At 40.8% G+C, this 72089-nt stretch overlaps 1 protein-coding gene across 1 annotated transcript; it reads left to right on the top strand.

Moving 5' to 3' along the window:
• Positions 1–15330: 15330 nt before the first annotated feature.
• cdh2 (cadherin 2, type 1, N-cadherin (neuronal)) lies at positions 15331–71100 on the top strand. The gene is made up of 16 exons (XM_058066613.2): positions 15331–15657; positions 17400–17508; positions 49244–49449; positions 53281–53448; positions 54297–54452; positions 54982–55126; positions 55645–55817; positions 58318–58455; positions 59519–59704; positions 60133–60386; positions 61543–61685; positions 62472–62705; positions 63751–63984; positions 64168–64307; positions 67139–67303; positions 70780–71100. The coding sequence occupies exons 1-16, from the start codon at positions 15589–15591 to the stop codon at positions 70984–70986; spliced, it is 2727 nt and encodes a 908-aa protein (XP_057922596.2). The 5' UTR covers positions 15331–15588; the 3' UTR covers positions 70987–71100.
• Positions 71101–72089: the final 989 nt, after the last annotated feature.

Below are 72089 nucleotides of genomic sequence, written 5' to 3'. Positions count from 1 at the left end.
ACAAAGCAGTTGTGAGCTATATGTTTGTCCATGAATGTGTGTGTGTGTGTGTGTGTGTACTGTATGTGCACCCTCCTGTGTTTGTTCATAAGGGGAAGAGGGGAGGGCAGCAACGTCTGTGAGCTGAATACCAAATCAACCTTGAGGAGCTTGTCTTATAATCAGACATTTATAATGCATGACAGAAGGTGGACACAAGGTGACAGGAGCAAACAACGACACTGTTAAGACTTTTTTGGAAATGGATTTCCCATCCATATTCAATGGATTTGAAACACCTTCTGTTTCCACAACATGAGAATGTGTTTGCTTTCACACTATTTTAGTTTTTCTTTGGCTTTTCAGAATCGCACAAAAGGACTCTCAGTGAAGGCCAAAGAGGAAGTTTTGGATTTATTGTCTGTATGATTGAGAGATACTGAGTAAACTGTGATCAAATTTTTTGGCTATTTGTACTGGGTTGTGGACTCCTATAGAGCAGCTACACAAGATAACCAGCCCAGAAAGCTTTCTAGTTCTTCCAGAATATGCACCTATCTGGCTGTATTTCTTTGGATTTTGTGGTTCCCGCGAATATGGTCTGTTTTAATGTATTCCACCCATGCCCACTCCACTGTGGGACTTCCGGTTTGTGCTGCTCGCTGCGAACCCAACTTTATAGGAGTTAATAATAAACAATGATTTATCTTGTCCGCTTTTAACATACAGCCATTTGTGTTGAATCCGATCCATAAGTAGAGACTGGACAGTCCACAGTTTCTCAAGAAAAGAGGTTACTTCACAAAGTTTCTCAATGGTGAGTAACTTTAGCATTTTAGCATTAGATTTCTACAGCAGTATACAGTAGTCTAATTTGTTTTGCAGGACTACCTGCAAAAACTTGGGTAGAGTCACTAATTGCTGTGGGAAAAGGCAATTGGCAACCCCACTCCCTGTATGCACACTCTATAATGCTAGACAAACAAGCACTTTTGCTCATTGGCTCACACACAAAAAAAAACACACTGATAATTTGTTACGTTCTACTTGCCCTTCTGACTCTTCAACACGACCAAGTAACTTTGGAAAGACGTCAAGCCCCAGCAAGTTTGTCGGATAGTCCAGCTGCATACTGACCCATGTTCACAAAACAGTCCAATGTAAATACTGTTTAAAATGTATTTGTTTTGCTGGTAGGAAATCAGGCACTCCAACCACTTCCACCTGATGGTGGCGTCTTTAGGAATTGTAAACAAATGTGGCTTTCCCTTATGAGCCATTTCTAGAAACGTAAACAGAGAAGCTGAGCTTGGGAGAGGGCAGAGAGCTTGTCTGGCTTACAGCTACGCCCATATAAGAAAGTCTGCTCCTCTCTGACATCACAAAGGGGAAGCTTAACCACGCCTTCTGAAACAGACCGTTTGGAGCCATCCCAAGCTTCTTTCAGGGCTCACTTCCAAATGCGCAAACCTAATCATCTGAAATTTTGACATCGTTTAACAAGTGAATACAACGTTCTAACTACATTTATAGGTAAGAAAAGTGGAAAAAGCATAACAGGTCCCCTTTAAGAGCAGTTGATGAAATTACATTTTGCTCTGTTGGATCTTAAAGAAATTGTAAGTAGAGCTTCAAAATTCAAAATGCGAGCAAAACAAAATAACATTGGAGTAGGCTGTTTATTGTAAACAACCATTCAAGTGAAATAAGGTGTTCATCATGTGACCAAAAGTTTTAGCAAAATCTTGGCAAAAATGTGGATTCTGTGTCATTTTCTGTTAGGTATTCACACTGTCATGATGGCAAAGACCTCCTTTAGGAGCTATGGTCTTCAAATGTTTGATCAGTGAATGAACAGCCTATTTCAGTTTCTCACATCAGTATCTGATGCTGTAAAACTGTAGCACGATTCATAACACATTTTGGAACCCATTTTTAATGTTGTATTCAAATCAATGGACGTTCAGTCCTCATTCACGGTCGCAGTTGTTGTCACATATGGACAAGTGGGCACCTGGCTCGACTTCCCCTCCGGCCTATCCTTCACACCCTATTCCCAGCAGGTTTTCGTCCTAACACTTCCTCCAGAGAGCCCAAGGTGACAACGTGGTTTCCCGGTGAACAGCTGACTGGCTGTTTGTCACAGAGTCTCTTGATGATGCGCCATTTGGCCCGCCGCCCTCAACTCCCCCGCCCCTACCCACACCGCCATCCAACGCCACACCGCGAGACCTTTGGATTGTGTTTTTGTTTTTTTGTGAGCCACTAATCTATGGTTCCACTGTGAGGGGCACAGTAGCAGCAGGTTGACTCACTTCCAGCTCACTGACACAATCATTCACTGCTTGTATTGGGAATTTTATGTGTGTGTGTGTTTGCAGGGTCAGCAGAGAAGGCAGCCAAGTCACCATCGGGCCCGAGTAAATCAATGGAACCCAATTAGAGGCCATGAAAAGGTGTGAGAGAAATCGAGCCTTTCAAAATGAGAGGTTGAAAAAAAGATGATCCTAAAAAGACCTTTTGTGAAATGACACAAGAGGGGGGGGGGAAATCAAGCATCCTTGACAGTCTATTTTTATTTTTATTATTAAATAACTCAGGCGGCTACTAGTCACGTGTTGTTGTCACGTGTGATTAAAGCAAATAGTCCCGTCAACGATTGAGAATGGGAAATTGCAGAATATATTCAGGGAAAGCTGTATGACATATTGACATTACAGTCATGTGGAGGGAGGGTAGAAGGTGCATTCGTGTGTAAGCCTGTGTGTGTGTGTGTGTGTGTGTGCACAAATAAGAGTGAAGGCTGGGAATAACAGCAATATGTCTCATGATCACCTCCGGAGTGAGCCAAATGAGCAACCTGCCACCAACATCTGCTGTTTTGGCTGGAAGTCTTCTTTTAAGTTGTATAAATCACTTGTGTACACTGCCGAATAGTGAAACATCTTCAATATTTAACTTTTTTTTTAATACCAATTTGCTTTTCAGTGCAACACAAAGGCTATGGAATGCAAATATACTAAATCGCTACATCGATTTGGATTTTTTTTCTTCCTTTAAGAATAAAAACTTTCATTTTAAAACTGCATTTTGTGTTCAGTTGTGTTGTCATTGATTAATATTTGCTTTGCTTGATGATATGATATGATATATTAAGTGTGACAAACATGAAAAAATAAATAAATCACCACTGTATGTGACTGTGGTATACTTTTAATTAGGAAACGACTCATGCACTATATTTCGTATTTTTTGTTTGTGCGCTGAAAAAAAATCTAGAGTGACATTTACATATAACAAAGCTCGGTAACTTTTTCCATATAGACAATCTAAGTAAATATTACAAGCGTCAATCTAAGACTAATGTGATTGCTGGTACATGAATACAAATAAAAAACAATTAGCGACCATCACAATTGTGAGTGTGCTGCACGCCTGTGCTGCACATTCTCTTGTTCTTTTGTTATTGTCGACTTATCCTCTCTTTAACAGTACTATATTGACGGGCAGTTATTTTTCGTCGTTTCATAAGTTCCTGGTTCCTGTGGTTAACATCACATTTGTTATCTTTGCCATCATTTACACCCTTCTGTGGTGGTATCACAAAAAAGTCAAGGAAGAAGTACATACACATAAAATACGCATGCAACTTTAGAGATGCATTATTCCAGGGTATGTTATTAAAAATTAATCATTTTAGGAATTCAGTTATAGCTGTCAACTTTTGCATTAAAAAAGGGACATTTTGTGAAAATGGGTGGTCGACCAAAAAAAAGGGCAACATATGGTAGGGTTGAGATGGGTGTTTGACTAGAGGTTCTACTGTTTTAGTATGGATGCTAGTGCTATACTTGCCTGAAATCAAAAAGTACATCTCCAAGTGGCACGATTAATATGTAATTTGTGTTTGAAATTATCTGCAGCAGTCTCATCTTTAAAAAAAAAAATACAATTAAACCTGAATTTGAACGATGAGATAACCTGCTGACTGCTAATGAACTGTGGAGGTAGCAGGATGCTTCACATAATAATCTTCCTGCTCACATTAAAGGATGAAAAAAAAAGATGTGAACACCCGCCGGTTAGTGTGGAATATCAACCATAGCAATTACAATAAATGAGGATCATCTTGAAATGCATGTATCGAATCAGCACTGCTGTCTGCTGTAATGTAACATCTTGTTCATGGAGCTATTTTTCTAAAAAAAAGAATACATGCATATAATAATAACAATACCAACATACCCTGTTATTTCATGATCCATTCCTTATGGTTATCACAATTTAATTCTTGTAATGAACACACTGTACATGTATTCAAGTTGAAAGACCACAGTAATTATTCACACATTAATAACCATCTCCTGTGCCACTTGCATAAAACTGGCCTGATGATTTTAAATTATCCCGTTGATAGCCATGTCAAAACAATATATTATTAAATTAAGCCCCAGTTTGTGATTAAATGTAATAATAAACTACCTGGCTGACTTTTGGCAGGCTCTTTTCAACATAAAAGCCGTGCTGTGAAAGTGAGTTAGAGATCAGGAGGACAGGAGTGGAACATCAGCAACAAAAGTTCCCTCCAAATCCATCAAGGACCCTGCGCCTCCACAGCCGGTGACTCCTGCACTCCTTAAATGAGAAAGGCCACATGCAGTGGACCAGAGACTTTGGACTTTTAGCAGCTCAATAGTGGAAACAGGCAAAATTCACCACATTTTTTAGATATAAATACCAAGGATATACAGATGCATGGTCAGACACTGTATTCCTTCTGTAGCTGTATGTTTTGGAAAATATGCAGGTGGTTCAAATGCTTCTACTTGCAATATGATGTTGTCGTTTTAAACTTGCAGCTGCTTTCCAAGGTTGCATTGTGGGTAATATGGGTATCATGCTTTTCCTTTTTGCCATCACTGTGACTCCAATGGTCAAAGATTATCTATATGACAGGAACTCTCGGTTGTTTTAAAGGATTTTTTAACGTATATCACGATCCTACTGAAAAACTACTCGTCAAAGATTAACATGGCAGACAAAAACTTCCAGCCTCCTTAAAGGACAATTATACCTTTCATATGAGATGGTCGTCCCTCGCCACTTTGCGGTTTAAACATTGCTCCCTCACTCTATTGCGATTTTTCAAAAATGTACTAAAATCTGTTCACTGTTTTGTGGTTGACTATAACTTATTATTAGTCAAGGGATGTTCCGATCAGGGTTTTATGCTGCAGATACCGATTCTGATCATCCATGTGTGAATTGCCGATGCCAATACCGATCACATAAATGTACTGTTAAATGCGCGATGTGAAATCAATGCACCTGGGTAAAGTTTTAAATCATCAAAATACGGCAAGATGATGTATTACATGTTATCTTTGATGTATTTGTTCTTCAATGATCACAGCATGTATATGAAACAATATGCATATGTTAGTTTTTTTTAGAGGGTTTGATAGTCCAAATTGGTGTGTCCCAATGATGTGCATTGTCAGCTAGCTAGCTAGATCATATTAACTAATTTTCTGGCGTTAAAATACACATAAAAGGGAGGGAAATATGTTTTCATGTTTCACATAAGGATTATGAATGGAAATATTTTTTTTATTTTATAATTATGAAAATTAAAAATATTATAAAAATTAAAATAAATAAAAAGTGCACTTCCCCTATAAGGATCTACAACAAAAACGGTAGTCAAATGTCTTCTACTGCATATGACAGGTCTGCTAGTAGAAGTTCCTCTTTATGACACTAAAATGTGCAAAAAAACTTTCCAAGTATATATTCCTCCCATTTTTCTATTAAAACATGCTGGATAATATTCAGTGAGCTTGGCCTGCTGTGACCTCACCAGCCATAATTAAAACCCAAGAGTAGCTGTGAATATTAACGGTACAGATTGAAGAGTCCCACTAAATGTTTAAACATATGCAGGAATCGGTTGCTGAATGCAAGCAGGACTCTATTTGGCTGCACTGTTCAATAGAACATGAGATTGAACGAGCTGTTTTTTGGCAGGGGAGTAGAATAATCACAGTATTACTTTGGTCCAGAGAGGTTCCTTATTGAATGCATAACAATGAGGCTTGATTGGAATTGATAATGGCTCTGAAGAACAGGCCTCCAACAAATTTGTTTCAAAGCAACCTTTGACCTGTACCGGATTGCCAATGACAAGGTAATTAGAGTTGAGAGGGGTCAAAATATGTGTGCTTGTACAAAGAGAATATATTATCCCACCGTGCTGCCATGCTTTCACACAAAATCAGCAGAAAAGAAAAGCGGATGTGCGCATACTTTGTTTCAGAAGTTCATCTATATTTGGTTTATGCATTGCAGCATGTGCACGCTTGAAAAAAGTGTGACCTGTGGGATATTCCTGTATCAACACAAAGTCAGCATGAAGTATTTGGTAGTGCTGCTGACCTCGTCCATTTTTCTCCTTCAGTGTCATCAAGGCCACTGTACTGCAATGATACACAATGTAACCATTTGTGCCCAGTACAAGGTGGGGGCCTCAAGGGCTTAACCACGCGCTCTCAGACACCAGCACTGTCGAGAGTCAAGCGCAGTGTCAGCATCGTCGCCGACATGAATCATACAACTAGCAGTAGAAACAACCTAATCTTCAGCAGCCTGAGAATATATAACCTATAAACTGCAACCTTGGCGGCTCCTTTGACTGCATATTTTACACAGGCATCGCATCCCCAGATTGTTTTTATGACACATAGAACATGACCGCGTTTTGACTCAACTGCACAGAGACCAAATCGGCTTGTCGGGTGCCTGCGAGACAAGCCCTGATGAAAGATAGCCTCCTCTGTATTAATCAAAGAGATGAAGCGGTTTGATCCCACTCTCAATTAGATTAGATTACATAAATTGAACAAAATGTGATATCAATTTTCAACAGGTCATTTGGTTTGATCTCTTGCTCTGTTCTCCAATGTTGAATGGGAATGCCTTTGATGAAAACATGGTCTTGTCACGTTTGCTAATTACGAACAGTCTTATTTTCATATGAAACTTTGGCATTTGGCATAAAAGCAAAACAAATGGCAATTACCAAATCCCAGAGTTGTAGGAAGGGATGACATTAGACCAATCAGCTCAGAGGAGTACATTAATTTTCCAGTTAATGTCAGTGGCTCAGAAGTGCAAAACACTGACAAAAAGTAAAACAAATTGAAATTAGGCCACCCAGAAGTAGAGTTGGGAATAAAGCATCAATTGGAATAAGCACTATGATTCCGAATCATTCATTTTTTACTATTTCAATCATACGTTTGGTGATTGACCAGCCCACTGACTGGAAAAATGGCTGCATAACACCAACAAAGAAGAAGCAGCAGGAAGCATCTGACTTCATCCATTTCAGCCATGGACATTGTCTGACGGCATCAAAATTTTGGCTGTGCAACATTTGCAACGCTATTGTATCATGCAAAGGAGAGTGCACCACTAAAATGATTAAACACCTCCTGTTTTTGACGTGCAAAGCCAGACTTCGTCAAACAAACACTGTAGTTGGGATAGCAGTGACAAAAGAGAAGTAGTAAGACTCAAATGTGATTATTTAATTCGAGGTATTTTAAAGAATATTTTAGTTTTTTTCTCTCACATTTATTTTTTAATCTCACTGAAACAATACCATAACATTGATGTTTTTTATATCCATGTTAGCTTGTGATGACTAGTGTGGTGACTGTATAGTTGGAGTGGTTTCATTCTTTCTTTCTTTTGTACTGGACTATGTACGATACAATGACTAGTAATGAACTGGTTGCTCTTGGCACGGAGTTGGGTGCCTCAAGCTGGGTGAGGGTGGTTGGATGTGGGGTTTTCATTCTTGTAGACAAGGAATAATATATGTTTTGTTGGGATGAGGTTGGAATCTGGGTGGTTAGGGGGGTGGGACTAGATAAGTCTTGACTTCTTCCCATTCCCTTTCGAACATGTGTACGTTTATATATACAGTGAAGAAAATAAGTATTTGAACACCCTGCTATTTTGCTATTTCTCCCACTTAGAAATCATGGAGGGGTCTGAAATTTTCATCGTAGGTGCATGTCCACTGTGAGAGAGATAAACTAAAAAGAAAAATCCAGAAATCACAATGCATGATTTTTTAACAATTTATTTGTGTGATACAGCTGCAAATAAGTATTTGAACACCTGAGAAAATGAATGTTAATATTTGGTACAGTAGCCTTTGTTTGCTATTACAGAGGTCAAACGTTTCCTGTAGTTTTTCACCAGGTTTGCACACACTGCAGGAGGGATCTTGGCCCACTCCTCCACACAGATCTTCTCTAGATCAGTCAGGTTTCTGGGCTGTCGCTGAGAAACACGGAGTTTGAGCTCCCTCCAAAGATTTTCGATTGGGTTCAGGTCTGGAGACTGGCTGGGCCATGCTAGAACCTTGATATGCTTCTTACGGAGCCACTCCTTGGTTTTCCTGGCTGTGTGCTTCGGGTCGTTGTCGTGTTGGAAGACCCAGCCACGACCCATCTTCAATGCTCTGACAGAGGGAAGGAGGTTGTTCCCCAAAATCTCACAATACACGGCCCCAGTCATCCTCTCTTTAATGCAGTGCACTCGTCCTGTCCCATGTGCAGAAAAACACCCCCAAAGCATGATGCTACCACCCCCATGCTTCACAGTAGGGATGGTGTTCTTCGGATTGTACTCTTCATTCTTCTTCCTCCAAACACGCTTATTGGAATTATGACCAAAAAGTTCTATTTTGGTCTCATCTGACCATAAAACTTTCTCCCATGACTCCTCTGTATCATCCAAATGGTCATATGCAAACTTAAGACGGGCCTTGACATGTGCTGGTTTAAGCAGGGGAACCTTTCGTGCCATGCATGATTTCACATCATGACGTCTTAGTGTATTACCTACAGTAACCTTGGAAACGGTGGTCCCAGCTCTTTTCAGGTCATTGACCAAGTCCTGTCGTGTAGTTCTGGGCTGATTCCTCACCTTTCTTAGAATCATTGAGACCCCACGAGGTGATATCTTGCATGGGGCTCCACTCCGATTGAGATTGACCGTCATGTTTAGCTTCTTCCATTTTCTAATGATAGCTCCAACAGTGGACCTTTTTTCACCAAGCTGCTTGGTAATTGCTCCGTAGCCCTTTCCAGCCTTGTGGAGGTGTACAATTTTGTCTCTGGTGTCTTTGGACAGCTCTTTGGTCTTCGCCATGTTACAAGTTAAAGTCTTACTGATTGTATGGGGTGGACAGGTGTCTTTATGCAGCTAACGACCTCAAACAGGTGCATCTGATTCAGGATGATACATGGAGTGCAGGTGGACTTCTAATGGGCAGACTAACAGGTCTTTCAGGGTCAGAATTCTAGATGATACACAGGTGTTCAAATACTTATTTGCAGCTGTATCACACAAATAAATTGTTAAAAAATCATGCATTGTGATTTCTGGATTTTTCTTTTTAGTTTATCTCTCTCACAGTGGACATGCACCTACGATGAAAATTTCAGACCCCTCCATGATTTCTAAGTGGGAGAAATAGCAAAATAGCAGGGTGTTCAAATACTTATTTTCTTCACTGTACATAGGTATTTTTATTTTTATTGATTTATGTTTGGTTTGTTGTGCTTTGGATGATGTTCAAAATAAAGAAAGTTCAAATTAAAAAAAAAAAAAAATCAGGTAAGTAAAATCGATCTTATGGCAACATTGAAGCAGCAAACAAATTATCCTTATACTACGAGTATGCTAGTAACATAAGGCTTTGTACTTTTTCATAGACAAATTACCTGCAGGTAACATGCAGGTTAGTAGGAGCTCAATGCTCCACACAATGCTCCTCATCAGCATTCGTCAGGAAGGGCATCTGGCATATAAAGTGCTCAAGCCAAAATCAGTATGTGGATCAAAAAATCCGCTGTGGCGACTCCGAAATCAGGAAAAAGAAAGAAAAACGCAGGTTAGTAGGAAAGCAATATGGTTAACTTAAACTTTGTCTGCACTGCATCATAAGGAACTCTCCAATTCTTAAGTAACTGGATTTGTTTTTTCATGAGGTTTTCTAAAAATCAAAACTCCTATGTAAAGAGACTGGATAAAGTCAGTATTTAAGAGCATTAAATACTGGTTAAAATAACACAGTGAGAAGTTCATATAATCAAAAAGAGTAATGGATATATTCAAACGTTTGGTTAGCGTCCTGAAAGCGAGCAAGTTTTTATGACCTTACCTCTGAAAAGAGTCAGAATCGAGAATTGTTCGGAAACCAGAATCAAAACAAAGAATCTGAATCGGAACCAGAATCACTCAAATTCAAACGATGGCCAACCATACCCAGAAGGGGATTCTACCACAAGAATCAGACAGGAAGCGGTAACATTTGAACTTGTGGGGGATCTTGGAATTATGTTTTCACGGTTTTGCGGCACACACTGGAGCTGTTTGACGCAATTTTATAGTGCCTGGTCATTGGAGTGGTGAAATGGTACTCACCAGAAGGAAGCGACAGATGTACTACAGGAGTCCATCAAATATTTTAATGAGGGTATAATAGGGGTACAATCCCCTTCTGGGTTGTTTAATTGGAATTAGTTTTGCTTTTTGTTCAAGTGTTTTGCACTTCTCGGCCACCAGCATTAACCGGAATAGGAATGTACCAACTCCCCGGAGCTGATTGGTCCAAACGTGATTACTTGCAGTAACTCTGGGATTTCATACATTCCCCTTCTGGGTGGTGCAATAGTAATTTGTTTTGCTTTTTGTTCATGTGGTTTGCACATCTCGGCCAGCGTATAATTCTGATTTAATGCCTTTATCCAATTTTCGGACTTTCTCTATCAGGGGTCATCAACATTTTTTAAACCGAAAGAGACTTCTTGGGTACTGATTAATGCTAGGTGCAGCCACTTTCAATTGTTTTTTTTCTGGGCTTTAACTACAAAAATCAATTAGAAATGGAGAGCTTTGAAATACACAAGTGCGTTTTTATACTTCAATAAGCCATTATCATGTAATTTGTTTTCTGTTGTCAACAACATAGTTTCATTTGTGTCTCAATTTCTTTCAAACAATGTTGCAATTATTGGAAAACATGAAGGGTCAGGCATGATAATAAATGACAGAAATATGAGGAACATGCATCACTTGTTACCAGCAGTGAACGCTCCTCTTCCTGGACATGCTGGCTGAAAGTGGGCTGCAATAGCACTGGCTGTTTGTTTAGGATTACAATTCCCACTCAGGGGGAGAACGGTTTGATTTGTAAGGAGGAGGAGGATCAGCATTGCACCCATTTCCTTCCCTGCAAACACCTCAAAACACCAATATCATGGAAAACAATACATTACCCTGGAGGGAGAGGTGAACCAAAAGTCAGCCCTTGTTTTTTCTTCGAAGGTACGTAGATAAAAAAAAGAAAATTGAAATATCTCTTTGTCATAAACACTATACAGTATATTCCATCCCTTGATAGTTAATTAGGTGTCAGAGGCCCAACTGAGGTAATTTAACCTTCATCAGCCATACCACATGAGCCGATAATGTAAGGGGAATTATTCATTGCATATTTTAGCAGAGCATGAAACAAATGCTTAAGTGGGCATGAATGAATAGAATGCAAAACTCAAAATTCCACAGTGGCTCGGGCCGTTTGTGAAACAGAGAGCTGATTAGGGCAGACACCAGGGACGACTGCACGTGCAGAAGTGAGAGTTTTTAATAAAGACATTGCATAGATTAGCACAGTGACAATTAACAATCCTAAAAGGGGACCTATTATGCTCATTTTTTTGGCCCTTTGTATTGACTCCTATAGAGCAGCTACACACGATAACCAACTCAAAAAGGTTTGTAGATCTTCCAGAATCTGCACCTTTTTATTTGGATTCCGTGCTCCCCGCAATAACTGGATTAATTAATTAGCTTCCACAAACAAATAAATAGGGGATGATTTACACAAAGTTTACGCAAAAAACAGACTGGACAACAGTGGAAAAAAGCCCTAGTTTTGGTATATGTTGTGTTAAATATTATTATTATGTTCAGTGTAAAAACTTTTTCAATAGCATTTTCAGTCTCATAGCATTTCACAGAACAATTCTCACAGCATAATTAAGAGTTGCACAACACTCACAGACAACACATGAAAAAGTACTGAAAGGAGAACATCGTAAACAGACACATTTTTTTGCTATAAATGAATTACGTTTTGTGCCAACTATGAATATGAATTGTGCGTAGCTATGAATAGGACCAACTAGGCCCATAAAACAAACATTCTGAGCCAATAACTCTAACACTTCCATTAGTGCTAGTGAAGACATTGCTGGGCAGAAGCGGGTAAATGCCTCACGTCGCTAACAACACACCAAGTTGCACAATGGACAAATATTTAAGTCCACTTGATCAAGGGCAAACCAGCTATGTTTAGGCAATATGAGGACAGCATGCAAGTTTTTATGACCTTACCCCTGAAAAGAGTCAGAATCGAGAATTGTTCAGAACCAGAATCAAAACAAAGAATCTGAATCGGAACCAGAATCACTCAAATTCAAACGATGGCCAACCATACCCAGAAGGGGATTCTACCACAAGAATCAGACAGGAAGCGGTAACATTTGGAGTTGTGGCAGGTTAATGAGGGATCTTGGAATTATGTTTTGCCCGTTGAAAAAACTGGAGCAATTTTATAGTGCCTAGTCGTTGGAGTGGTACTCCAATGGTACTCACCAGAAGGAAGCAACAGATGTACTACAGGAGTCCATCAAATATTTTAATGAGGGTATAATGGGGTACAATCCCCTTCTGGGTTGTTTAGTTGGAATTAGTTTTACTTTTTGTTCAAGTGTTTTACACTTCTCGGCCACCAACATGAACCGGAATAGGAATGTACCAACTCCCCGGAACTGATTGGTCCAAACGTGAAAAGGAGAGCTTTGAAATAGACAAGTGTGTTTTTATACTTTAATAAGCCATTATCATATCATTTGTTTCATTTGTGTGTCAATTTCTTTCAAACAATGTTGTAATTCTTGGAAACGGTCAGGCATGATAATAAATGACAGAAATGTCAGGAACATGCATCACTTGTTACCAGCAGTGAACGTTCCTCTTTCTGGACATGCTGGCTGAAAGTGGGCTGCAATAGCACTGGCTGTTTGTTTAGGATTACAATTCACCCTTAGGGGGGAGGACGGTTTGATTTGTAAGGAGGAGGAGGATCAACATTGCACCCATTTCCTTCCCTGCAAACACCTCAAAACACCAATATCATGGAAAACAATACATTACCCTGGAGGGAGAGGTGAACCAAAAGTCAGCCCTTGTTTTTTCTTCGAAGGTAGATAAAAAAAAGAAAATTGAAATATCTTTGTCATAAACACTATACAGATACATACAAATTCCAAATTGACAACATTTTACTGAGAGACTTGAGACTTGGTAGGATTGGTGGGAGATTACTGCAAGCCACTTCACTGACAATTTTTATAAATAATATTTAGATGGGGCTGCACGGTGGATGAGTGGTTAACACTCAGGGCTCACAGTTAGGAGACCCGAGTTCAATTCCACCCTCGGCTATCTCTGTGTGGAGTTTGCATGTTCTCCCCGTGCATGCGTGGGTTTTCACCAGGTACTCCGGTTTCCTCCCACATTCCAAAAACATGCTAGGTTAATTGGCGACTCCAAATTGTCCATAGGTATGAATGTGAGTGTGAATGGTTGTTTGTCTATATGTGCCCTGTGATTGGCTGTCTCGACTGAAGACTGCTGGGATAAGCTCCAGCACCCTGCGACCCTTGTGAGGATAAGCGGTAGGAAATGAATGAATAAATATTCGGATGACAAGAGCTTTTGCATCAGTGAGTACTTTTATCCAAGTCTCGATAAGCGCAGCAATACATACCATTCAATAATGTATAGGTCGGGTATATGCGACCTGACCATTCATAATGCAGCAGCATCTCATACATATGATACATACGAGTGAGGCCTTGAAGAAATAGGAATTGTGCTGTTCACACTGACATGAAAAAATCATAATCACATGTCACGCACCCTGTGATGGTGTAGTAAGTGTACTCCGCCTTCCTTTCCTTGACTTTGTGTTCTGGTGGTGAGTTATACAGAAGGGCGTCTTGATGATCTTTGATGTTGTTTATTACATCTGCATTAAACACAATATTTGCTGTGTGCTCCTCTATGAATTCTCTTTCTCCTCGTCCACAGCAGCAACACGTGTGGACGAGAGCGTGCATGCACTGTGACGCAATAACGTCACACGTTCCACACACTGACGCAACACCCGCACCATACAAAATCTGTACATATTAATGTATTTACACATAAGAATATAACAATAATGAGTTCAGTGACTTGGTGAAATTAACAATAATTGTTTTAAACTTTAAATTCACAGACCTCAGGTCATTACATGTTTGTTTCTTTTTGCCGAGGCATACAACCGCAACCCACTGAAAGCAGATGTGCAACCCACTTTTGGGTCCCGACCCACCAGTTGAGAATCACCGCTTTCAGCGTTATTATGATGCATCTTTGAGGAAACTTGGAGCATGATTTTAGTATGTCATTGCTGGGTCAAGTGTCCTGGTTTTCTGTAAACAAAATATGGTCACCCTACTTTGGAAGGGTTCAAAAGAGTTCTTAAAAACTGAAATAAAATAAAACACAGCTTTATAATTTTAAAATGATCACTGATTAATGATTAGCATTTGACTATAATTTCTCTGTATAATGCAGTAGTGTTGAAAGGCCCACTGATTCAAAGGTACTACTGATGATGTGTCTCAAAATGTACATCCTTGAGATAAAGTCTCAAGCCTCATGTAACTGCCATCCATTGGCACAAAGGACATTTTCCATGATTTTCCTGTGTATTTCCAAACTGTAAACTACCAGTTTGAAGACAAAACACCTTTTTTCCCATAAATCCGAATGTGATACCAATTTTTAAAATATGAAAAGTAGGTTTTATTTGTTGCATTTTAATAAACAGATCCAATATTATTAAATATTTACTCTTGTGAATGTGTAATACGTTTTTAGAACGTTGAGATTATGCTAAGAATGAGGTTGATTGGACAATACCGGTATCGTTTTGCTCTTTGATTACGACTTCTCGCATAAAAGGCCAATACTTTGCTCATTAACCTTTTTTTTGAAAGTGGCACTGGAGCTGATGAAGTGTTGGAAAAAGACGATCTTTGACTTGATCTTAACTCTTGTAGCAGTGAGTGTGACCAGCAGGGAGAGACAGAGAGAGAAAAGAGGAAGCCAGGAAATAAAAAGGCTTTCTAGTGGAGTAGCTGGAGCTCTTCTTCATTGTTGTGTTGGAGTGGATGGGAGGCAGCAGCGGCAGCAGCGGCAGCAGCTTCAGTACCAGCCAGTGCTCTGCTTCACTCTCCAGCGGATACACTCAACCAGGAGGCTGCTACATGCTGCAGCCCGACACGCTGTACAACCGTGCATCTTAAAAAGACCAAAGGAGAGGAATCGGGGTTTTTTTTTTGTTTGGTTTTGCGAGCTAAAGTGGGATTGTGGTTTTGTATCTCCCCTGGTTTGGAAGAGGATTTACCGCAAATGTACCCACCACGACGACGGGAGGGCAGCGGGCTGCTCCTGGTTCTGACGATCTTGGTCGGACTGCAGGTAATTTCCGAACACCGACCGGGACACGGGTTTGTGTGGAGGTTGTTTAAACGTATTAGCGTCTTCTTCGCAACTCACTCTTTTTTTTAAACCAGAACAATGCCCTTTAATAAGACTCCAACGACCACTCATAACGTCTGCACTACGTTTTGTATTTGTTTAAACTACCACATTTCGACGCTCGTCAGTTCGTAGCTATATATTACAAATTCAACCGGTATTAACCGACTTTGACCTTATTTAAAAGGTACATACATGCCTCATGATGAGTTGATAGCATCATCGTTAAAGACATTATCCTCATCAGTGCTGTTTAAATACCGAGAAATACATAACAATTTAAGTGTCTAGTCTAACACGCAACAGGGTAGAGCGTTTAAGAGACAGATTCAGGCCACAAATAGACAGCAATATTCAACAGGAATATGAGTTTTTAAAGCTGGAAATCATGGATTCTCAAACTGTGGTGAAAGTGCCACTGGTGGTACGCCGGATCCATAAAGTGGTACATTCATATTGCATTAGTAAGGGTTAGGTTTTTTTCAAACATGCTGAAGAAAATTACAATAAGGAACATTTAAATACTTCAAAATGAGGTAGGAAGAAGGAGAGGTTGTTGCTCAGACGCACAAATCGTGCATATTTATGCTGTTTAGTTGAAATTGTATACATGAAGCAAAGAAATTATTAACTGACTGAAAATAGATTTGCATTTTCTGCAATATTATATGTTAGCTAATCTCGTAATGTAGTAATAATATGGGGTGGGGGGGTTATAATTGAGAACATAGTCGGAATGTTACATGATACAGCTATGATACTACTAGGAAAGCACCTCGATATTACAAATCCGAATTACGAATCATAATGTTTTGAGAAGAACCTTGTAATGACAGGACTGGAGTAATGTCATATATTAATGACCAAATGGTGACAGTTTAATGCTGCACTTTATTCGTTCCTGTAAATGTACTACTATTCCAGCTCCACTTCTCCCCCTCTCTCTTTTTGTGTGAGTATTTTCTATTTTAATTCCTCTCATTAAAACACCACACACCCACAATGCTCTTTTTTTAGTCAGAGCAACCTCTCGGCTTACATTCAAATCTTTAGAGATGATGAATGTTGTATTGAGAGTGTACACTAGTACACTAGTAGTAGTGCTGCTTCATTCTGTCTGGGAACACGCCCTAATATTGAAAAAAAAACCGTGCCCGCTGATTCCCTGAAGTCTTCTTTATCATCTTGATGACTCATTTCAAGTGTGGAGGAATTCAAATTCCATTAAAATCCACAGTTGGTCATCGTTAAATGTGTAGTTTCTCTTCCAAATGCGCGTCTAGGGTGTTGGTATCGCCACAATAGCAGATTGTTGGCATTGCCGTTTCATTGCCTTGTTCCTGTTCTTGAAAAGTACACAGTTTGTCCAGAGTGTGTTGATCAGAAAAGCCGCCCATGCAGACTTTGGCAGTAGCACCACCCTGTGCCTAGGCCCCTCCACTGGGACAAATGGAGCTTGTTCTTGCCCAGCCATGCTTTTTGGCTAATGCTTAACCCTTTTGGCCTCATTATCCTAATTGCAGTCCCCGCTATAAAAACAACAGATGCTTTTGTACAACTGAGAGAGGGGTTAGGGAGGGGGGGGGGGTGTTCAGAACGTGACCGATAGGTTTGGTGGGGTGCTTTTTGAAGTTGATTTATGACTCTTTGTTGGACCCCCACTTTGTCTCTGTCCACCGCAGATTGCAGCAGAATGCAGGGCCACCCCACCATGCAGGCCAGGCTTCTCTGAAGATGTGTACAAGGTCGTACTGCCCGATATCACAGAGAAAGGACAGCCCCTTTTCACTGGTAAGTAAATTTTGGTCTATTACCGTCTGCTTTTGATTGACGATGTGTGTCAGTATGCTAGTCTGTGTGTGATACATGGTTACCCAAGGTGTGGTACGCGTGCCCCCAGGGGTACACCCATTTTAATAGAGGATACGTGACTAAAAATGAAGAACAATTAGTGCCTGACACTGTGCCTGAAGGCATCAGGGCCTAAGGAGAATGGAGCAGAACGGAGACAGAGCATGAAGTTGTTTATTGCTCTATGTGCATCAAATGAACAAATAAGTAAGTTTGATGATTAGTTTGTCCAATAAGAGTGTTTCATCTTGAAGATTTAATTCATATGGGTGTTTATGTTTAGGAGTAGGGTGGTTCAAGGCCTCTGGTGAAATATCTGAAGGGGTGTGCAAGTGCAAAAAGTGTAGGAACGACTGTGGTAGGCCAACATTGTTTAAACAATTACCACCTGAGCAACTATGGATGTTGTTTGCCTCATAAACTCAAGCTAACATGTGGTTCACATTTATACAGCGCTCGCCCATTTTGCTTACATGTTCCCTTTTTTGTGAGCCGTGACTTGTGCAGGCTATGCAGCTTGTTACTCAATAGTGAAGGCATACATTGTGGCTGAAGAGTCGCTTCAATTTGCATATTTCACAGCGGGGGATGGTGGGCACATCATTAAAATCCATTACACACATTTCAGGTCCTATGCAACAAGAAGTAATTAATGATGTTTATTATGACTAATGAGTATCGCTCGGAAAAGTAGTGAAAAGTAGTAAAATTACAGAGATAGAAATATCTAAAATATTATGTGGAATGGTGACCAGTCCAGGGTGTAACCTACCTCTTGAGCAAAGTCGGCTGGGATAGGCTCCAGCAAACCCCAGCGACCGTAATGAGGATAAGCGGCATAGAAAATGGATGGATGTTACAAGACAACTGATATCATTTATCAGAAAACATTGTAATATTATAATTAACAGAATAAAGCCACAATGTTACAGAATAAAAAAAACAAAGTTGGAACAGGCCTGTTCCCAGAAGTCCTAATGCTATCAGAAAAAAAGAATATGAGAAAAAAAAGTGCTAACGTTTCTGTGGTGAAAAAAGATCTACTGTTGCAAGGATGAAGTCTGAATTTTCAGAGTAAAATTAATAAAGCTATGGTGTTACGAGACAGAAATTTGAATTTTACAAGGGTTTAGTCTTTTGTAAAGCCAATGAATTGTTGGCAGAAAACTCAGAAGAATGTGAGTAAACCTGTAATGTTAGAAAGAATAAAACCACAGTTTCATGAGGATATTTTTTTTCAACAAAAAAGTAGAAAATAAAGATTTCTGAGAGTAAAACCGTTATCGTTAAGTCATGTAAGGTTGTAAGAATAAAAACCTTTATAGCAAGCTTAAACATATATACTGGTTGATTACAATCTTGTGAAGTCATAGGTATGACATTAACTTTCTCATACTATGACTTTTAATTCTCGCTTTAGTGGCCTGACATAACACTAATAACATTATGGACTTAAATGTTATAAGTATTTAAATGTTTAGTGTGACACAAGCACTAGTATATTTGGCTTTGTTGATTCCAGCCTGACGTTCTGTAGAAGCTAGTGTGCAGTGCAAAATGCCTATAAAGGGGTTTGCTACTATCAAAAGAGGAATGCTGCTACCGTGAAGCTGTCTACAGTCAGTAATAAAAGAGGAATATAACACCAGTGTGCCATTAGGGAGGTTACACCCTCGAGGTCATTTGGGCCAAAAAAGATTCTCACTTGTGTTGGATTTCACAGTATGCGCCTAAAAGTTACACGCCACTGTTGGTGTGATTCAGAGAGGAGGAGGAGGGAGGTAGCAATGACAAGGGGAGGAAAGTGCTGGGATGGGTGGGTGCAGCTTTCACTGAGCTTTACCTTGTGCACAAGTTTCTGTTTGATCCTGCTGGTGATGGATTTCCTACTGCCGGCTCGCGGATGAGCCGTGACCAGGAGTAATCAAGTTCCCTTTATTTTAGAGACACCCCGCCCCTCTTTACTCTGCTGTCCCCTTCCCCCCAGAGGGTTGTTACTGGAGATTTCCTTGACAGAGAGAGAAGGGGCACTCCTGTGTCATTGTAATGCAGCAGCGTGGGATGATGTTAATGAAACTCCATTCTCAAAAGGAAAGCTCCTGTGGTCTGTTTTGAAAGACAAAAATCCCCCACAGTGTGAAAAGTTTGCCTGAGTTTTTAATTTTTTTTCTTGCCTGGCTGTTTTAGACCACAAGGCTAATGCTTTGTATCCTTGCAGTTCATTAGCATTGTCAATTGTGACCAGATTGGGCTAAATAATCAATGGAGAGCTTGTTGTTGTTTGCAGGCATTTATATTAGCTAAGACTTAGAAAAGGGGTCAAATTAAAAAAAGTTTTTGCACGTGTTGAATTGTATCATTGATGTAATTTGTAAGCATGTCCAATACACACCAACAATTACCATGACTTGTTGTCTCATACATAACCATACACAACATTTTTTCAGGGATACTTCCCTTATTTGAAATAAGGATCGTCTCCACAGTCTGTGTAACACAATCAGCATGCAGTGTTAAGTTTCAGAATTATGACTTGTTCTCATATTCCACTGCCTTTGCCTAAGCTATACAAACGACAAAACAGGCTGTTAAGCTGTTGTCTGGTCTAATTGCAGTCTCTCTTTTGTCGTCGATTAAGGGAATACGCAGCCTAAGGTGTGTTAAAAAAAGGTGGAAACAGTGCTATTTCACATGTAAACAGCGTGCATTGTATGCACTAAATTGAGGACTTCCTGTGGATAAGTTGTTGGCGACGGTGGCCAGGCCAGCCTCTGCAGCAGAGTTGATTGTAAGATTTAATCACATTCCTTGGGGTGTCCTCTAGACTTTAACCATCAGCCGTCCAAGCGAGGCTTCATTGATTTTCTAAAAAAAAAAAAATGCTTTTTGGGGGGAAAGTTATTTGGCAGAGTGTTGCAAAGAAAAGTCAGGAAGGACAATTATTATTGTTATTATTTTAGAACGGCTCTTCAGTCATCCGGTAAAAGGAGGTTATACTCATTGTGAGGTGAAGCAAAGCCATGACATGCTTTAGTAGTTTGCACTGTGTCTGGATGACCTTTCTTTGAAAGAATAGAATGTTTGCTCTGGCCTGATAAGTGAATGGAGGCTGGGACCAAAACATAGTTATTTATTAATAGCTCTGTATGTGTGTGTGTGTTCTCTCTTATCTTGTAGCTGCCTGATTAAGCGGTGTGTTGAACAAAATCACATTTAATTTCAGTTAGACAGCAGGTGGTTTGCCCCTCAGTGGAACTGTAGACGGGCTTTGTGCTGTTTTTTATCCAGGTGGGGCCTTCCAAGTTGGAAAGTGTGTCAGTGGGAGCATTATTCAGCAGAGGTTTCCTACCCTAAAAAGTGGGTTAATGAAACGGCCTAGAGCCTAATTGCTCTTAAAACTGCAGTTGGATCATCTCTCTCTATACTGTATATATAAAGTCATCCCTTGCCACTTATCAGTTTGAATTTTGCGTCTTCACTCCATCACAAATGCATATTTCAGCTAATGTCATGTTTGCCTAAAGTAAGCATTTCCAGCATAGCGTTTGGTGAGACACACAATAACCAGACTGAAAGCTGAAACCAAATAGGTAAAATAATACTGAATAAAAATGTAACTCTGAACCTGACGCCACTTCCTGTCCGCCACTCACTCTGCTCCCTGCACATTTATAACACACACAAGCAGGAGTTTAATGTCTTAAATTGATTATTTACTCGTATTATGTGTACTATATTGGGTGATACGAGTGTAAATATGACTCTAGGGGTGTTAATATGTATCTAGAGGGTTCTAAGAAATCATATTTAGAAGGTCGTTAACTAGGAAAATATTCCATTTATAATCAAGCAGTCCTACTTCATGGAAATTCACTTATCACGGTTTGGTCTGAAACCAAGTAACTGTGATAAATGAGAGATTAAGGTACAGGCATATCACAATGAAAATGAGTATTTCTGAAAGCTGATATGTTTCCGTAGTTCAATTCTGTAGATCACTTCAAAAAGTGATCAATCTGGAAAAATTGGTCTGTTAACAGAACTCCTGAAATTTGAAACATTTTAATTCTTTGCAATGTGCCTGCATGTTCTGTGGGCTTTTGTTTTCCTCATCCAGCCTCACTTCAAGCGGGGTTTACACTTGACCAGCTTAATAAAACAATTGAAACGATTAGTGTCAACGTCAGGAATGGCAACCTTTAGTTACACGTGCTACAAGCATACAGAGCTCAAGAATGTTCTCTTAATCTATCATTAAGTATAATCGCTCGTCTTTGCATTGCCTACACCAGGACAGCTATTTAAATAAATGAAAACACCACTGCTTCAATACCCTATGTACCAAATCGTCGATTTTGCACCGTTGTTTTAGTTCCGAGTCCTGTTAATTGTGATGGCCCTGGGTACAGCTGTGGCCACTTACGTGTGTTTAAGGGGGGCCCCTGTGTTTGTTGAGATGTGACCCTGCTCGACCCACTCCTGTAAACCAGCCCAAGTACTCAGCAACATACACAAGCCCCCTTTTCCTGCACATTGACAGGAGCTACCATTAGTAGAAGGATTGGTGGTAAGGTGTAGAATTAGAGATTGACCAATACAGAGTCAAGGCATTTGATTAATTTGCCGTAAAAGTAAAAATATCGGAATTCGATATGTTTGCATCACTGGGGCAAAGAACGACACTATGCCACCCTTGTTTCACAAAGATAAGTACCTTCGAGTCTTGCGACAGTAAAAATGCAAGCTGCAGTGTTCGGTGCCCTGCTCTAATTCACCTGTGTAGGTTTGTCTAATGTTGTGTTGGATTAGTTAGCTTTTGGTTTCTTTTCGGCCATCTAATTTAAAAAAGGCAATATCGTCAAAATGCTGAATATCAGCACCAGTAATAATACAAAGTTTCATTTTAAAAATGTTGTGTTCAGTTGTGTTATCACTGACTAATGACATTTTTTGGATGATCTGAAACATTTAAGCATTACAAACATGCAAAAAATGCTTTTTCACAAATGTTAAATTCATAAACAGAACATAAATTGAAATCTGTGTGGCCAGTATTGTGTTCGAGGTCTGTAGGGTGTGCGTGTCTAATCTGTGTTGAGACTACATAATGCTAATACTATATGTGATCCACAGGCACAGAGCAGGTATAATGCAGAAGAGGAAACATGAAGTGCAATAAGAACCACTGTTAGGCTTCTTCTCTTTTGTAAATAGTGTTTGCCCCCGCTGCGTTTGGCATATTCATTGTAGGATATAAAGAGGTACCAACCCCATCACTCCATCGCCTGCATAATCTTAATTCTTTTTTCCCTGGAAGTAAATCAATGAATCCAGTGTCTTTGTTTGCAATGATCAATATGTTGTAATGAAGGCCGTGCTCCAAATCCCAGGTTGGATTGAGTTTTATTCTTTTTATTGTTTTCACCCTGCATACATTTATTTTCATCTTGTGCTTTTTTCCCTCCTCCTTCCTGGGAGCACCATGGCCTACATAACCAACACACATTGTGACAGTAGATTGAATCCTGGCAGAATATATTTGTGGGAAAGAACCTTTTGATGCAGTTTGCTTACAGCATAATAAGGAAGTAGAGGTAGAGGTGTTAGGTGTCCAGTAGTGCCAGGCCACTATACATGCTATTTTTTTTCCAAGCCTACACTTTTTCTTTATTTTACAACATCACAGCTCCACTGCAGTCCGAGGCCAAAACAATTTAAAAGTGAAATAAAAATAATGGTTGCATTTTAAGCCAGTGTAGCCATCTGTGGCTAATTGGTGGGTGCGTTTCGGAGCCTGCTGGGTGGCATTGAGGGATAAAGCGTAATTTATTTATGTCTGACCTTTTTAGGCTCTAAGTTCTTAGCCAACTAAAGGCAGCCTGAAAATAATCCCTCGGTATGTGCAAGCACACCATGACTTAGGAGCTTAACAGAGTAAAATGTAGATGGCTGGCATTGCTTCTCTTCATATCTCTGTTATCAGCTACAGGCCCTGCCATCCGTTATTGGCACCTAACACTGGCTGACATTGTGATTTAGTTTAAGTCATGTGGGGGGTTGACCTGCGCATATAGTTAGCGTGTGAGAGACAATGACATGCGTGTTAGTAAAGTCTATTTGACTCAAATCGGCTGGAAGATCATGGCTGCAAGATCATGGCTGGAAATCTGATTGGTTCAACTTGCATTGCCATGTGTTGCCACGTTTATTAAATTTATCTGGTGCACACCAAGGGTTTGGATGATCATAGTTGACTAAACAAACTGGACACACCAGCATTTATTTTAGCTGAATCAAACATGACGCATATAATAACCCCAAATTTTAAATTCAGTTGGAGTAAGGCTTTCATCGAATGGCTCCTTCACGCAGTCTTGTGAAGGTTTTATAGCCTATTTGCTCTGTTTTGCCAAACAGGGCTGATGCTGTGAAAAAAAGTGTTTATCGTCATAGCTACACAGTCCTACCATGCGTGAGTTGGCTACATGAAAGGAGGTGGTACCATGTGTGGAACACCCAAAAAGAGCATAAAATAGCCACACTAGCCAATGAGGTCATGTATAAATAACTATTGACCTGACACACCTCCATAAAACAAGGCCAGTGTTTTTTTTATCTTTTAAAGAAAAGAAAACGCCAGCTTGCAACTAGAAGAGAATGCATCAGTGTTAAGATAATTGTTTACCCTCCCTGTGACTGATTTGTAGCTTTCTCAACCATTTTTCTTCAGCAGGAGGGCCTCTTTCTTAGGCTGCTAAAGCAAACAACTCCATATCTCTTTCAAGGATGCCGTCGACAATCCAACCTTGGTTCCTGCGAGCCAAGCCTATCTGCTTATTCTGCAATATAGCCTTTCGATTTAGACTACACTTTATCTCTGCGTTGTGCTTTTTTCTCATTACCTTAAACGAAATCAGGGCGGCAAGCGGCCTTGTCCTTACATTTTCCATCAGCAGCATGTGAAGGAGCCACTCCCCACAGCCATTATGTTCTCTGTCTCATTAAATCTTTGGTGCAGTAGGCTATATATTCAGGCTCAGTTGTGTTACATTCACTGGCTGCAGATCACACACTCCAAGTAATCCAGTGAAAACTAGAATGATCCCAGTGCTGTTTAGCCCTTCCTACCCACTTCAAGCTTCATGCTGTTTTGACGAAACGACAAATTGGCTCGCCATTACGTCTCCGTTGACAATAAGAGCGAAATTTGAAGCCGGGGCACATTGATCGACCCAGATACTATAACCCATGTTCACAAAGAGGCGGCTAACTCCTGCAGGCCATGCCAACTATTGTGTTTCGACAGAGGCTTCAATTTCAACGCACCAGCGCTTCGTTAGACACTAGCCCTTCTGATGACTCACTAGGTTGTATCTCATGACATTGGGCATGCATCATCCTTTCATCCGCTATTCTCTTCACTTCTTTCCCCTCCCTTCCTCCAACCACACAGAAACAGAGGAGCTCCCAACAATGACGGATGTGACATAAATGAGTAATGTAGGGACAGAAGTGAAGCATTCACTCTATTTTTTTATGTTGTCAGCTTGTATCTCCAAAGCCTCATTCGTTTGGCCATGAGCTATATGTGAAATTTGCAAAGTGTAGCTTATTGTTTTGTACGATAGAAGCTTGTAAAGATTACGTTTCTTTATTGTTTTCTAGTTCCATTCCATTTCCAGACTATGATGTAAGTCAGCTTTTGGTGTAAGTCGAATCACGCACCTAAATCATACCTAAATTAGCTCCTTAGTCACTCATACCACACACAGAACAGATGGACATAAAATACAGTCGTATATCAACACTAAATACAATAATTAAATGAAACAATAATAATAGAAATCTTTCCATGTCAATATTAAGACCAATACACTAGTTATTAATGCTGCTTTTAGAGGACCAGAGACATGGCAGTTATGTTTGTGATTTCGGATCGTCTTTGAATGTGACAGGTGTTCTTTCTTTTGTGTGCGACTGCGGGGAGGAGGACGACAGGGGAGCTTGCAGACAGTAATCTGATTTATTTAGGCAGTAAAGAGACTTTTGATCAACCACCTCCTCATCATCCTTAAAATATGATCTTTTTCCTTAATTACAGTATGTTCGCAGCCATCCACTGTTGATAGCACTGTGACTGCACGCGTATCGCACCTAGTGTATCTTTCCGCGTTGCACGGCTTTGTAGCTACAGTAGTTGCCAGTGTTGTGAGTCTCTACCAAAGTGTATTGATTAATGAATGAGAGTGAGTACATAACCACGAAAAAAAAACAAGGACCCGTACAGCTTTGTGTTTAAAGTCCCCCATTATGCGAAACTGATTTTGATGATGTTGCAACAACAATATATGTCCTATGAGCAATGGTCTTGTTGTGTAGCTGTCCAACTCTTTACTGTTGTTGTATGTAATATATGCCACCTATTACATTAGACAAGTAATAGAGTTACAGTGTATATATAAAAACACTGGATAAAGTGCACACTAGCGTCTTTTGGACAGGCATAAACAAACAAAGCTCAATAGCATTAAAGCTAGAGATGCACAAAACGGTGTGTTCTCAGTGGGGATTATTAAAAACACATTTAAACCTTCTAAATTCTGGAAACAAGGCTAGATTTCTGACGACGCACTTCCATTACACATATGTTGGACCTCTGGGGCTTAAAAAGTGTTGGACAATAGTATAAAAAGGGGACCTTTAAACTGACGTGGAAATGAAATGAAATGAAAATGTTGTCTATTTCCCAGCCCCCAAAACTGCAGTCTCACTCTCATTTAATAAGAATATGCACTATATTAAATGTCTGAAGTGATCTACTGTGACTAGATCTTGCTGACACCAGCGCCCGCCTGCCATCGCAGTATACAGATATTATGATTGACCAGCAACACTTTCCAGTCTCAATCTTGAGTGCACACCGAGGCAGTAAGCAACATATTGCTCGGTGGCTCACATCGTCTTGAGTTTATACTGTCTCTTGCCACCATCGATATTTATTGAGTCATTAAAGAGTGCGTGGCATGTCACCACTTTATTTCCTTTCGCACTGCCTGCTCAGCAGGACTGAACCTGGAGGGGGTATATTCTTCCTGAAGGGAATAATGTAACCATTGGTATTGACAGTTGTAAAAAAATAACCTTGTGGGTTTGGAAAAATATGCACAAAATGACAATGACAGGATGATTTTGTTTGTATAAGGTTAATAGTTGGTTATTAAAGACTGCAATACTTACACTACTTGGCTTCAACCAGCAGGGGTGCTGTTGATTTGGTCTCAACTACTTTTCAGCTCAAACTGTTATATACAGCAGTTCATTAAGTCACTGAAATTGAAGTAGAAGTTTAGAACATTCACAACAAACAGTAAAAATTATCAGAAAATCTCAGGAGAGAATGATTACTACACAACTTGCGCAGGCCTGTTTTACATTACCTTGAAAATCTAACCCGATTGCACAACAATAAGAAATACCAGCATGCCACCGTCATGCGTGTCACTCTACCAACGAGCCATACATTCAATCCCACGCCCAACATCAGCCCTTCACTTTTAACACTAAGTGCTCGAAGCATTGTGACCTTTGTAGATGATAAGCTTCCTTTGGGCGACTTGAAGAGTTTGGAATAATGACCTGGGCCACTAATTTATGGCATTGCTAAACATATGAGGGCTGCGAGCCAAGGTTATTGACCTTTCATGCCTGTCAGTTGTGATAGAGGGAGCTAGAGACAGACGATGAACGAATTGGGCTTATTACATAGCCATATTCACGCTTTTTTTGAGTATTTATAGCTTTAACTTATTGTGAAATAAAAATAACAATCCAGCACACATTTGGTTTGGAATATTTCAGTTGTGTCACATAGTATGTCATAAATGCTGCCCAATCTAGTCCTTACTTTATGCACACACAATGTTCTTTACTGTCTTCGGTCCCCTAACACCAGTGTGAACGCAAACTTTTTTTTTGTTTTTCGTCCAGACCATCGAGACTTAGATTTAAATCATGCATGCTTTGTCACAGTCAGACATCCAGTCATCCATCCATCCATCCATGGAATCGCCAATTAACCTAACTTGTTTTTGGAATGTGGGAGGAAACCGGAGAACCCGGAAAAAACCTACGCATGCACGGGGAGTACATGCAAACTCCACACAGAGATCCCAGTTAGACATGCAAACTACAAATTTCAAACATCCATTTTGAGACCATAAGTTATCATTTTTACTCTCTCAAAATGTTTTTTTTCCTGAATAAAGTTGGAAAATAGCGACGCATGAGACCTCGATACAAGGTATGACCTGCCTAAGCAAGGTTAATACTTGGCACGAAAAGCATATCGTTTTACAGCAGTGCATTTTGAGCCATGGTCCTTGTTGTGCTGTTCTCCAAGTCTCATACTTCAATGTTAGAATTTCCATACTGACTTTGTGGTTTAATTTATTTTTCTCCCATTGCCATTGTTAGTGGTTCGTACATTTGTAACTATAATGACAAAGCAGCAAATCTGATCAGACAGATAAGCATTAAATAAAAACAAAACATGAAAAGAATGTCATGTAGACGGTGGAGAAACAAAGCCCTAGATAGAGCAGATTGAGCACATATTATTGCAGCCTTGTCCTCTCTTTGAGCTCCCCCGCCTGTAAAAACCAGGCAGGGGGTTAGGAAGGCATGCATTTTTATTGGCTCAACATGCCATGATGTTTTTTTTGCTTTTTTCCACTTTTGCCCCACCACTTGCGTTTATAATCATAACCAGTCCCCTATGGGGGTTGACTGACCAGGCTTATTGACTGTCGAGAAGCATATCTTTACTTGATGCATTGTTTGTGTATCGCACCACATGCCCAGTGGGGAAAAAAGCGAAATAAGTCGCTCTTTTAGTGTATTTTACCATTAAATGGATGTCCCAGTGAGGTTAAACTTGAAAAGCCATGTTTTTGTTGTTGTACATTTGCTTTGTTAATGCAGTGCATTGGATATTGCTATAGCCTCAATTAGGCAGCAAGAGCAAAAGCAACATCATTTATACTGCTTTGGCTGTGCTCATTTAGAGGGACTTTTCAAGTGTTTGTTTATATGCAGCAGAAGGCTAATGCATGAGGAGCTTGTGAGTTTGTGTGTGCAACTGACTTATCGCATGTCTGGTACTCATCAAATTATACAGCACATAAATAAGGAAGAGATGTGTGTGGGGGTAACTAGGCCATGAGGAGTGTGGGGGCTATTTTGGAGTGTGTTTCATTGAAGTGGATACTATGGACAAGTGAGTGCCAGCTGATAGACGGCACATACACTTACATATATATGCTCCCGCCATTGCCTAATATGGTTGTCGACAAAAACGAACTTGTGTGATCACTGTACATTTGGTGGCTGACACAAAATACATTTAAAAGTGTGTATTGGAAAAACAAACACAAAACACTGAGAAAATACATTGGAAGTACAGTAAAGTCTCGTTATATCGATATTGTCGGGAGTCTGAAAAAATATCGATATAACCGGACTGTCGATATATCCGGTCCTGCGCCGAACTGCATTAAAAGTGGGCAATAATGCACTCGACATTGTTCTATAGTATAGAACAATGTCGAGCAGCTTAAATCAATCTTTGCTTAAGGATTTCAATACCAAAAAAGAACACGGCGAACGGCTGCTTCCAGTCAACTTTATTTTTCACCACCAGAGCACAGCACACACACCGATTGCCGCACTTCCTGGTTCACAGGTCATGCTCAACCCGCCCCACATAGCTGGCCGAACACATGCCTGCAACAGAAGAACCAACTGCGTTCGTGGTTTCTCTCGTGTGTATAGATTCTATACACACGACAGAAACCATGAACGCCAGCATGTACATATGAAAAACAGTGATTATTGCAAGCGATAAAAAGATATCTGAATACAACACAATTAAATACATGTATTTGTACGCTTGTGTCTTCGTTGGAATAGGTGTGTATGCTGTGTCAGTTAGTTCTTCTGTTGCAGGCATGTGTTTGGCCAGCTATGTGGGGCGGGTTGAGCATGACCTGTGAACCTGGAAGTGCGGGAATCGGTGTATGTGCTGCGCTCTGGTGGGGGAAGTGTGAAAAATAAAGTTGACTGGAAGCAGCCGTTCGCCGTGTTCTTTTTTGGTATTGAAATCCTTAAGCAAAGATTGATTTAAGCTGCTTTTGTATCGATATAAGCAGACCAAATTGGCTGGCGGGAGATGAAAAGGGCATCGTAGTAACCGGATTATCATAATAACCGGGTATCGTACTAACGGAACTAATTATATCATAAAAGACTAGAAATTTGCCAGGAAATGAAAATAGTATCGTAATAAGCAGTAATTCATTATAACCGACATCGATATAACGAGACTTTACTGTACTTCTGCTCTCTCCCAGTCTCTGTATGTGTCGACCATGGTATTTGAAACTATATTTTAAAGGTTTTTGGTCAAATCTAAGCCACCAAGAATAAAAGAATATAAAATCCATCTGTGTTAAATCTGTATTTCAACACAGAAGACGGTATGCTGTGTTATGGTTTATGACTTAGTGTATATCACACAATACTGTCCAGTCATGTTCTTAATGTAAGGATATATTCTTTACTGTGTAGCATTTGGTCCTATAACAAAATTACTTGTGTGGATGCTACAGGATGCGTTGTCGTTTTGGATTTACTGGAACCAGTTTTTATGAGTTTTGCTGAGCCTTTATTTCTTCCAATTATTATTTGTTTAGAGAAGGCCTCAGGTCTATAATGTGCTTACAATTACACATAGCGTTTGTTTAAATGAGCTCTTGTTGAATAAATAGCGGAAAACCAACTGTGGCGAACCGATTAGAATGTTACCCTTCTTGTCCCCACACCACGAAATGTGTGGGCCAGTGCAGACGAGGTCAGAAGACAAAAACAAGGCTTTGTTTGACATTTGTTTAGAGTTTAGATTATTAGAATGCAAAATTTAAAATGAATATTTTAAAGCTCAATGCAACAGAAGGAAGAACAGTTCAGTAATAGATGTTTAATACCGCAATTTGGTGTACAGACAAATCTAATTTTGTGTTTGACACTGAACGTGGCTGATACTGTATATACGTACACACTGCATATACTTACACATGTTGCCTCATTCATGTTGAATACTACAAGGAGCACACAGTCAAAATAAAGAGGTGTTATTCCATTTATACAGTTGCTATTTGGTGCACAGTACCGCAGGAGAGACTGTAAACATATGACCATGTACAGAAAGAAATTACATGCTCAGAAAACAACAAAACAACCAAAAGACAGAAAGAGAGAAAATGAGTATGGCAGAGGAGAAGCTGAGACTATAGAGGAATAAATTATTGACAAAGGTGGAGATGTAGCACAGATGTGGAGTATCCGTCTGTACAGCGCTACATAACCAGTGACTGGGCTGTAACATCATCCTGTCTTCAAAGTTTTTTGTTTTTTTTCCTGGGGAACACACAGGTGAACACATTGCAAGTGAGTTGAAGGAGTTTTCTCCAGGAATGTGATGAGAAGAACCAAGTGTGTGTAACTGGTTGATCTAATATTATGAAAGCAGCTGCCCTAAACAACTGGAATACATGCTAAGTCCGTATTGCTCCACACTCGTTGAGATTTTAATGTTAATGTTACAATGGAACTAAAAGGCACTACAAAATACCACAGAACTAAACTGCAAACTTCTAAAATGTATTTTTCAGCTAAACATGTACTCCACATTTCCACATTGGAAATGACTCATGTATGTTTTTGAACCATGATAATGTTGCCTTTAATGGACGTTAAATCATCAAGCAGAACGCTGTCATGCTGTGCACCTTCTAAGCACCACTGTTGAACCCATTAAAGGGGTGTGGTTGCACATGCACGTGGAGCACTACAAGGTCTCGTCCGTGCTGACAGCTGGAAGACTTTTCCACAGCCGATATAGTCTCTCACCTCCTCCTCTGACCATTTATCGGTCTGTCGGCATTGTGCTTGGAAAAATGCAATTGCACCAACATTGATTTGTGTCTGTTTGAAATAAGGCGGCCCAGACGCCGCGCACATGCTTAAGTGAGAGGTCTTTTTCTGCCTTTTTCCCTCTCTAGAAATTTTGTAAACCTCTCTTTCTTGCACTGGCACAGTTTAGAGGTCGATTCCTTACCTCTTTTTTTTTTCAGGGCCACCAAAGGGGTCTGAGGATTGCACACAGGCAGCTGTGTAGGATGAGTGTGAGGGGTTAGACGGGGGTGTTCTCTACCCATCAGAGGAGAAACAAAAATTAAACAGCTGGGCAGACCATTTTGGGGGTAGGCAGGCAAATAGCACAAGAGGAGCTGGGTTGCCACGGCTTCCTGCCCACAGCTTGGAGCGAAGCAAATGTCTGGCTCATGTGTTATGAGTTAGCACAGACATAACTGTTTTTTAACACACGCTGCTCTACAGTGGTCCTCTCAACGTTAATGGGAGGAAGGGCAAATTATGTGCAGAGGAGAAGCTTCCCCTTGTGGGATTAATGAGAGGCTCTGTCTATGTTCACAGGAAATATGAAAGACCCTTTGTTAGTAAAGGGCTTGGTGCTGACAAAAAATAACCACCCGCGTCATATCAAGACCACCTCTCCTCTGTCCTCAAATTCATTGCCTCCCTTCCTGCTCATCTGTCACTCTGTTTTTTTCTCACTCTCCGATAAGCCTATGTGTTTTCTGTCAAAGTCGCTCATTTACGATTCCACACTGCGCCTGCTGTATGGGGCCCAAAGAGACACTTGGCTGCATTGTTAGTATTCACTGTCTCTTTACACTTCCTGCCACAGGGTGGGCAAAAGGGAGTGGAACAAGCAGCTCTGTACAGTTGGTGGTTCATGCTTTTCAACTGTGAAGCCTCTATTTACATTCAAAAGAGACACCAACCTATACAATATATTACAGTTTGGTGAGTATGTGCTGGTAGTATTGGTTTATTTTTAGCTCCGTTAGTCTGTGTGTGTGTGTGTGTGTGTGTGTGTGTGTGTGTGAACGCACACTTCTTCAGGCTATTCTAAATAAAGAATGAACTGTCGGTGAGGGGAAATGACTGCTTGGCACTGCACTGGTGGTGTGTCTTTCATCAGGTCACACATTGGTCTCTTCACACCTGTGACTCAGGACAGGATGTTGGCAGGTGTTAATTGCATTTACAAAACAAGGCATGATCCTCTAAAAATGTACACTATAATATTGTTTAGTGTCAAATTGTGGGACAGCCATCATTTCAAAATGCAACTGGGTTGCTTTGTGAATCAGTTAAATGAAAAAATTTGTTTGTCCAGCCATATTTTTTTTGTTGTACTTTCCTTAAAATCAATGTTAAAATCCCGTCTTGTCTTATCTCGTTCTCGTGGACCCATGTGACACCATGATATGAATAAATATTAACAAACAACATAAATTAATGGAGAAGTGGAGGATAATATCAGTATGCATTGTAGTGAAGCACAACATCCACACGAGACTGTCCTGATCTGACGCAACTTGCTCCTCCAAATACGTAAGAAGTTGTGGAAATTATCATTGAACTTTAAGGAACTGACGAGCATGTCTGTAAAATCTCAGCGCTACTTGTTGAAAAACATGGCTGCCATCAAGCAAAACATCAGGACTTAGCAACCAATTCTCCATAAGTCATTGACCATTTATCTGATGATTATACAACTTTGAGGATGTCTGTATTACACGTATTAAAGCAGTCAAGAGTTCGGACATATTTCCTAATGCTATTGAATGAGATCGTGTGCTTGTCTTCCAGAGCCTTTCAAGCACAATCCATAGAGGGCACCACAAATAACCCCCCACCCCCCAAAAAATCACATGATGCAGTCTTGCAAAGCCAAAACATTTTATTGCAGTTCATTTTTCAGCTACGTTGCTCGGAGCTACAACGGTATGTTTGTGTTATAGATGTTTGAGCCGTTAGTCATAGTTGGTGTTTGCCTTGCCTCAGGAGTTCCACACTCATAGCAGAGAATCTATTGGCTCCATATTGACTTCTACCTACTGTCTCCAATGGATTTGACATGGATAACATGGTTGGGTTTGTAGCCCGAAGGGGGAGGGAGGGGGAGGGTAGGGAATTTAATAATAGCAGGAGACCCCCAAGTAAAAGGAAGAGTGAAATAAAGAAGACTCGAATGAAGAGGGCTCAACTTGGCAAAAGCCAAATGGGTTGTCAGGGGCGACGGCATCGCCCTCGCCTCTAGAAGGCTTGGAAGTAGGGGTGCTCCAATCAGGGTTTTATTCCAATACTGATCACCCATGAGTGAGATCGGCCGATACCAATAGCTATACCAATCACATAGATTAACTGTATGTTCATTTTTCAGTTTATTAATCATCAGTGTTATTGGCCAGGGGCGCCGTTAGACAAGGTATTATTGCCTTTATTTTTGTGTGAAAATATTTGTACTATTTGATACTAACCTGTATGTAATTTGATGCATATTTTGGAGTAATGGGACTAAACTTTTCAATCAATATTTTTTAGCTCAAGATAACAAGATTAACTGCATAAGATAATACATTTAAGTATCTTTATTAAATATAAATATTTCCTGCTTGACTTAAAAGAGAATAAATTCAGTCTCCAACTTTCATCACTATGAGAGCTGTTAACTATTGATGTTTTATTTATGATGGGCAACATTTAAATTGTACACTACTTTACTGACTGAGCAGATCTACACTCTGTGGCCATTGTCTTTTCGCTGTTTTGTTCTTATTTGGCATTATATATAAAGGCATCCAATCGGACTTCAACAGTGCAATAAAAAATTAATGAAGAGTTGAATGAATTATTGTTTGAGCCATTTTGAGTGAGGATACGCGGTAGAAAATGAATGAATGAATAAACAAGCAACACAGAAATAGTGATTTGAGGACAAGACATTATTAGTATAATGAGTGAAGTTGTTCAAGTCGTAAAGTGAGCTTGATATTAACCACATTGGTTGTTTGTTTTAAAACCAAAAATGTCACATTTGGAGCTAACAGCTAGGTTGCTGCCACTAATGCAAAGTACAGCAACACCCATCGAGTCAAAGGGTGTAAACAAAGTTACCACATGGTAAAGGAATGATCAAACACGCTGGCATTGATTGGTGTAGCCTGTGTCAAGCTCAATATGAGATGCGTCATTTTGTTGGTAACCTGTAGGATTTGCCACTGTTCAATTATATATTTTTTGTAATTGGCTTTGAAAGGCGCTCATCAGTATACACTGTTTACATGTTTTTATTTACAGAAATTGGATAATATTGATCGGTGGCTGATCGATCGGAGCATCCCTACTAAGAAGTGAGATAATGTTGGATTAAGACCGTATGAGTCAAAGCTTATACGGCTGAGACAATACATATATACATTAAGGGGCTGTTTAAATAATTTATAATTGCATTTCCTGGGGGCCTGCTCGACTGTAATGAGTTTCATAGTTTCATTCTATGCTTTAATTGTAACACCGAAGACGACATTAATTTGTTTAATGCACCAGGCTGCACTGGCATGGTTGCATAGAGCTTAACAGCCATCCTCTGGAAAGTATAAGGCTTATTAGGCCTGATGGCCCCCATGAATGTGACCATGATAGACATCATTCTGGGTTTGGATTCATTCATACCAAATTGAGGCTCATTTCCAGGCCCTGTATGTTGTAATGGGCCATTAAGGGGCCATGTTTGTAAATGGAGGGGCCAGATGTCCGTAATATGGCTGAGGGTCCAGCATGGACATTGACGCTGCAGTTTTAAAGGTAGGAGGAGCAAGGACCGGACAGTACCCCTCATTAAAGTGACCTGTGCTCCGCTACAGTAGACCCATAAAACAGCGCTTAAATGTTCTTAGCAAAAGAGCACTGCAATTTGCCCACAGTTCCATGGCTGTAAAAAAAGGAATTGAATTCCGTAAGAATGATCTGCTGTCATAGCTCATGGCACCAGCTGTCTGACCATGTTTAAATGAAGCCCCTGGGTGTCACTCCCACCCAGTTTGCTGGTGTGTTCCACATGCTGCAATGATCCTAAAAGCTTGGCTCCCACAGGTCTACTTGAGCAGAGATGCCTAGCCTACACTAAGGTGGACATATGTTCGGACAACATGGAACATCTCAGTGTATAATGCTGTTGTCATTGATTTATGATGCTACATGGGATTTCTCATGTTACCTCTGTACCACCTCATTTGTCATCCTCATTCAAAATTACTTGATGAACTTACGTGAATGTGAGCCTTATAAAGTGATCATTTACTACTGCATGGTAGCAGCCATCCCTCCCTGGACACCCCATCTTGCCTTTGTTTATGGGCACTGAAACTTATCATGCAGCTGCTATGGAAGCACCTCTTGGGGGTTCAGCAATGTTCACGACCCCTCTAATGTAGATTCCAGAGGGGCAGAAAGACAAATGTTTGTGCTTCGGTCTTCCTGGTATCCTGGGTTGCTGCTGCAGCTGTCATGTTGTCCTTTCTGTGCCCATGCCTTTTAGTCACATCAAAACACAATATCCATCTCACTTGCCGGCTATGAAATATCTGGTGTTTGACAGAAACCTTTGGAAGAAGACTATGAGGCTCTAATCCTAAAAGAAACACATTTACGACACATGCAAAGGTTTCACATAGTGGACAGTGTCCATGGACCAAATACGGAATATTGGAATATAATGTATGAAATAGATTTTTACCAAAACAACAGAGCACACTTGGCAAATAGATTTTTTTTACTTCTGTGATGGAGGACCTTTGTGCTCTTCACATAGAGGGACTTTGACTCATTTAGTGGATTGTTATAAGGTATTATTTATGACCTTGTTTACTTATTTGATGAAGGGCCTTGCATTGACATTCTGTGCAAAATAAGAGTACTGTCCATAAGTTGTCTCTCATATTGTCCTTCATGTGGAACACTTTAGCCTCGTTTGTATGCTGCTCACTCATATTGAGCGCCAATGCAAATCTGATTTACACATGCACCACCCCACCCCCTAACCACCCCCACACAAGCCCTAACCCCTTCTTTGGCCAATCTTCAGAGCTTACATGGCCGGCCATTGTTTCTAATGGATGGTTCTTTTAATGTGATAGCTGAAAGAAACACCCCTCCCCCATTTAGTTTTCATTATGGACCAGGATACTTGTAGAGCTCTCGCTACCCTTACCCCCTTCTTTTTTTGCAACTTCCCTCTCTGTGGTCTGAAAACTGACTGCTTTAGGTTACTTTCAAATAACAGATAGGTCGTAGTTGAGGTGTGGCCACGGCTGTAGTGTGGAAGCAGCAGCAAGGTAGGAAACACTCTCTCTTTTGCTGCGAGGCTAAAAGCAGTCAGCTCATGCCGACTGTGAGACCTCAATCAAAGGGATTTGTGATGGGACTGATCTTTGACCCCTTCAACGCCCACATTATGTAAATATGTGTAGCAAATAGAATGATGATAGCTTTTATTATCACATAAATACACAGAGTTTACTTTTGAGATGATAAAAGTGCAAGAAGGTGTTGTTATCACAGACATCTACAACTTGATGCTCCTTTTGAACATCTCAAACCTCAGGCAATTACACAGCACTGCTGAAAACAAGGAAGACAAACCTGTTGTCATGTAATTGAGCTTCCTCCCATGTGTTGTTATACGGCAGTGGGTTGGTAAGGTAACCAGATCCTCCCATCCCCGCTGTACATCCCTCCCCCATCCGAAGCAATGTTATTGTCCCTGTGCACAAAGGATGAGGGGGATGTGTAACATAAGATGGAGTAGCTCACTGAGGTTCATGGACAACGCCCTTTTCCAGACTGTACCAGCATGTATCAAAGGACAGTTTCAGGAAGAGGTTTTACCTTCAATTCTATTCAAAAAATAAATCCGGGGATAGGGCAGGCATGCCACTACTTGTTGCTTTTTAGTGCTTTGCTTTTTGCTTTTGAGTTAAATCAAAAAGTCCTTCCACTTCCTCAATCAAGTCCTACAGTAGGACTCAATCATTTTCAGAAATAGTTTTACACTTAAAACATTTGCAGGATTGATCTTTTTGTCTACTGTCCAGTATATTTAGTCTACAATATTGTGATATGGATAATGATTTCTTAATCTGAGTAAAGGTCCCCTATTATGCAACATGGACAATGTTCCAACAGTAATATATGTCAGTAGAGCCTGTTTATCAACACTAAATGTGAGAAAATGATATTGTCTCCCTTATCATTGGAGAAGAGGTCAGTTTTGAAGTTGTGCATCAACAAGATGTCATTAAGGAAAAATGTATACATCACTCAAAAAAGGCTTCACTACACATCATAAAATAAAGCCTGGAGCTCAGTTAAAAAGACAGCGCTCGGGTCTAGCAGAACTAAAAGTGAGACTTTGCCTGCATCTGTGTTTGGACGGATGTAATTTGTCACCTTGATCAGAGCCGTCTCAGCGCTGTAGTGGGTGGGGCATAAAGCTGATGCTATTACAATAGCTGATGTGAATTGTGTGTCTACAAGCCCATGTGTTTACATCAAGTGATAGAGGGGATCCTTTGCTTGGCTTTAAAGCTCAGTATAAGTCATGTGTATTTGATTCAAACCATGTGTTGTCGAGGCATGAAAGGGTTTCTACATTTCTAGACACAGCTGGTCGACAGTCTGTGATCTCAAACCCTTTATGCTGTCTTTTGCTGGTCTTGTCTCACTCACCAAAACACGGCCTTCTCGAACTAATTATTTGTCCTCAAATGACGCACTGCTACTTAAAAGCGGTCGCTTAAGAAAACCAAATGACCTGGTGGGGTGGGTTCAGTGCTGACGTTGTATGAATGTTATTTCTTGTCTTCGAGGGACATCTCCTCAGCGCTCCCATATTATGTTTACAGAATTACAGTCGACATTGGCAATGAGGTGGCCATGGACATTTGAGTTACAGTCCATCTCCCTTCAGTGCCGATCATTAGCTCTTCTAACACACGGGGATATTAAAGTTTGTTTTACGGCTCCCATCAACAAGCATGCAGGGTTGTGGATTATTGAATTCATATAATATGAGTTATTAGGCCGTACATCTTTTGGTGTCCACGTTTATCTGGTGTGGTCCTGGAGGAAATAGAGCAGCAAAGGAGATCATATTGGCTAATAAGGAGGTATGTCATGGCCTGACCTCTGGAGATATTACGACAAGTAAAACTTTATTGTGGCTGGAATTATTTTTATCATCACCATCATGGTTGGTCTTTCTGAGCATGCTCACATACTGGGTGGGGGGTCATAAATGACGTACAGCATCCACATGACGTCAAAATCAGTAAATACCACATTGATCTGAATATAATATGACTCGTCTTTTTCAGGACAAATGTATATATATTTGTTATCACATTTTAATAACTGGTGCATAAAACAGCAGTGAAGTGAAGTAGCAGTCTATTCCAGTGGTTCCCAAAGTGGGAAATACGTATACCCCCTGGGGTATAGTACGTCAATTGCCATAGGGAGTATGTAATTAAAAATAAAAAAAAAAATGTACCTAACACTCAAAATTCTGAGTGCACCTGAACGCCTCAGAGTGTGCAGCAAGAAGGAGACAGAGCGGTAAGTTGTTTCTTGCTCTGTGTGCATCATATCAACAAATAAGTCAGAATGATTACTTTGTGTATTAAGAGTGTTTCATCTTCAAGATATCATTTATATTGGCATTCAAATTAATCCCCAAATGGCCCCAACAGTGAAAACTTGTCACTGGGAGTGGAGATTCACCCAAAAATGAAGATTTATTGATGGTTGTATTTTTTTATTTTAGATACTATTAAGAAGGGGGTAGTGGCTCTTTTATAGTTGGGACACCATGGAAAGATTCCAGTGAGATAATGGGCACTTCGATACTCAAAACTAGCAAACTGCTATCAGCTGTCAGCGTTAAAATAGTGTAGTCAGATGCATCATGTAATTCCTGGGACACAAGTTGCCACTGCATTCAGTGAAACTTGTGAATCACAGCAAACACACTCACACATGCACATCCAGCCCAAAGCAGATGAAATTTACAACACCAACCCCATGTTGCCCATACAACATTAAGACAATGTTACAAAATGTTCTACTTATAACATACATCAATGTTAAACAAAACTTTGGACGAATACTGCTTTAGCATGTGTGTTAAACTTTATACATGCAGCTATAAACCACAGCCATCCTGAGCTTAAATTAAGTGCATTCAAATTAAATAAATTCAAAGGGGAGGATGCCAACATCAGAGTGGAATAAAATACGTATATATGTAGGATAATAACTTATTTATCAGTGCTCATGTCTAACTTTATCCTAATGTCACCATGTAAAATACACATTTTTCACCCTGGATTACAGAAAATCAATGAACCAATGAATTATCTTGAACATTTCAAGTTAATTGACATAATAAGGTATATGTTTTTAAGTATGCAGGAGTAGGGGGTACATGGCTTCAGGTCAAATGTCTGAAGGGGTACGTGACTGTAAAAGGTTTGGGAACCACTGGTCTATTCCACCCACCCTCGGCCATCTCTGTGTGGAGTTTGCATGTTCTCCTCGTGCATGCGTGGGTTTTCTCCGGGTACTCCGGTTTCCTCCCACATTCCGAATTGGTGGCTCCAAATAACAATTTGGAGCCACCAATGGTCGCGGGTATGCTGGAGCCTATCCCAGCTGTCTTCGGGCGAGAGGCGGGGTACACATCATATACTATGAACACATAAGTATGAATGTGAGTGTGAATGGTTGTTTGTCTATATGTACCCTCTGATGTGTACCCCGCCTCTCGCCCGAAGACAGCTTACTTATGAACACATAAGTATGAATGTGAGTGTGAATGGTTGTTTGTCTATATGTACCCTCTGATGTGTACCCCGCCTCTCGCCCGAAGACAGCTGGGATAGGCTCCAGCATACCCGCGACCCTCGTGAGGATAAGTGACAGAAAATGAATGAATGGTCTATTCCAATTGGCACTCCAGTCCAGTCCAGTGTAGTCCAGTTCCAGGTTTCCGGTCCAGCTTTTCTCAGTGTCTCCGTCCGAAGCTTCCTGCTGCTCAGGTAATGGGCCTTGTTATGTTTTTCACAAACGCTCTTGTCAATTTTGTGAAGACGAACACTTTTAATAAGCTTTCTCGACCACAAATATACCTGTAAGACAAAGCATCTTTCAGAATTCTTCAGAAATACAGTCCTATATTTGGGTCAATGAAGTATTTTATAACCGACAAGTGCAGAGTAAAGTGCAATTGTGAAGCAAATTGACGTTTCTGCACCATAAACACAAGCCAAATAATACCAACAAGAACCCCCGCTGTCGTCTGTTTGACACAGTGAATCAGAGGCTTGTGGTCAAATGAGGAGAAGACTAGCCGCAAACCTTAGTGTGTTCAGCCGCTTAGAAGAATAGTTTCAATTCCAGTTACAGAAATTACTCTCTTTAAACCTTGAGGCTTAGCAGAGAAGTTTTAAGAGGAAAATCACAGCCCACCTGGAACAATTTAATTCCCCCAACCATTGCCAACAAGGAAAAAGTGTCTTGTTTAATGTGCCTGCCAAATATAAATTCATCCAGCTCAGGTCTGGCTTTGTCTTTGTAATGAGAATGCTAAAAGTCTGTTTTCGCTCCATCAAATTCATTGTAGCATTTCCTGTTTTGTCAGCAACATCTGCAACAAAGAAACAATCTTGCCATCTGCCAACAAACGTCTTAGCCATGGGATTAATTTAGAATAGTCAGCTTGTCTCGAGTTATGTATATTTGAAGAAAGAAAGTACGACAAACAGGGAGGCATACCAAGAATTGGTGGCGGATTAGGCTGAAACACTTTGGTTTGATGTTTAATCACTCCTTGTGCATAAGCTGTGTAAAAGGGAGATAGAACGGATTTTCAGTAAGCTCTAATGGAAGCGGAATGTCCTTCTGGTGAATCTTGTCTCCGCCGAAGTAACACACCGTGAACTCACATTTGTGTGTTTCCCTGAGAGCTTCCATTGAAGCAGAATGATAGGCCTGGGCTGACCTAACACAGAACCCCATTTCTCTACCGTGCGCCTCTCATCTTTGGCGGGTTGATTAGGGTGATGTGCAACAAAGAATCACGGTTTTATTGCATTTTTATGACACTGCGTCGGCCCTGCCTTGAAAGCACTGCATAATCAGATTGTTATCGTGCCGAGAGCAACAACGCATAGTCATTTTAGTGGCATGATATGCTGGACTATAATAATGACGATATGTTACTGACAAGATCACCTTCTGTAGTGTTCTGTAATACTAGTGGTAGTGGAACTACAGTACAAATCCAAGTAAACTTGCCAAAATGATCAAATGTTCTGACATTTTTCATGTCCACGTCTTTGTTGGCTAATTAATACATGTTTACCACCGTAGCAGTGCTGTAGGCCGGGGAGTCAAAAAAAGTACAGTCTGCCTTCTTCACATTGCACGTTTTTTAGGTTACGTTTTTATTCCTAAATTATTTTAGCATTTTAAAGCATAAAAATTGCAAAATAAACTAAAATACTAACATAAGGTACTGTGAATGGTTGTTTATCCTTTTGTGCCCTGTGATTGGCTGCCGACAAGTCCAGTGTGTACTCCGCCTCTCGCCCGAAGACAGCTGGGATAGGCTCCAGCATGCACACGGCGGCCCAGAAAATGGATGGATGGATGTACAAGCTGCATTCAAAGAAACTGTAAATGATATGTAGTATTCAACACTGGTCACAAGGTGTCAGTAATCTTACTGTATTGTTTGGTGGACACAACCGTCAGACTTAATTGCCAGAACAACAACATATGTATCTTTAAACAAATGTTGGGGTTGTTTTGTACTGAGTATTATTCTACACTACCAGTTGTCAGTAGTGTGACTGTAACGTTCGGGGAAACACACAAGCACCAGACTTGATTTTATTGCAGGTTTGAATGATCTCCCAACAATAAAAAAAAAAAAAAACTACTGTTGTGGGGGGTTGCATGAGCTCAAAATGTTTATAAAGCCACTGAAGTCTATTAACAAAATTTTATTAAAAAAATAAAACTAAAATAAACAACACACACAATATACTTTCCATGGTGGATCTTCTTTCTCTTTGGGCTTTTCCCTCCAGGGGTCGCCACAGCAAATCAATCTCCTCCAGCCCACCCTGTCTTCTGCATCTGTTTCTCTCACACCGACTACTCTCATGTCCTCCTTCATCCATAAACCTCCTCTTTGGTCTTCCTCTACGCCTCATATCTGGCAGCTCTAAACGCAGCATCCTTCTACCAATATATTAATGATCTCTAATCTGGACATGTCCCAACCATCTCAGTCTGGCCTCTGACTTTATCTCCAAGGCCTCCAACATGTAATGTCCCTCTGATGTACTCGTTCCTGATCCTATCTATCCTGGTCACTCCCAATGAGAACCTCAGCAGATGATATTAATATTTATTAATGTCTGTTTTTTAATAAATTATGCTATTATGTCCTCCACATCATTTTGCACACAAGCCACACAACAAATGTCCTCAATAATTGACTTGATTACTCTAGTTTCTGACCACATCACTGTTGGCTAAGATATGCATGTTTATTGCTGTGGTCTGAAAGAAAAGGACACAACTGTTGGAGCGAAAACCCCGTCTTTCTGCAAGATTCAACTAAAAATTTACACCAAAACAAACTGCCGAGTGACCTCCAAACTGCCACAGTCCTTTTCTTGGGCCACCTGATGTTCATGTCGTCACCATACACGTTTGTGTGACCCTGACCATCACGGCTTGTACTTTGCGGTGGCGGAATCTGTCATCAATCCTCAAAAAAACCTGAAAGTCTGGAATCATTTTCACAGATGTTTTTTTTTTCCAAGCACAGACAGATTTGTACATGGTCATGCTTGTGGTTTGGTGTTATGTTATAACGTCAGACAAACTGAGGACAGATGTGTGTGTTTGGAGTTGACACAGTCCTCCCCCCCCTTTTGATTCCCTTTTCTCTTCCGCCCTCCTTCCACTTCCCCTAATCTGGGACTCATTGTGTCTATAATAAAGCACAGCTGCACACATCCCTCTCTGAACCCCACTCAGTTGAGCTGATTACATGGGAGTAAAGAGTCCAGTCACACAGCCATGCCCCCTGAACACAGATAATACATTTTAGAGGGGATGCTTCCTTGTGTCGGACCCATGCCAATACTAATCTCTCACACCTGACGTTACAGCAGAGGGACAAACACAAAAGCTGTGACGATGTACACTCTTTACTTGGTTTAGTATGTTTATTTCACTGCAGCATACAGTTTGAGTGGCTGCTTGTATGGTACTGAATTGCTTCAATGCAGAAATAAAGTTATACAGTACATGAGTGTGAAAAAGATCAATACGACCTCTGAAACAACACCACAGTTAGGTCAGGGACAACTATGATGTACTAGCACCAATGCAATATTACACTGTGACTGTATTTATGTCATACTTCATTGGGGATTTTGACACCACTCTAATTGCGATGTAGTTGGATTACCATGGCAACAGCTGAGGCATCCAGGTCAGCCCTATACTTGCAACACTTGCAAAAGCATTTAACCAAACTTTATACGTCATCCATTTAAAAATAGGTTTTCTTCATTTGATGGACATATTTATTACTTTACCACTCTACCCAACAATCTCTCATGCCATTTTCCTGTTTTACTCACTCTTTGGAGCCCAGATGTGGGAAGGAGGGTCAAGCAGGTTGAAGTGGATTTGGGATGAGATAGAGGGAGCTCTTGCTCCGTAGTTCCATTAACTGACAAACAAAAAAGTAGTTTTTTTAGATAATTGCGCAAATATATGCCCCAACTGTTTGGTCTGTTTAAGTCAAGCGGCACATAACAAACAAAAAAAAAGCCATGGATGTGTTTCGGGTTTTAAAATCTTTTAAGACCGACGTTGGGCTTTTCTTTATTCTGTCTTCCCCCCACTTTGGTTCCTTGTCAAGCACAGGCTAATTGTATTTCAAGCGAAATTTGACACGTATTGATTCAAACATGCGCACATGCACTGTGTGTATTGGCAGCTGCCCTAATCCTTCTCTTTGAAGAGGCTTCTTTTCCTTGCTCACGTTGTTTTTTGTACGTTTTTTTTCCTCAGGCTTGTGGAGCCAGTGCCTCTGTAGCCCTGGGTTGGTTTGTTTTGTTATCATGAAGGGGTTTTAAAGAAAGACTCCCCGGTATTTTGAAAAGTGTTGAATAAGAAAAAGAGGATAATGGTGGGTAGTTGTGACTACAACCTACCACTGACTCATTTGCTTTGTTCGTCTTGAAAGGAAGCATTTCGGCGTCTATGTGGCTTTTCTTTTCCTTTATTTATGCTATTTGTTTTAAAATAGATTTTAATCTAACTACCTTTAGGTTGGTATTTTTCTACAATGAATGATTATGCGGCACAAACAAGCTATAAAAATGTTCTGCTTCCTGAGATTCAGTCTCTCAGTCTGCATCATACAGCATAACAGTGCTTTCCAGAGGCTGTCAGCCTCATCTTTTGTCTGCCGCTTTGTTTTGTGGCCAAAGAAGATCCACATGCCTCCTGTTCCTGCCCAAAAGGCAGAAAAGCAGAAATTCCTTTTGCTTTGTTCTCCAAAATCCAGCATGAGCTTGTGACTAAGTTACGCATGACATTATGGCATTCAAAATGACCTTTTTTCATATTAAAATATATATAATCCTCCCTTTCTATAATTGGCTTGCAGAACAGAGAGCATGGGGTTTGTGTTTGTAATTGGATGCAATGGAGCGCTTCAGTCTATACTTGAGAAAGTGGTTGGAATGGAATCGACTGACAGCAGACCCGGACTGAAGAAACATGGCTAATAATTCCATATATTACACAAACTTTGCCTTTTTACATTAGCTCACATCTTCCCTGGCAAACTAGAATTGTCATAATTGCGATATGCATGTTTTAAATATACATCCCATGGTAACACACCACTCAGGTATGCCAAGATGATTTCATTCATCACATGACAGCACTTCAGAGACACGAGGATTACCATTTCGTAGCTATTCTTTGTGAGGTGTATTATGTATGAAGACTCCTCGTCATGCATGAGGATGATTATTATAATACAAGTTGCCAGGTCTAGTTTCCCGCACTACCAAGTGAACGGCATACAGAATGAGCACGTGAGGAGGTTTGACGGTTTGGCAGAATTTAATCACGTCCTAATATACGTCGCGTCAATTTAATCAAAATTGATAACATGCGGCTTCCTCTGCGGTCAGTCTCCATGGATAATGGCTTTTGTCTTCCTGCTCATTCATTTGCACAACCTTTGCTCAGTGGAAATCAAAAGATTTAATGAACTGTGCACACTGTTGGCGCCCAGTAAAGGTCCTGTCGCCTTATTCAGTCTTAATGGTTAATCTGATTTATCACCAGTATCTTTTTATAGTTCATGTCAGATCTGCATTTGATTGAATCCTCAAACCATTGTTCTTTCAACTATTTTTCAACTAAGTCAACTATTTTGTGGTGAAACATTTCATAATGATCAAATTGTCAAATACAATTCCCTAACCACTTCTATGGCTTTTACATATTTCTTCCTCATCCATCTTTTTGCTAGAACAGAACGCAGCTCAGTTGTAACTCGCTCCCTGCACAGATGACAAATATGCACACTGTCAGGAATTTAATGGAAACAATATGTTTCCACTCTTTGCTAAGCATACAGCCGTGCAGAGAAACTGGGCTACATTCTTTGACCGCAGTGATTTACATCCTAACCCAGAAAGTGTTACTCTCCCGTTCTAAAGCAAGTTGCGGCAAAAGATCCTTATTTGATTTGTCATGTTGTCTAATTTACTTATTTAAGATGACAAGGATTTCCTGGCCTCTGCCAATGACAGATGATATTTATTGCTTACTACAGACAGTCCAGTCAGAGAACATAGCTGTAGTGACTTTCCCACGTGCTGAAAAGCAGAAAGGAGGCACTGACATCCCAGTGAAAGTCACCTAATCTGTTTTTCCATAAAAAGCTCTCTGGATGCTGATAGTCTTTGTGGGGGGAACCATTGGCGCACTTAAGGACTTGTTTCTGGTTTTCCTCTCACAGCAGCAACAGAAGACAAAGCGTGCCATCAAAATGTCTTATGAGATCATACTTACATGCTTACATTGAGGAATATCATATACTTGCACAAATCAACATGTCTGAAAAGGAGTAGGACATTTTGCTGGTGGACAATGGTGATATTATTTATCAACCGATATTTCATAACTTGATAACAGGAAATAGTGTCAGTATACCTTTTAGGGGCCTCTTCATAAAGCATTTCTTAATTGGATTCTTCAAATGTGTCCTTTGTATATGAATTGTTAAATGTTTACACTTGAATGGAGCAGAAACACTTAATGTCATTTTTTTCTCCACATAACCTCACATATTTTTAGACTTGACTGTAAATGCGCGGGAATGCTTTGCTCGTTTGAAGTGGAGTACATCACTGCCGTCAAGGACTTATTTAGTCAGGCAAAAAGGCATTCTTATTTACAGATCCAAGCTGCATTTCCAAGCAGTTGACTTCCTCTGAGGTTTTTTTGGACCAAATGCATCAGGTCACGTGTGAGTGCAATACTTGTCGTCATTTTGTTTAAATAATGCCCCCTGAAAGACAATGATTTAAAATGCCAATGGATCCATCATCTCAGAAACTGTAATTGATAGAAAAGTGCAACTTCAATCAATAAAACGCATTCACATATCGACATCTCATAGCAACAGCAGTCAAAATGGATGAATTCCGTATTCCAGATTATTCTTGTTTTTGTCACGGTGCTGTGGGGGATGTGTAAGATAGCTGGAATATCTAGGATTCTGTTTCAGAACTGTTGGTGACCTCACTTCCTAGCAAATTAATGACTATGCTGGGATGCTCTCCCCTGAGACTTTTCCAGCAACATTTACAACACATTAGAGGAGGGGGACTATAAGTGTTTCCTTGCGTAAAAACACGTTTATTTGCCTGTGTGCAATCACAAGAGTCCACATTCCATCTTATGAATTAAATGCATCTCTCGCTATCATGCTCTTATTTGTGTCTGTACGAGTAAGGATTTTCACGCAATGAAACAAACAATGGAGGGTCACTATGGCACTTTGGGGTTAGTTGGGGTTTTTGTGTTGCTTGTCAGTGATGGGGGTGGGGTGGGCATGCAAACTTTGAATAGGATCATTGAGTCGGAGGTAATTCCAGGCCCCGGTGCAGGGCATTAGTTGGACAGGCCATTCTGCTGACGGGGCCTGTTTGTCCCCAACCACCCTCCTTTTTTTAAACCCCCGGCCCCCCCTTGCTGCATCGGCATTTCTTTCCGCATGGAAGGCCTTTATTGTCGTAGCCATGACGACATGTCTGATGGGGCGTGGCAGCCACATGCGGCCTATAGCTTGGTGAGTTCTTCAGCTAGGTTTGGTTGAATCTGTGCTCACACATTGAATCGTTCAAGTTTGATGAATGAATACACACACGTGACATTCTCATTTCTTTTCATTTCAAATGTTTTTTTTCTGGGAATGAGTGTTGAAGAGCCACTATGGGGCATTCCTGTGTCTAAGTTTCAAAAACTGTTAAGAGTTTTAGTTTCACACAGGAAAAGAGACCACATTGGGGGAGTTAATGCTATCAAATCATTAACTGCATATATTGTTTAATTTGGATAGACATAGGTAGTAATAACGTGAACATTCATCTCTGTCATCACAGATTTATTACTAACAGGGGTGAGGAACATTCTGGCCATTCAGTTTGGCATAGAGGTTAAACTTATGAGCCCAAGAGGAACTTCATCTGCCACAAGTATAAAATGATTCTCTGAAGACACCACCAGGTCCCCAAGGTAGTAATAGAAAGAAGAGGTGCCCCCTACCCTTGCAGTCTTTTGTGAAGTAATGCCATATCTGCTTTAATAATTCAGAGCTTCTTCACAACAATATACTAGTCTTATCTCTGCCTTTGTGCCATTTTTGTGCACCCTAAAGATGAGCGATGATAGCCTGGGAAACAGGCCAAGACAGATGGATCATGTAGTTAAAAAGTCAGTATGGCTGCTGTGTGTTTGTGTGTCCATGCATGCAGACCACGCTTTTACTTGCCATTCAGTTGTAACATGGTGTTGTTGCACTGCCACTGAGGCTCCGTTGGGACCCAAGCCACCCCCCCCCCCATGAGGCACCTGTCTACCACGTCTTGATGGCATGTGTGTATGTTGTGATGAAATAAACATCACACGCCGTCACTTTTGCCTGCGGAGGAGATGAGGATGGCTACGCATCTATCCACTGTAGGAAGAACAAACATAGCATTTGAAGGTTTTGATATGATGCCCAAGTAGATATTGCATGCATTTGTTAACTAATCCAATTCTAGCTATACTATTTTCCCTTAATAGCACTTAAAGTTCAACTTCTTTGTTTCTTCCCCTTCAAATCCTGTATTCCTCTGCACCTGTTTTGAGCGATACCTTAGGGACACAGCTTGAAGTGAATAATGTATGAGCTTGAAGGAAGGGATCTTCCAGTGGTCTGTGTGTTTGTCTGTCTTCCACCTCCTTTTGTCTTTGTCCTTTAAGAGTTGTGTTTTTCTTCATTCTTAACTTTATCTCTCCCCTACAGTGAGATTTGTCGACTGTGGCCGAGGTGGTCTGGTGCGGCTCGAATGCAACAACCCTGCTGACTACAGGGTAGAGACTGACGGGGTGGTCTATGCTGCCAGAAGTCTCTCTGGACCCCAAGCGTCACCTTTGCTGATTAAGGCCATTGATGACACAACTCAACAGCAATGGATTACCCTTGTTCGATTGACGCCTTCCAACCTGCAGGTGAATACCCAATGAATCTACATATTTGACTGCAGGATAAAGTCGCAATGATCAATCCCGACACTGCATTCACAGATGGCTCGTTCTCCAAATTGTAGCAGGTGGTCCATGAGCCGCGATGGATGCTCGCTAATTAAAACTTAATATGTCAATTTAGTCAGAAGCACAAACATATACTTAATACGGTCAGTAGTTAGCAAGAGCAGATGAACAAGCGACTCCTTATAAAATCTATTTCAGTGAGCATGTCTTGTGATTGCAAGACTTTTGCCTCGCCATCTGAAGAGGGGGGGGGGCATCTCGCTCATGTTAGAGGAGACAGTCAGCATCTGTTGGAGGTACAGAGCGTTGATGAAACAGTTCTCCTGGACAAGACGAGCAGTCGTCTGCGATTAATTACAATGTCCGACTGCTCATATGTCAACATTGTCTTTGGCTCAGAATAAAAGAAGGTTCACATGGGAGGAAATCTGCTGCACATGACATATCAGTCTTTCCTTGTAGTCAGGAAATGAAAGCAGGTTTTAGAGGCTGTCTTACTTTGGGAGGGTTTAACTTCAGTGCCAAGAATTGTGTGATCGTGCTCAGCAAGACATGTTTTGTTTCAGCTCTGCATGCTTCACAGTAGGCAGACCTAACTGTTAGCCTTTATTAATAATCACAGCACTCACATATCAGCAACCATTGTTGTAATAGAGTATCTTCTCAAGGGACAATACAGTAGAAATAGAACTTGGATATACTTTAGAGTAGTCAGCGTATAGCAATGTAGATTTATCCACTGAAAATGATTTCTCTTTCGTTGCCATTCTAAGCCAAGCTAAATCCACGGAATCCAGATTGATTTCAGAAATATGCCTTGCACACTTAGTAACCACAATACAAATGACAAAACATATTGGTACTCTCCACTAATCAATGACCGATGAATGAACGATAAATCCGAACCTCGTCCTCGCTTTAGCCTGGTATTCAGGCTTGCGCTTACGGCTGCCCCATTTTCCCCTCACACTGGCTTGTCCCAACCTAAGCTTGCTGTCGGAGAGATGAATGGACTGTCGGAGTCACGCTATAGCCACAGCTAGCCACACACACACGAGCGACACTAAAATAGTGATACTTCTGATACCAGCTCTTCATGCTCTAAAATCGATTTTCAAATCAAAATATCAATACTTCTGATAGTCATTTTATTACTTCTTTAGTCATTTTTGGTCAGATTAATAAATCCCAAACAGGTAAACTGTCAAAAAAAAATTTACATCATAAATTAGACAATTTATATGTATTTAAGATCGTGCATGCTGATGACAATCTCTGAATCACATCAGTGATTGTTTTTTATTAGCACTGTGAATGGCGGCAGCCTTGGGGATACATTTTAATCACTGACAACAAAACAATAACCTCATTAGGATGAGAAGCTGCCCTTGCACGCCGTCTATACATCCATGCAGCATTCTAGAAGGGTAAATCACACCAGAAGGTTGCGTTGGTTGGTGGGGCTTCTCCAACAGATACACACAAGGCTGACCAAACCCAACTGCCATTCATCATTCCACATGCAGGTTGTGCAAATAATTGCTGCTTTCACTCATGCCCATTTTAATAAGGTAATAGATACGTATATCTAAAGCACGCACACCAAGCTTCTCTATCTCAGCTTGTTGCTTTTCCAGTGCGTGAAAGCAGTATAATCAAATTTCAAACATGATTAGTAGAAGCTGTCTTGACAGTGGTGGTAGTGTGTGTAGTACAAGTCATTGCAGGGTGGGTAAGTAGTAATTCATTGCTGTGGTTACACTCCAGGCTGCGTTTAGTGAGAAGACACTGATGATACTAGCCCACATATCATTTATCTACACACTGACAGATTTTGGTGTTTTGGGCCCCCCCACTCCCTCTTGTTGCGTTCAAGGTTTTCTATGGCGTTTCTCAATCTCAAGTGGTGCATAGGCAATTTGAGCCATCTGTGTGTTTAGTGCCTGGCTTGCAGGTTGCATCCCTCCTTTGTTTCAAATCTCATTCATTACAGCAGAGGAGACTGGCAGATCCATTATGGGAGCTGCAGTGTCTGCGTGGGTGCATTTTATCAGGACATGAGAAGAGCTTTGCCATTTTAAAGCCAACCTAAGATGCTGGTGCTGTAACCAGACCAGAGCATTGTCACTGAGAATCATATGTACACTTATGTACACATTAAGACGAGGGACAAGGGCCATTTGACTACATAAAAGGTCTCATATTGTAATATAGTTTGACAGTTTTGAATACTCTCAGCAGTACCATGTGTTGGAAAACTGATGCAAAAGCTTGTCAGACGAACGTACAACTGGCAGAGAGAGCACGGAGGGTCAGACAGATGTGAGTAGACTGACACAGGACATCTTTGTCATTTTCTTTAAGAAACTCACATGAAGCGTGTATTTATTGTGACTAAAAGCATTCATGGAAACGTGGAGATGATCCACACTTCCATGTAGCTGACCATAATAATAATAATTTGATATTATCTTATGTCATGTTGCAGCTTCAATGGTTATATGAGATTTAGCGATTTGCTGTTACAAGCTGATTCTTAATAGCCTGTTCCGAGTGTAATATCATGTGTGATAGCTTGTAAACAAGGTGCTAATCGGCACCATCTAATTAGCGAGTACAACTAGTTCTTACCTGGGGTGCTGAAACAGTAGAACTCTTCAAAACATGTTTCTTCCTCTGTCTTTGGCATGTAGGAATGGAATCCAAATAGGTTTCTCTGGGTTATAATGGATGAGAACATGAGCTGGAGACCTCGCATTGAAAACCTGCAATGTAAAATGGCGAGAAATACCTCAATACTGAAGAAAGTGGGGTTTGTCTAAGATCAATAATCACTACATGCACTTTATTGTGCACTGATATTACCATATATAACATACTGTGTGGAGATACGGGGAAACTATTCTAAAAGTACACTCACTAACTATGCTCCAAAAACACTGACTTAGGATAATCCATAATGCCACTTATGGAGAACATACAAACCCTTTATTCTTACAATCACATTTACTAAAATTTGCTGACTTGGTAAATTTTCAAATAGCTAAAATTATGCATAAAGTTAAAAATACCCTGCTGCTCGAAAAAGTAAAACAATTCTTCTCAACAAAAGAGAAGAAATATAACTTTAGGGGGAAATTCAACTTAAAACAGGTATTTGCACAGACAACGCTAAGAACTTTCAGCATCTCAGTAAGTGGATTCAAATTATGCAAGGAACTCAAACTATGTACAAAAAATGAGTGGATGTCAGTTATTGTCCACTAGTTATCATATGCTCGGTGTGTAATACTTTATTGTAAAATTTATTTGTCAGATTTTCAGTCTTTTTTTGCAAGTCTGTTCTCCGTGAAGTGGTGGGCTCATCTAGCTAGGGGCGACTCAAAGGCAGTGTCATATCCACGAGGAAAGTGACAGTTTGAGCCCATTTCTCGACTGAGGGGGATGATCGCTTTTTCTCACTTTGGCTGCTCATAAACAGGCCCTAGGGACACATATTGCTGCTATAACATCATGGAAAACTCAATTTCGCACAACAGGTACCTTTAATTGGATTGGGGAGTCGTTTTCTCAATGTTCTGAACTCCTGCTTTTATGCTGTACTGAGCAGAATACTGGTATGCACAGGGGTTGGACCATAGTGTGGATCAGATTCTTCTTTAGATAGCAACAATCCTAAATAATAGACTGTAGTAGGAAATATTGCCACTGACATAAATATACAGTCTGTTCACATTTTATTGCATGTGATTGCTAAGCCTATGGACTAAATCATATCTTCTTCCACAGGTCAAGGCAGCCACTCCTGTTGTCGTCATGTCCAAGGATTTGAGGGAAATAGCATTTCCATCGAGAAACACACAAAGCCAACTGAAACGCATGAAGAGAGACTGGGTCATTCCTCCAATCAATGTCCCTGAGAACTCACGAGGTCCATTCCCACAAGAGCTTGTTCGGGTAAAGTTGCACCCCCTCACACCATACACCCCCAACACACACACACACAAACGGTGAAAATCCCTCTTGCTTGATTTGACAACCTTGTAGGTCGCTGTTGCCCAGAGCTCCCCCTCAGAAGGTCACAAGACATTTGAAGAAAATGTTTCTTATTTACACCTTTTTGCTGAAAGTCACAGTCTGCGCTTTTTTGTTGTTGTTTTATGGGGCATACAGTACGTACTCACTTGATGGCACAGAGTAATCTCAAGTGCTCACCAGCAGTCACGCCAGCTCTTCAGTTGCTTGTGGTGATATTGTAGTCCTTTTATCATGGCTCAAGGACACGTTCAGAAGCCTTTTATTTACTAGCGGAAGAGAGTCAGTGTGGGCGGCTGACAGAGGACAAGCAATGCTCAGGACAGCTAAGATCCTTTTCTGTATATTAAGCCCATTTCCTTATCATGTGCTAAGTCCCGTACACGCAATTTGTATGTATTATATTTAATCCATCCACATTAAATTGGATATTTCTTGGGCTTAGTGGATAATATTGTCAGGAGGAAATGCAATGCTGCTCAGCATGGACCGGGAAGAAGTGTTTCAAGTTACACGGCAAAAGGACAGAACTTCAATACCACATTGGCATACAGTTACGCCTTCTTTTTGTACCAATATTGTCAGTGGTATTGAAATAAATTGTCAATAAAACATTCACTCTACAGGAACCCATTTGCATGTATGATTAATCATTTGTGGGATTGGGTTAGTCCTCCTTTTGGTAGAAATTAAATATTTTTACAAATATTTTAATTAAAAGAAAATCGAATGCAAATAAGAATATGGTATCGTGTCATTTCCAACCACAGATCCGATCAGACCACGACAAAAACCGATCCCTGAGATACAGCGTGACGGGCCCTGGTGCTGATCAACCTCCAACTGGCATCTTCCTCATCGACCCCATCTCTGGAGAGCTATCTGTTAACAAGCCCCTGGATCGAGAGCATATTCCCAACTTCCATGTAAGTCAAGACGTTCACGATCGTTTCTAAAGCCAACTTTAATGATTTCCTTATGATGTCTCTCTCTCTTGTCTTGTTGTACTTTCCCTCCAGTTGGTATGTGCTCCAGGGTCATGTGTAGCCTAAACAGTCTGCTCAGACTCAATAAAGACTTGTGGCATGATGAGGGTCTCTCAGAAAAGTGTTCTTATCCGTCTGAGAATTTACAGGATTTAATGTGGAGTTTCTTTTGAGTGAGCTGTGAGTGTTAGATACATTAAGATAATCCCAGATATTAAGAAGCGTTCTCTGTTTTTAGTGCTTTTCCCTGACATTTTAATGTAACTTTTGGGTTATTATTTATGCACTTGAACATAAACAACAGAAAGGGAATCAAGGAGCACCTTGGAGATGTTTGTCTTTGGATAACAGACGTAGCCCCCACTTAAGCAAATGATCTTTGAAGCGTATTCATTTACTACTTACTATAGTACCTTGAAGCATGAATTCTGCCTGTTGATGTGCTTCACCTGTGTATGTTTTCTTGCAGCTGAGAGCTCATGCTGTGGACCTGAATGGCAACCAAGTAGAAAACCCCATTGACATTGTTATCAATGTGATCGACATGAACGACAACAGGCCAGAATTCAACCACCAGATTTGGAATGGCACTGTCCCCGAGGGTTCAAAGCCAGGTGATATAAACAATATATATTTATATATTAGGGGTGTAACGGTACATGTAGTTGCAATCTGATTTTTTGAACAGTACAAAGGCGTATTGGGTTCCCATACAGAACAGGCATTAAGTGAGGGTCTCGCATCCCATTGTTCAGTAGAGATCGGGAAATCGGAAGAGGGGCTACTAGTTAGAACTACTAATGTTACACTTTAGGCACAGGGTGAACATTCAGACTCCAAACGGAGATGCCCAAACAGAGATACGAAACCAGATCAGTGGTCAGCAGTAACCACTAGCCACCTTGCGGTCTATTCGATCATTGTAAGGGCTAATAAAATGTATATTTTATGACATTGTATAGATGGACTGCTTTATGTTTCATTTTACACCACAGTTAAGCAAATTTTTAACAGAACCGAGACCTGAAACTGTGATTATGGTGTACCGTTACATCCGTATTATACAAACTCATCAAACTAGCACATTGTCACACTGTGTTTATACTCACATCATTGTCTTGTTGCCCAAAAGGCACATTTGTGATGACAGTGACATCGGTTGACAAAGATGATCCCAAAACTGCTAATGGGATGCTGCGCTACAAGATCCTGTCTCAGACCCCCGATAGTCCCACCTCCAACATGTTCACTATCAATAATAAAACAGGAGGCATCATTACTGTGGCGGCAGGCTTGGACAGAGAGGTGGGTTGCGGTTTTTTCTCACTATCGTTGCACAAATTCCACAACAGCATACATACTTAGCTTACATTATCCACTGACTGTCATGTGGTATCAGTGTTACTACAGCCGAAGAGCGCGACACTGACTCAAATTTTCCTCTCCAGCAAGGATTCTCAAAAATCTGAGGTCCCTCATATTGGTACTATTGTGTTACATTTCAAGCAATTAAGTACTGCTTTTAAATAAAGCTGTAAAATTATTTCAAAATGTAATCAGATTAATCAGTTTTAAATAATTAACCATGATTAATCACCATTAGAAACTGTGTCAAATGATAGCAGTTTGGGTTGGCTCAGAACGCTCAGTTTCAGAGAGTTTTCTCCAACACTGGCTCCCTGTGATGTCACACTGAGTCGGGCTTCCTTGTATGGGCATGCGCTGTTGGGCAGATACACTTTCGGACTTCCCTCCCAACAGCTTTGATTTGCTCTGTTTACAGTTAGCTATGGATCGCAGGAAACCTTTCTACGAGGCAAGCTCAGACAGAAGTGGTTGGATTTGGTGATTTCCAGATAGAGAAAATAATTTTTTTCTGAGCAGGTTATTGTGTGTAGCTGCTCTGTAGGAGTCAACAACTCAATACAAAGGGCAGAAAAATGACCCTATCAGATTTCTTACTTGACAATAAGAATTTGTTAAAGTCATTGTCTCAAGGACTTAGGTTTCTCCTGTAAGGGCTTTGTGATCCGAAAAGGTTCGACAACCACTGCTCTTCAGCATCAAAGTGGTATATTACACAATTGATGGATGGTGCGTTACAATGTGTTCCTGGTAATTTTTTCAAGCCTGTATTCCTTGTTTCATGATATCTTTACATCCTAGGGTTCTGTTAAGATATGGTGGCAATCACAACTTCGGCATGTTTGTTAATACAGACAATTAGAACCAATGAGCCAAAGTACATTTGCTATTTACCACCTATGGCCTAGGCTTTTTTTTTTTAATCATACAAGAAGGTTGCATGGCTCACCGATCATTTTAATAATCCCTATTTCCAAAGCACACATGTTAATTTATAGCTCCATTGTGCTGTAAACACCTCCCCCCTAATTGGATCACAGGGCTGTGGGAGAAAATAAATAAAATGAAATATAAAGCACAAGCCAAGATGACGTAATCCTAGTGAGGGCAATCTGGCTGGGTTCCTGCTCAATCACGTTCGCCTTGGGGCTGAGGTTTTATGTGCGACAGTCGCCACCGTGAAAGTAATTTGCCCTATTCTCATTACCGAGTGACTAGTCCATCAACCGAGTAACTGTTAATGTGAAAATAGTCATTTGTCACCTTGGTGCTAGTGTACAGTAGAGTGGAGAAGCAGTGGTGCAACTCACTTACTCCCCAGATAATAAATCAATATCGGTCACCATTGCCTTCGTAATGAAGAACCATTATAGCTTTGTTTCAATATAACTCTGTGATTTTATATTATTGGATGCTGACTCACCAGCTCCTTATTGGTGCCAGTCACATTATTAATATACTAATTTGTATTTGATTTTCATTTTGATAGAAAGTATCCCATTTTTTTCACAGGATTGTAACTGTTGATGCTGACTACTTACAGATATCGTCAAAGTTGTATAATTATTAGATACATGGTCACTGACGTTTTGTTAAGTCTGGCTCATGACCCTACAAAGACGTATGGCTTGACAATGGCCATGTTTAGCTAAATGTTTACAAACATGTGCTTGTTAGTTCCCTAGTTTGCGTTTTGCGAGCGTACTGAGCTGTCTGAAAAAGTACAAAGTCAATCCAACTTATAGGATTCAGGCTTTTGGGTTTAATAACAGGGGCAACATTGGTGTATATGTTGGGAAAATGTTTAATTAAAAACACGGTAAGAGTGCAAATTTTCAAATTTTCACCCTTGGTGCAACAGTTCAAGAGTAGAAGAGGTAGCTTAAATCAAGAAATACAGGTGGATCTTGGTTTATGGGGTTCCGAGGTTCAGCATTTCGTGTTTATTAATTAATTGAAAATCTAATTTTGTTCCATGAACATGACACTCACCCGACAACTAATTACAATTGAATGCTGAACAGTATCTGTGCCACACTACTCTCATCTCTGGACTGCCGCGACCATCATTAAGGATAAAGATGGTATTGTAATGTCTACACAGATGCTGAAAGGATGATAATGAGGTTGTTGATCAACAAATTTTTGTCTGCCACAAGCACAACAAAAGAACATCGGCAGACTCAACTGTTGTCTGCATGGAGCCATCCTCCTCCCACGTACACAATCAGGACTCAGTCATGTCCGTCACCAGTCGAAAATCATATATCTCTTTAATAACTACTAAGTCACCACAGTATCTTTTCGGCATGTTAAAGGATCTGCTCATTTGAAAGTTGTCTGTTCTGTTCTAGGAACAGAAACTCATACCAGCGGACCACCTGTATATACACTGTATACAATTGCTATATTGTCAACAATTATTTTTTTTCCCCCGCAGAAAGTTCCACAGTACACACTGATCATCCAGGCCACTGACACTGAGGGCAACCCAACGTATGGTCTATCCAACACAGCCACAGCCGTGATCAGAGTCACTGATGTCAATGACAATCCGCCAGAGTTCACAGCTGAGACGGTAAGCTTTGGGGGGGTTTAAGGACCCCCAAAAGAGTGGATTTATTTGGTGGAATGACTCAGTATCGATCAAGAGAGTGTCTTGCAAACTAGGCTACAAAAGTAGATAAGAAGGGACTAAACGGTCACACAGTGGGATATCATTATCTGGGCTGAACAGTGGACAAGTGGTTATCGAGCAGGCCACACAGCTAGGTGACCCTTGGGCATCTCTGTGTGGTGCTTGCATGTTCCCCCCATGCATGGGCTTTCTCCGGGTACTCCGATTTCCTCCCACATTCGGAAAACATGCTAGGTTAATTGGCGACTCCAAATTGTCCATAGGTATGAATGTGAGTGTGAATGGTTGTTTGTCTATATGTACCCTGTGATTGGCTGGCGACCAGTCCAGGGTGTAACATGCCTCTCGCCCTGAAGACAGCTAGGATAGGCTCCAGCATGCCTGTGACCCTAGTGAGGATAAGCGGTACAGAAAATAGATGGATGGATATCATTATCTGTTCTGAAGCTTTTATTGGAAATGTTGTGTTGGGACGATATTTGAGCCATATATAAATTAATGTATAATAAAATAAACTATGAACCACTCTCACTGTCAAGCTGTGTCTTAGTGCAGTTATTCAACAGTCCACAACATGAGCAATCAACCTGGAATCAGAGACATCCAACACTGTGAGCACTGTACTGTATGCAGTCAAGCGTTAGTTCTGCTCTCTTTTTTAGTCCTGCTCACCGAGCATTTCACAAGTTATTCAGATACAAGCAAGTCAGCCAGGCGTGGAGTTTTGCCCCCCCCCTCCACCCCCCCAAAAAATGTTGACACATGCAACAGCGGGGATGTCAGCCAGACCGAAAGAGGCACTTAGTGTGCTCATGAATCACTGAGAAGTAATGCTACTGTTGTGTTGTTTGGGGAGAACAGGGGGATGAGATGACCATGACGATGTGATAAGTTACCCGAGGCCTCGTGTTTCCCTGCCTCCACAACAGCATCACTAACAGCCTGCCTCTCTCTCTTCCTCTCTCTCTACCTCCTCTCTCTGTTTTATGCTTTATTCATGCAGTTTGTCGGCGAGGTGCACGAAAACCGTGTCAATGTCATTGTGGCCAACCTGTCAGTGACTGACAAGGACCAACCCAACACACAAGCATGGAATGCTGTCTACAAAATCACCGGGGGCGACCCTACTGGCAGGTTCTCAGTGCCCACTGATCCCACCACTAACGAGGGCTTGGTAACAGTCGTCAAGGTAAGGCGCCCCCCTTTATCATGCAGCTTTATTGAGATGGATGGATCTGAATTCATTAAATTATTCTATAGATGGATCGACAAATCCCTGCAGCAAACAAACAATACAACTAATAAATAATTGTACTTACAAGCATGTCAATACTGTAGATACGAGGTGTTTGTCAGTCATGTTCATTTGAATCTTCTCATTCTAACAGACATATTTCAAGGTTATTGAAAAAAAACAGATGGGCTTGCTGTTCTCATTTATTCACCAAGGAATGGATAGTCTATTGTGAATTTAGGGAGGAGACAAAGCTTTAATTCCCTGGGTTGTTCCTCACATGCACACCATTTTCAACCATTTAGTGCAAGGTCCTGCCCCCTCTTCAGTGTATTCCGCGTGGTAATGTATGACTCACTTTAGCTTATCGTCTGTTTTTCCAGCCTATTGACTATGAAATGAGTAGGACGTATGTGCTGACAGTGGAGGCGAGGAATGAGGTTCCCCTAGCCAGAGGCATTCACTCTCCTCGTCAGTCCACCGCCACCGTCTCCATCCAAGTGATAGATGTCAACGAGAGTCCTTACTTTGAGCCCAACCCAAAACTCATTAAGCTGGAAGAGGGAATGATGCCCGAGACCATGCTGACTACCTTCACTGCGCAAGACCCCGACCGCTTCATGAAACAAAGCATCCGGTAAATGGCACACTGTCACACGGGAAACATCGTAGGAGTTGATTGTCCGCCACTCAAGATACATCTAGCGCAGATGTTTAAATCACATTACAACAATGAGCGACAGCAACAGTGGTGACACTAATGGCTCCATCACTGAATATGCATTGCTACATGTGTAAAATTCATAGGATATGATGTGTTCCCTCGTTCTCGTCTCATTGGCTCCTTTTTCCATCAGTAGTATCTTTCCTCTGAGATATTTCCCAGCCATGGTAACGACAAAGCTTGGAGTGTAATTCCTACCAATACATTTAGTCCTTTGAGACGCTTATCCATCAGAGTTTCATTACTTCATGTCCAGTATATTGTCAGTAAGGTTTGGAAACCCTGGAATGGAGCCAGAACAAATATGGTGTACAGTCTTCCTGCCTTTCATTCAATTCATTCATTCATTAATAATTGCTGTTTCATGGTTTACTAAGGCCTTATTAACTAAATCAATATGCATATTGAAGCTAATTTTACATATTTCATGGCCTAAATTAAGCATTTTCAAGCATAAAAAACATACAAATATACGGCATTCAGAAGATGCAAACACATAGTATGTAGTATTCAACATTGGTCACTAGGTGTCAGTAATGTTACATTGGTGAGACAATAGCCAACACACAAAGCTGTCCAGAAAACTATCCCAATGCTGACATATGGAATGGCTATTTTGGCTAGTACGAGTGTAGTTGGGACTACAGGGGTGTTATTTCATGACTAGAGGCCTCCAATGTAAAAATGAAAATTTATAAATGTGAACTCCGACTTGGTGCAAATTGACATTGTTGGGTCTGGAAATAATTAACCATGATAAACTCCTCAACCACTGCAGACAATAGGATGACAATTAGTCAGAACGTGCACCTCTGCTGTGTTGCTCTTATTGTGTGCTCTTATTCCAAGTCCCATAGAATTGAAATTACTCACACAGTTTGGTGTGCTCTACAAAACGCTCATTGTGACTTCAGGGTGTTCAACCGAATCAACACGAAAAGCATGTCTGTAAAATTTCAGCAAGATTGGCTGAAAAATATGGCCTCCATCAAAGAGGTGCAGAATTGGTATTTGTCCATGTGGTCGTTGAAACTTGCAAACAAATGTCTACATGTATGTCTCTCATCAGGTACACCAAACTGTCTGATCCAGCCAACTGGCTAAGGATAGACCCCAGTAACGGTCGAATCACAACAATGGCTGTACTGGACCGAGAGTCACCTTTTGTGAAGAACAGCTTGTACAATGCAACATTCCTGGCTACTGACAACGGTACGTACACATTGGAAATTACACTGTAATGCTCCTTTTAGTCACTGTGACTACTACAGAACATTCAAGAAGAGATGGTGCCAATTCAAATAGTTAAAGCCACATAGACATCCTCCTTGCTTGAAGGTCAACCTTCTAGCAAACACTGACTACCATTCACCCTAAGGTTAATGTGATAACAATTACTGAAGCATCCAGCACAAAGATAAATTCACCACCTTTCCAACCTCTGTTCAGGTTTGCCCATTCCACAGAGCATAGCGTAGGCCAATAGGCTTAAAACTTTGCCAGTAAAGAGGTTTCTCAGTATTAATGGGTCAGGATTGGATGACTAGCTCCTTTGAGCGTGGTCTGAATGGTAAAAAAGCCTCTTAGCACAGTGAATACATAGAGGCGCCTGAGAGGAGCGACAGTGGCCTCTGTTTTTCTGCTTTAGTATTCCTATCCTATGTCCTTGGTCAGGAAGACGTTCCTCAGAAATACACACACATTCACACACACGCTAGTCAAATATTCTGATACTGCTCTTTCTCTCTCACTTGAGATTAGTTTCTAAGATCAGTATGCACTTGGGATGGACCCTCTCCCACTGGAGTACATAGCTGTTTGGAGTGTCGTATTGCTTCCCACCCCTCTCTTTCTCTGTCTTCTCGATGGTGATTTCACAATGACTTATGGAATTTCAGGATTTTTATACGTAATATCCCACCTGGTGAGCGTGTCTTCTCCATAAATATTTATGCACTGACTGCACATGTGTGTGTATTTTTTTTATGACCAATACAGGCAACCCTTCAGCAAGCGGCACTGGCACACTGCAGATCTACCTGCTGGACATCAACGACAACGCCCCCAGGGTGTTCCCACAGGAGGCAGAAATATGTGAAAAACCTGAGCCGAATGCTATAAACATCACCGCGCTCGATGGGGACCTGATGCCCAACGCGGGGCCTTTTGCTTTTGAATTGGCTCAAAGGCCCGCTGACGTTCGGAGGAATTGGACCATCACGAGAATCAGTGGTAAGACGCATCACATTGTAGTACTTCAAAATGGTACACAATATTTACAATGTCGAGAATGGGAATTGGACTAAGGTCACACACTCGTACATCAAGGGGCCCATTACGTCGATCACAATCGACTGGTCGATTGCAAAGGTAGTGTGCGTTGATTGCTGTGTGCAACCCTGATATATGTACAACGTACATAAATACTCCTATCTATAAATATACAAAATATCAGGGCCGCTCCGATCGGCCACAGTTTGGCTGATATTAGCGAAAAAGCACAGACTTGGTATCAGCCGATACTTGCTTTAAAACGACGACCCCCTCCGCAGATCAGCTTCACCCCTGCTGCAGCATTCAGAACAACCATGTCTGCCATGTGTGGGACTCCCTGTCTTTGTGAGTGTGATATAAGTATTGCACCCTGCAAAACGTGCCCCAACAAAATATCTCACCTATGCCTAATTGGTGTGGCATTTGGGGGCGAGCACTTGGCTGGGGGTCTCCCAAACAGAAGCCTTAAAAGACAATAGAGTGAAATATTAAGTGTAGCTTTATAATTAGTTTAATATTAGCACTTGTGAGGCGAGAGGTAATGCAAATTTATATTTTTAAACACTTGTGCTGTGCTGGACTGTTTTTGTGCCAGTGAGTAAAATAATGCAGAGCTGCCATGCGTGACTACAACTCAATATGTCATAGCTGTGGTCATATTGCACTTCCACCTCTGTGGGTTGCAATCAAGTTGCATTGTAGTTAGTAACACATTGTGAATACTAGTATTGTTTTATATCATTAGTGTAAAAAACCTTTAAAAATATGCTAGCTGTCAGAGATGCATTTGTTAAAACACAATATAGCCAGATGGGATAATGCCATTGGGATAATCACGGCAAGCAGTTTTAAGCTTAAGCAGCATTATCAAATGCTATTCAGTAGATTTATGATGCTCCAAATCCTAATTCCTTGTTTTGGATTTGATATTGTGACACAGCCTCCAGGTAGGAAGTATGAGTCACATTGTATTAATCATGGCTTCCTTTTGGACCATCTATAGGTGACTATGCTCAACTGCGCTTGAAAATTGGTTTTCTCGAGAGTGGAATTTACGAGCTGCCCATCATCATCACGGACTCCGGGAACATGCCTCTGTTCAACACCTCCCACCTGAGGATCAAAGTGTGCCAGTGTGACATCAATGGAGACTGCACCGACCAGCAGCATATCATGGCAGCCGGGCTGGGCACGGGCGCCATCATCTCCATCCTTCTGTGCATCATTATCCTCCTCAGTGAGTGGCGCAGATTACTTGAAATGCCAGCTAAACATGATCCCGATGATCGTTAAGATTAATGCGGGATTAGCAAAACAAAATATACACCGTCTCCATTCAGGATATGACACGGGATCCGATTATATGTGTATGAAAATGTGTCTGTTTTGTAATACGACACCTCGCTCTCTGCCTCTCAAGTTCTCGTGCTGCTCTTTGTGGTTTGGATGAAGCGCCGCGATAAAGAACGCCAGGCTAAGCAGCTCCTCATCGATCCAGAGGATGACGTGCGAGACAACATTCTCAAGTATGATGAGGAAGGCGGCGGAGAAGAGGATCAGGTAGGGATGATGTGACGTGCATTAAAATCCCTAATAATACTGTGGATTATTTCAAAAGCCTTGAAAATCTATTTTCTCACTCAGCTTTTGTTTTTGCCATGGCAATCAGTTGCTTAAACATTCTCATGTTTTTTTTTCAAGGCTATTTGTGGTTCCTATTTTGTGGTCCTGGTTAATGTCATAATCTATAATGATCAATGCTATAAAAGTCATAACATTTTAAGTTCAACGTAACTCATTGGCGTTCGTAAATTTTCTTTGGCGACCAAAGTAGGGTACCAGTAATATCACAATGTGATGATAACCACAGAATGAGGGAAGGGTCTGACTGGTCAGTAATGACATCAATTTTCAAAAGTTTTTCCTGTATTTTGACGTAAGTTCATTCCACTTATATGATAGAGTTGTTGTAGTTTGGCTTTTTGTGATAGAAAGTGTGATGATAATCATGCATTGTGTGACTTTGGGGGCCCCGCTCTATGACTGCAATAGCTAGTACACATCCTTCCTGTTATTTCTTAAGCACACTTTTTACTCCATTCATTCCTACATGAGAGCAGAATAACAATGGAAGCACATTTTGGTCCATTTGCTTGTAGGAAATATTGGACATGTTTGTTCAAGTGAAACTGGTTTTCACCTCAGAGCCCATACAGTGGCAAACCCCCGAAATGCCACAGGCATAAATAGTGACACCGCTGCATCTCGCTGCACTGATCAGGCATGTAGCGGCACAAATTCAATTGTCCTAATGACCCCTTGTTAGCAGAATGGAATCACTTCATAAAAAAGGCAGTGTTATTCCATATAGGCTGTTCTCTCTCTGGATGAAGTGCCATGGTGGCTCACAAATAAGCGGGAGACCCCGCTCTGACCCGACAGTGGAAAACTTAGCCTGGGAGACTTGTAATTGGTGGGCTGATGTCATTTGGAGACAGACATCTGCTGTGCGCCAATAATGAAGCTTTGTCTAAGGTAACAATATGACTGGAAGACCATCAAAACATCTGCCGGTTGTTAGTGCTCCCACTTGTGTATTCTAGTCCTCACTGTCCACACATTAAAAAAAAAAAAACTTGTGGAAAAGGAAAGTAACACCGCTCAAACGCAAATTAGTATAAGCTGCTACATATTGCAGAGTGAACAAGTGTCCATTCTCAATGGCGCAAAGGACAGCAGGCACCGGGAGAAAATGGTCTTGTCTTTGTTGTCAGGGGAGTCAGTATTAGGTATTGGGGGGGGGGTGGATCTGACTTTCCCAGCGCTGTGGTGTGTATAATACCCACCTCTGTTCTCTGTATCTCCCACCAGGGAGGAAATTGAAGTGTCAGTCCATTTGGTGCTCTCTCACTATATGATTTTAGCTGCTGCCATTGGCCTGGCCTCAGCACTGCTTATCACAGGCAGGCAGACAGCTGATCACTGACATGGATGGATATACCATAATAGCCAATTGAGAGGTCAATGTGGATAACAAAATAGATGAATGCTTGACAAGTACAGTGGAACCTTGTCTTTAATCTGTCCAAAAGGTCAGAGGAAAGCCATAACATACGAAAAAACAAATACATTTTGCCCTTAATAATGTAAATCAATAAAAAATGAACACAAATTTTATAGACTTTTACCTGGATGGAAGACTTTTTGGTAAGAGCCTCATTCTAGTCGTAACAAACGTAACCTGAATGTGGGGACGGTCGATATACTCGCTCACTTGGACTTCATTGTAAACCTGAGCAGCAGGTGCAATCGCCATGATGTGTCTCTGTTAAATCATACCCCTTGCAACGTGTGTTAGTTAAGGAACGGTCCCATTGTGACAGATCGTGCCTTCTTACTTCATTAAGAGTTCTTTATTGAATTCAATCGTGTCTTTATCGAAGTTCTCTCACTGCAATTTCTTTTGCAGCCATATTTAATTAAAAAAACATTACCTTAACACTCAGAAATCCACAGTGCTCTTTAATGCCTCATTAGTAGAGCGCGGCACACTGTGCTTATTAACAAAGCAAGGAGACGCGTACGCTGTTGTTCATTGTTCTGTGTGCACTCTATCGACAAATAACCAAAAACTCACACATCATCAAAAATATTAAGGGATTCTCTACCCAGAATCTGTCTATGGTGTCCTGACTCTAAAAGAACCACTACACGTTCTTCACAGTGACTAAGACACAAACGCACTGTTTGGATGTGCGATAAGCGAGACTGTATGAAAACAGGGACAGTAATTCTCATAGAAAACCAAATCATACCAACGTTCCACTGTATTTAACTCAAGAAAACAGTACAAATTTTCTAACTTGCATTTGAATTTCGATGGGATTTGTTGCTCAATTATGAAAGGTTACAATTTCATTACTGTCCAATGAAAGGCATGTATCTCCAAAAGTTGCAATAGATTGGTCACTGTCCGATGGAAAGCATGTATCTGCAAATTGCACAATTACATTATGTCTGTCCAGTGGAAAGTATTCACTTGATTTATTATTGTAGAAACCTGTATTGATCAGCCAATGACATGGCTGAATCAGTATTTAAAGGGATATTACATTAGATAGAGTACCATCTATACAGCATGCCTATTAGGCACACACACCTTCTGTTAGTGATAACATCTTGTCACTCCTCCCCCTCTCCTGGTCATGCCTGCCATTCCCGTTGCCATGGTAACGTTAATAGGATTAGACCTGTCTTATGCATGGCTACCATGCTACTGTATGTCTGGTGATTAGAGCCTGCACTTCCGGTCCTGCCTGCAGCACATTGTTGTGGTGCAGTGTACCATTATTTATACCATCACACTTTAAACCTCTCTCATTTCTCTTTAGGATTACGACTTGAGTCAGCTCCAGCAACCCGATACGATAGAACCCGATACCGTCAAACCAGTGGGGATCCGACGTCTTGACGAGAGACCGCTCCACCCTGAGCCACAGTACCCCATGAGGTCTGGTGCTCCCCACCCTGGAGACATCGGAGACTTCATCAATGAGGTAAAAAGCAATAACAACTAAACTATACCATAATACATTTCACACTATACGGTGGGTTAAATGTAAACGTGAATGCAAAATAAACTTTCACTCGTTCGATTCCACCCTCGGGCATCTCTGTGTGGAGTTTGCATGTTTTCCCCGTGCATGTGTAGGTTTCCTCCCACATTCCTCCCACAAAAACATGCTAGGTTAATTGGCGACTCCAAATTGTCCATAGGTATGAATGTTTGTCTATATGTGCCCTGTGACAGCTGGGATAGGCTCCAGCATGCCCACGACCCTCGTGAGGATAAGCGGCATAGAAAATGGATGGATGGATGTTTATATGACATCATGAAGGAAAAACTTAAATTAAATTGAAATTTTCTATTCTAGCATCAAGGCTACATTTTTGGCAACACACTCTGAACTTAAAGGTGTTGTAAAATAGTATATTAGAAACATTGTATTATGGACAGTACATTATGGGATCTTTAAACTTCACACACCATTATAGTATATAGTATGGATCAGTACCTGGCAGACCGCAGTCTTGACATTGAGACTGAGATGTGCCTGCCGTAGGGCAGATCAGACTGGACATTTTCTATCTCTGGACCTATTTGAATTTTACATATTTCATGTCTAGAGGGCACTAATAATGTTCAAAACTATATTTTGAAGGTCGTAAACAGGTTTTGTAAGCTCTAACTATGAAAAGGAAGAAATCCTCCTTGCAGAAATTTGCAGTCAGGTCTGGAAGTAATTATCTGTGATAAACGAAGGATAACTGTACACGCTTTTCATACAGTTCATAGAGTCTTTAACCCGCCTGTTACTACCTTACAAGCCATCTTAATTGTAGAGAAAAGTTAGAATTGTTTTGCTGCTGGAGCAAATCCAATTCCAGGATGGATACCGCAATGAAAAGCTGAATTTTAAAGGAATGTTCTCATAATAAAGTGTTTGGTTCACAGAATTCTGCATGATGCTGACTTGGGAGGCAATTTACCTCAAACAGAATGATTGTTTTTTCCCAGAAGAAGAGGCCTAAGGCATCTTGCGCACGTCTACTCAGTCATGTACAAAGGCAGAAAAGTACATGATGCTAACACACTTAGATGTAATTTTTTTTCTCTCCGTGTGTCAGTAAAGAAAGACGAAAAAGAGGAAAAAGTAACATTGCGAGTGCAGTGTTCAGAGTGGCCTCGTTTGCCTGAGGCCCTCATTGACTCCCGCTCGAAGGGAGACTGTCAAATGAAAAGAGCACATCATGTATTTTTCACATGCTCCAAAGGACGCAAGTTCCACAGCATTACCAATGGAGCTGGCTTTTTGGATGGCAACCATGTTTCTGGAGATGAGAACTCTGGACTCTGACCATTCGTCCCTCTTACATCTTCTCACCTTGCCAACATTAATTTACCCTCACACTGTGTATAACCAATACACCTGGCACGCAAGAGAAGTGATGTTTTTTAGATAGTCGTCTGTTGCCACCATTTGTCATTTTGGTGGATTCTCTCACAAGGAGTCAGAGCAAGTGGCGACCCAGAAAACCTACAGTTGTTTTTGTCCCAGATTCCGCTGCCAGTACCGAGAATCTTACCTAAGTAGATCGGGGGAAAGGGGCAGTGCTTGGTTTTACCACCCACACATCAGGGACCGATACCAGTGGTAGTGGTAAGGAGAGAAAGAGGGGATACATTATTAAACTCATTAGCGCTCACTCTAGTGGGTACAGGAAGTGCAAAAACTGACTCCCAACACCAAATGCCTTGACTAAAATTACATTCTGTGATTGACTAACCTTATGAAGCCGCCTGTGGCGTTTTTGGCTGCAGATGGCATCAGGCTATAACCAGCAGAGCAATTATGGTTGTAATTGTAATGAACGATCCATGTGTAATATTCCCCACCAGATTATCAGCCCCCCCCAGCAAACATTTGACAATGGCTAACAAGTGGGAAATAATTGCTTATTGTCGAGACACTTTAAATCAATCTCTTTTTGTGAAAAGTCTATAACGGCAGCACTGAGGATGGTTTCCCAGAGGGAAAGGCGCTGCGTCCCATTCTTTAATCCATTTATTGTTTAAGAAGGTGGCTGCAGTTCAGGCCAAAGCACCTCTCCGTTCCTACATTACCAATCCATCAAGTCCTTCGTATGCCCTCAGGAGGGAGTACAGTCTTGAAAATCAATAGCGATCAATAAGGTGTTATGAAGATTTCTGGGAATGTTGCACGCCAGTCACATGTGCGTGACAAACAGGCTGTCCCATTGGCTGAGCCACAGATGTGCTCAGTGCTCAAGTATTTATTCATGAGCCGGAGATTGCTATTTAGATGAAAGATGACACGGTATCGCAAGGTGCTATCATCTCTCAAGCCTCGCAAAAGCTTCTGAAGAGCTCCCTCAGAATCCAGCAAATTCACACTGGCCAGCAGCAAGAGAAAAGGTTCAACCGGCTTTAATAGACAGTGAATGGGCAGAGAGATTTCGCAACATTGGGACAAGCTAGTACAGGGGTGCTCAAACTCGATCCAGTCGCTAACCACTTCAGACTTGACTTCAGATTTGACCTGAAGCCATGCACCCTTTACTCCTGCACAATTAAAAAACATGAACCTTTTTTATCTTAATAAAGCTGAAATAACTCTGCTGAAAAAAACAGCATAGACCAGCTACCAGCAAGACCAGTACATGTTGTGTTTTCGTGCTGGTAGCCTGGTCTGGAAACTAGCTAGGAGCATGACCATCACGAAAACACAACCTATGCTGGTCTTGCTGGTCCTGATACCAGCATACCATCACAAAAACACAACGGATGCACAAAACGTATGTGAGTCTATGCTGTTTTTTTTCCAGCAGGGATTGAATAGAATTGGTTAATTAACATTGTATTTTGCCTGGTCAAGTTTTTGTAACATAAATAACATACGTTGGTATGAGATGTCTCTTGAATTCAGTCGTGTTTGTCATCTCCTTTATCAAAATGCTGGAACTTGCAAACTTTCTTTGGCAGAGACTTGCAGCGTAACTGTGATAATTGGTAAATAACTACAGTGTCAACTGCTGATGACATCATGGACAGGCGACAAAGCTGGGGACAATAATGTCCAGTTCTGGTTTCCATTGAATTAGCATGCTAACAGACTGCTAACAAGGATTTTTTTGTGATTAAAAAAGATGTTACGAACACAGTTGGATTCATGCAATGTCTTCATAACATGACAAGACGCACGCCAAATTGTATGGAAAAAACACGCTAACCGAAGTTCCATTGTGTTTAGCAATATCGTAGTATCATATCATATCATATCATAATATCTTGTTACAGATCCGATGCTACCTCCGAAGCTAGAGAGTTGACGGCTTGTCAGTGCTGCTGACATAAACAGTTATCTTTTAATGCTAATGTAAACGGGGACAGAGCTTGTACATAGTGTCCTTACTTCCTCCCAACTCATTGGTTGTGTTTACCTCCCTACAGGGACTGAAGGCGGCAGACAATGACCCCACGGCTCCCCCCTACGACTCACTGCTAGTGTTCGACTACGAAGGCAGCGGCTCCACCGCAGGATCCCTCAGCTCGCTCAACTCGTCCAGCAGCGGAAGCGACCAGGACTATGATTACCTCAACGACTGGGGGCCTCGCTTCAGAAAACTGGCGGACATGTATGGCGGAAGTGATGACTAGGACTAGCCACATGATTGGAGGATTAAAAGATTAAAAAGGATAGATTCCTTGTGGAAGGACTTGGAAATGTGATGGAACTGTGAGAGATTTTTTTCAATAAAAAAAAAAAAACAACCAACCAACCTAGGCTTATTGTTGTAGTCTCCGCATACATAAATGCTTGTTCAAAGCTTAGGCACAGGCTGCGCTCGGCTGATGCAGGAGGCAGCACTGGTGGACGGTCACACCATTCAAGACTGTTGCTATCGAATGAGCTCAGTTACACTTGAATTTCACAGTACAGAAGCACTGGGATATAATGTGCCTTTTTGTACATTTCTTTTGGAATCAAGATGATTAGTTTTATGTTACAAGGCTTTAACGGTACTGACTTTTTGGAGTGATTTAAAAAAAAACAAGTATGTGACACTCTGGTATTCTTCACTTTTTTTTCTTTTTTTTTCCTTTGGTTCCACAATGCTCCTGTTTATGAAGGCTTATTTAAATATGGTTACATAGAAATGAAGGAAGGATCATGTGTTAATTATAGCAGCACTGTATAGTACGCTAGACTTTTTCACTAAACACGCAGCTGGTTGCAACTAAAGGGAGTTATCAATCACACTTTTGTAGCACATTATTTTCACTTTTATTTTTCTGAAGTGATGTAGTATTTCCAAAAACAAAAGGTCATCAATGTACACTTTCATTGCCTTAGTCAACATCATCATCATTGAGTTTTACTTCACTGTAAAAAGATGTGTGTACATAATGTTTTGTTTTTTTCTTATCTTTTCTTTGGGTGTAGTATATGAAGAAGTGCAAAAAGTTCCGAACCTGTAAATGTATAATTTGGACCACAAATGACAACAATTTTTTGCATGTTTTTATCTTTTCATGACGGAAAATGTTGTTTCCCAAATTTATTTACAAGATGGAAAAAAATAAAAGAATCTGGGTGACAGAACATGTGTAGAAGTAAAGAGTGTTTTTGTATGAAAAAAAAAATCTATACATATATTCAAAAAGATAGAATACAATTTGAAAAGTGGTTCTAGTAATGTCAGCACAACTGTTGGATTTGTACCAAAAAGTCGGGGGGGTTGGGGGGACATGCAAGGCAC

Source organism: Doryrhamphus excisus, linkage group LG6 (genome assembly GCF_037039965.1).
Source record: "Doryrhamphus excisus strain RoL-2023G ecotype Guam linkage group LG6, RoL_Dexc_Guam_v1.1, whole genome shotgun sequence".
Classification (NCBI taxonomy): Eukaryota; Metazoa; Chordata; class Actinopteri; order Syngnathiformes; family Syngnathidae; genus Doryrhamphus; species Doryrhamphus excisus.
Note: the sequence above shows the minus strand (reverse complement) of the source record. Positions and strands in the feature narration are given on the sequence as shown.

Coding starts and splice junctions, on each gene's coding strand:
- cdh2 (XM_058066613.2), top strand. CDS start 15,589: ATGTACCCACCACGACGACGGGAGGGCAGCGGGCTGCTCCTGGTTCTG. Junction 62,706..63,750: donor GACCATCACGAGAATCAGTG/GTAAGACGCATC, acceptor GACCATCTATAG/GTGACTATGCTCAACTGCGC. Junction 67,304..70,779: donor TCGGAGACTTCATCAATGAG/GTAAAAAGCAAT, acceptor ACCTCCCTACAG/GGACTGAAGGCGGCAGACAA.